Source organism: Adiantum capillus-veneris, chromosome 12 (genome assembly GCF_014529385.1).
Source record: "Adiantum capillus-veneris isolate H3 chromosome 12, ASM1452938v2, whole genome shotgun sequence".
In the NCBI taxonomy this organism is placed as follows: domain Eukaryota; kingdom Viridiplantae; phylum Streptophyta; class Polypodiopsida; order Polypodiales; family Pteridaceae; genus Adiantum; species Adiantum capillus-veneris.
Genome location: NC_140942.1, coordinates 91,241,894 through 91,313,982, shown reverse-complemented (window position 1 = coordinate 91,313,982; position 72,089 = coordinate 91,241,894). Strand labels below are relative to the sequence as shown.

The window sequence follows — 72,089 nt, the reverse complement described above, 5'->3', positions numbered from 1 at the left end:
TCACAGATTGGGTGGTGTCCTCTCTCCTGTGGATAGAGACCTTGAGTCAAAAGTGATCATGGATCATTCCTTTGGGAGCATTTTAGGAGTTAGAGTCAAATGGGAGGGTCAACCACTCACTATTATTAACATTTATAGCCCTTGTAATTCTAATGATAGAGCCAAGTTGTGGATGCACCTTAGAGATACTCAGATTGAAGGGGAGTGGCTCCTGCTTAGAGACTTCAATATGGTGGAGAAGATGAAGGATAGAACAACTCCTTGAGTCTGGAGACTGGATTGGAGAAATCTAAATGGTTGAGCCTTTGTGAGAAATTTTTGTTGAGGGACTTGTGGGAGGATGGCCCGTGGAATTTTACACCAGGTTTTACGTATGCCAGCCTACAATATGCCTGCATGGTTTCCCAGTTAGACAGATGCTACTGCTCAGACAATGCCAATTGGATTTCATCACTTATCAAAATATAGGTAGTAACATCGAAAAACCTTTCTTATCACTTGCCACTATCCATAAAATTCAAAAAATCCAAAGGGGAGGGAAAATTTCCCAAAGGAACTAGGAAGCTTCTGATCAAAAACCATAAATCCTATGAGATCTTCACCTAGAGCATGCAAAAAGCAATCAAAAGCGTGGGCCTCAAAATGAAAAAGGCTCCATATGAGCATATGAAGCAGCTTGAGGATGAAGTGGCTCTCATGTCCAAAAAAATGGTGGGGCCGGCTTTTGAAGAAGAGCACAAGAGATGTTTGGAGGCTAAAGCTGGCCTTGCTGACCATAAACTCAAGGAATTCAGGAGGTCTTAGTGCTCTCTAGAGACCTTCCATCAGCCTGGGGCCTCCGATCAAGCACACTTTTTTTGGTCCTTGAAAACCAAGAGGAATAGAGGCTGTGTCCAATCACTTATAGATGGAGATGGGAACACTATACAGGATCAAGATAAAATGGCCATGATGATGCTTGAGCATCTGAGCCAAGTCGGCATGAGACTCGCTCTAAGGAGGTGGAAGAATCCAAAGCCTCTCTGCTTGCTAGTGTCAGCAAGATGATTTCTCATGTTGAATCCAACCTCCTTGAGAAGGCCTTCATGGAGGATGAATGCTCGCTTGCATTGCAAGCTCTAGGAAAGGAGAAGTCTCCTGGTTGGGATGGATTGATTGCAAAATTCTTTAGAGAATTTTGGGATGATCTAAATGTCCCTGCTGTCACAAGTATGGCTAACCAAGCCTTGCTCAAAGGGACTTTGGATTCTAGCATTAAGAGAGGGATCATAAAGCCTATCCCATAGGTACCCCATATCTATGATTTATATGTCATTGGTTCCTCACTAAGCAAGAGTGCATTATATTGCAGCTAGACCTAGACAAGGCCTATGATAGGATTGTGTCATCGTTTATAGAAGATGTCATAAAATCGCTTGGCTTTGGGTCTCGACTATGTTATCTAGTCCATACTCTAGAAGATGGTAGCTACTTTGAGCTTCTATTCATTGATATAATTGTAGGATCTTTTGAAGTCAAAAGATCAATCAAATAGGGACTCCCCCTTGTTGTTTTACATTGGCTCGCACTTGCATGCTCAAAGATTGTGCTACAAAAGGGGAGATATAAGGGTTGGCCCTGCCCGGTAACAACCAACTCTTGGTGGAGTTATTTGCGGATGACTCACTCCTCTTCTTAAAAGCTTGCCCCCAAGTAGTTTGAAAGGCTCTTGAGATTGTGAAGACTTTTGATGTTTCCTGGGAAAGTGCAATATTGAAAAATCAAGGTTGGTTTCGCCGTTGGAGAAAGACTTATTCACCCATCTTTTTTGACAGCGGAGATTGTCTCAAAAGGTAAGATATTTTGGCATCTTGGAGCCCCCTTAGGGGTGGTCTTAATGTAGAGACAAAAGATTCTAGGGGGTCTTAGAAAAGGTCAAGAGAAAGGTAAGAAGATGGGAGTATGTGCTTTTGCCTTTCCCAAGCCAAGTCAAAGTGATCAGCTCCTTTATGATCCCTTTTACATTGCCTTTACTATCCCACTCCTTAAAATAGCCAAAAGTAACTAGAAAGAGTTCTTGAAACCAATTAAAAGATTCTTATGGAAAAATAAAACCAAAGCCTTGATGCCTTGGCAATGGGCAAAATGGGACATTGTCACTAGACCAGTAGAGCAAGGTTGGGGTAGGTATCCTCAACCTTGCCATTCATGCACATGCCCTTTGTGCCAAGTTTGTGGTCTCAATTGCAAAACAAGATTAGGTGTGGACTATTATGACCTATGATATGATGGACCATGTGAAGCTCTACTCTGAAGGGGGGGAGTGGAAAGGGATTGAGGTTCATGACAAACAGCTTGCCCCTTAGTGGACCAGATTTAGGATGAGCGGCACAACAAATGAGTTGGCGTGCAAGTGAAATAGAGCAACGGATGTTTTGGAGTGGGGGGAGATTACCATATACTTCTAGAACTCTATAATAGTATGGTCCCCTTGGCTCTCTTGAGCTATTGGGATACTTTTGAACCCATATTGGAGGGTATTGGTAGAAAGGTGAATGACAAAGGACTTCAACGTCTGACCCACACAGCTTGAACTAGAAAGAGGCAGGTCTTGTGGCTGCCCAGTTTCACCTTAAGAACACACAGAGGGTATTGATCCCGGGGGATTCACCGTGAAAAACTTATCGCACCACGTAAGTGCAAGGGAGGGGTTTTTTTTTTACAAGTTACATAAGCATATAAGTTAGGGGCAGGCCCCCAAGTTTATCTCTCAAGCTTAAAAATAGGGGGGGGGGGGGGGGGTAACGTGACCCGGGTTGATTACTTTTGTAACAGTTGGTCACCAGTGTGCACTAGAACTCTGATGAATTTTGGGGAAGTTTTTAATCAGGTCACACGTCAAATTTGCATCAAGCCGATCATAGATAAAGACGGATTTGGAGCAGGTCAAGGGTTGATTTACACCAGCTTTGGATGGATCGAAATTGGACGAGTAGCCAAAGTGCAGGCTGATCGGGCACATGGTTTGAAAGTCAAACAAAGACTCATTGAAGCGACATCTAGTTATCAACAAAAGTGGTTCCTTAGTACATTGCCAGTCACTATTCTACATACTCTTTGATTAGTTTTACTCAGTTAGATCATGTGACACCTAAATTTTATATGTAAGATAGGGGTATGATAGTTATCTTCATTGCTTGTTGTATAAAAGTAAAAAGGGGAGTCATATTCCCTAATATGAGTCATATATAAGGGTTTTATCGAAGTTATTTGCTCGCAGGTGGCGTCTCATTTTGTATATAGAGTGAATCCCCGGGGCTATTAATCAACAAAGTTCTGGAAATGCTACTGCCCCTTAGTGCACCCAACTTTGAATGGAAAGCCTGGCGTTGGCCACAGAGTAGCCACTTTCTCAAATCACACACTAAGGGCATATACCTAGGTCTTATGCACAAGGCAGACTTGTTTGCCCCTCTCTCAAGAAACAGTGGGGCAAGAAATGGCCAAAGGCTCGGTGGTTGGTGGCTACAAAGAACATTTGGAACCCTCAATTTCCCTTGTCAATGAAGATCCTTCTATGGAAGGTGTTATGGGGGGCCTTGCCAACAGGTGACAAGATCTTAGCTCGTGATATCGGCTTTGATAGGTGTTAAGGTTGCAAAACTACTAGGGAGAACCTGCCACCCTTACCCTAGGAATGCTCGGGGTTAGAGGCCTTACAGGTGACATGTGCACCATGATTCAAAGGACTTAGAAGATTGCTTTTCCAAGAATGATATGCTCCTTAGAAAGAAAGGGATAAAAAAGCCAATTGATTTTAATATGTACTCAGGTTCTTAGACTTTTCTTTTTCTCCCATGTGTGGAAGGCCAAGAATGGCCAGGTCTTCGCCTAGGACCTCTCGGGAGCTAGTTATGTAGATAGTATCCAAGATAGCATGAAAACTATTTTTGGGATTGGAAAAATCAAGACATCTAACAAGTGGAATTGGGTAATTGTTACCGTCAGGTCTATGATGGTTGTGGGGTTGGGGCTTATTCAGTTTATCAGTTTCCATTGGAATTTATATTGCCATGGCTCAAATTGACCATGGTGCAGATGTAATGGTTGGTTCTTTTATAATCTCTCACATATTATGAGATTGGCCAAAAAAAACTCAAAGCATTTGAATGATTAAGTTATTTTAAAGACATGAACATAAAATAGTGTGTTGTCAAAGTAGACACGATCTTGAGGTTACTTTGTACAATTTTTTTATGGAGAATTCAATACATCCACTCACAATTGTGTTTGCGAAACAAACAAAAAGTGAAAATTCACTATGGCCTAGCTACATAAGGCTTCTTTGTGTGAGAGACAAAAACAAAAAGTGACATTGGTATCTTAAAAACATGTTGTGTCACGATAAAATAGTACTTTTTTTGAAAAAGAGTGTAACAATGAACTATTTTGATTGCAGTATATTTCAAAAGCATAAAAAATAATGCTCTACACAATGCTAAAGGCCCTTCTTTTAAAAAGAGAGGTACACAAATGTCAACATCCTCTCACAAGACCCTAAAAGAAATAATAATAAAATGTTTATTATTATTAACTTGCCATGTGACACATAGATGCACCCAAAATCCAACACTTTACTAAAGACTACTTATTTAGTCCAAAAACGTGCGTTGTCTAACCTCCTAAATTGGAAACTAGTCACTTAAATGTCACGTTCAAGAGATGCAAAGCTTGTTTTGGATTATAACACAATCATTTGACCTGTTTCAAAAGTCTAAAAGTCATGGCCATGGTTGAAAAGCGTTGGTAAAAGATTTGAATACTTTTGAGAAATGTGGAGCAGGACTAGAAAAATACATTTATCCTAACCAAAGAAAATAAGGGCAAACTTGAAATTCTCCCGGTTTTTAGGTCAAAATTTGAAGCTTTTGCCGGTCATTACACTAAAACTTGCAAAAAATTCTCGGTTTTCTTCAAGGCAAGCTCAAAATCTAATCAGGATTTTAGGGTTTCAACCAATTAAAATACATTGGACCCCAGTTTTTTTCTGACACTGATGTGAAGCTGCATCTTGCCTTTGCAAAGCCTGCTGTTGCAAAGAGGCAACACGCAAAGATTCTCATTGTGTACTTGACTTATGGAAACTGATGGTCAAAAAGGAATTCAGCACCAATAACAACGTGCCACGTACACTTGCAAAAGTGAAGATTGTTTTGAACCATTGCCATAATTCTACAATATTTTTTAGCTTTTTTCAAAGAACTTTGATGAAGATGTTTTTTCAAAAGGCTTTGATGGAGATGTTTGCTCAAAGAATACGATTTAAAGTTGGTATTTATAGCTTTTTACATGGTTTCTTCTTTTAAGATTGTACAAAAGTAAAGCCTTTATCGAAGTACAATGATTCTCTGGTGTAACCATCTGGCCCTCAAGGCTCTGCATTCTAATACAATCACTCACAATTGTGAGGTTTGCAAAAAAAAAAGTAGAGCCTTTATTGAAGTACAAGTCTTATAACGTTGAGCCTCTATTGACTTTTTTTCCTTCCTAAAAGAGGCATGAAGAGGAAAGAGCTTGGAGCTTGGAAGGACACTCACTTTCCTTTGTCATTGTGTGTGCTTCTCTTTGCTAGGTGTACACTGTATACCCAATTCCAAGGACAAGTTAAACAAGTGAAAGGGTCACGATGACTTTCTAAAACAATAAGAAAGTGATAAAATCGTTAGGTTCAGTTTAACTAGAATCAGTGTTTGTGAAAGGATTGCCTCGGCTTAGCCTTGAGCCAGTTGAAAAACGAGACTAGCTGGTTACAAACCATGGTAAAGGGAAGAAAAATCGGTGAAATATGTGAGAAAATAGTTCAAAAATCCTCCAAATTTCAGAATTTATGCTACCATTTCCGGTTTGCTTCTTTGCGAGAAGGAATCTTGGCCGCCAATGTTCAAGACAGGTGTGCCTCAACTTAGCCTTGAATCGACTGAAAATCGAGATTAGCCAATTACAAGCAATGGTTAGGGAACCAAATCAATAAAATATCCATTCAATATTTTAAATAAAATCAAAATAACATTTAAGGTAAGTCTCAATCATCACTGAAAACACACTGAAAGTATGCCTAACTCAACTCATCTCTAAGGCTTCTTTTAGAAAGCCAAAAAGTTAAAATGTCTCTATTTTGGGCTTTTAAGAATCAAGCTTCTTTATTGATGTGTTTTTTGTTGGCTTATTCAACTCCATTGCCATTGATATCCGACCACTCCTCATCTCTCTCTCTCTCTCTCTCTCTCTCTCTCTCACACACACACACACACACTCACTCACTCACTCACACACATGACACACTTATGCTCATAAATAAATAAATATACATACACTATCAATGTGTCCTGTGTGGATGGTTGCACACATGCTCTTGTGGACGTGCCTCCTCTTGCCGCATCATCATCTACATCATCATGAAATCCAAGGGATTGGGTGGCAAGGATGGAGGGGGTAGGGAGAGGGCTACTTGGATGATCTAAAGTGGGAACTTGCTTGCCTTGTGAATTGGGGGAGTTCTCCATACCGCTACGAGTCTTGACCACACCCATCCACACATGACACACTCATAGTGTACATTTATTTATTTATGTACGTATGAGCATGACTTTGTCGTGTGTGTGTGTGTGTGTGTGTGTGTGTGTGTGTGTGTGTGTGTGAGTGAGAGAGAGAGAGAGAGAGAGAGAGAGAGAGAGAGAGAGAGAGAGTAAGAGTGAGAGAGAGAGAGAGAGATGTTGAGGATGTATATATATGCCCCACCCATTCAAATGTATCTTGATGGGCCATAATGAATATATATATATATATATATATATATATATATATATAAGCTCCATCCATTCAAATGTACCTTGATGGGCCATAATGAATGTAACACATATATCCCCAAATAGCTAGCTCTGTGTGTGTGTGTGTGTGTGTGTGTGGGTGGGTGTGTGTGTAAATATATATTTATACTAGTATGTATTTATTTTTCTATGAGAATGAATACAATATAGCAAGAATTGGCTTGCCAAGATTGGTTTCCATAATGGTCGTAGGGGATGAAGGTTTTCCTTTGGAAGGTATTGTGGGGAGCGTCACCAATTGGCGTGAAGGTTCTACCCAAAGATATTGGCCCACATAAGTGCTCGAAATGTAGAACAGCCCCAGGAGTGAGGACCTCCCTCACTTATTCAAGGAGTGCCCATCAATCTATGGCCTCGTAGGGAAGATTTGCAAATGGGTCCAAAAGACCTAGAATATTTGGTTCTTTAAGAACAACCTCTTCCTGGGAGGGAAAGTGTTCAAAATCCAAGGGTTGCTCAGATGTATGAAAATTGTTGAATTCTATTGCTAGGAGAAATTGGGTCTTTGAGAACGCCTTGCAAATAGCTAGGTTCATTGATAGTATACAAGAAAACAAGGAAGCAATTGTCACCACTTGGAGACGGATGAACTCTGACGAGTGGAATGGGGCTATTGTTTTGCTATCCAAAATTTCCATAGTGAGCTACCTCACCCTACCAAAATCACCCAAACATTGTGGCTATCTCTACCTTTTCATTGTACATATGTGTGTGTGAGTTAGGGGACTTTTCCCATATCTCCTTAAAACCCTCATCTAGCTAGTTATTGGGCTAGTTGAGCCAAATAAATAAATAAAATCAAAATAATAAAATATATTTTGGCTTATTTATGTGTGAATATTTCATTTATATAGGGCCTAAATATAGGGATTTTTTGTTATAATTATTTTGGTATTTAGTTAAATATTTTTTCCTAGTTGGGGGTTATTTACCTAAGTATGTTATGTACACCATTACTATACTTCTCTTACCATTGTACATACTTTTTATTATATATAAAAGTATTTTCATGCAAGCCTCTCCAAATCTTGGTGTGAACCCACTCCGAGAAAAAATCACAAAAATACCTTTCACCCAGTCATTTCATTTTACTAATTTCCTTTTACTAAATTATCATTTCCTACATTCATTTTTTCTTACTTCTTGTAAATAGTCACATAAATCAATAAAACAAATGAGAGCTTCATCATTTGATTCTCTATATTTTCATATATTTCTTTTTTTCATTTTATATTAATATACAGCTGACATTGTTCCAGATTTCATGAATTGTTTATATATTAACCTGTTTTTCTCCATCATATCCATATATCATATTTGTGAATAATCTTACTCCATGCATAATTTCCAAATCCTCAAGAATCTATTAGGTCATGTTCTCATGCAAGGAGAAGCTCACTCTTGGAAGATTATGCAAATTCAACAAAAGGGGGGCCACTGAAGACTTTTGTAGGACAAAAAACAGGCATTTTAGTGGGATTTTTGGCTTCCACCTCCACTCCAAATTTGATGAAGTGACCAAAATTAAAAATCTAGTTCACAAGCTGAATAATCACCTTAAAAGTTTTCAAAAATTTTGGAGCTACCACCGGTGAGATATAATTTTTTTGGTGGATCTCGGTCTGCCCACTTTTTCTCACAAGTCACCCTCCCTAGTCTTCTATCATCTCCATTGACTTCCACAGACACACACTCATTCCACTCCATCTCTCACTCAAACCTGCACATTCTATTGTTTCGCTCACCCTCTTCACCATTAACCTCCCCTCTCACCTCTAAAGCTCTCATATGAACTTTACATGTACATACACCATCTCTATGTCTCTCTCTACTACCTCCAAAGTACAATTCCTTCTTACGTCTTCTCTATATACATAAAATTCAGTATGTAAATCATGTTTAATTTTTGCTAATTATGGATTCTCATCAACCAATATCCGCATTTTCATCGTGGTACTTCAACCTTGGCAACGACGACGTAAGAAGAAAAGAAGAAGAAAAAGACCAGCGGTCATTTTTGACAAGGTGAGTCCAAATTTCTTCAACACTTCACCATCACCAGAATTCCCTCACTTAATTCATCCATTCTCCTTCAACCCTTTAACTCATTTTATCCGTTGTAAATGTATTGTTAACTTTTTAGTGATAACTAACACCAACCACTAACCTACTAACACAAAATATCCATTGATCTAATCATAAAAGGCTCCTCATCTCAAGACATGTACATAGTAAACACTCTCTCTCTCTCTCTCTCTCTCTCTCTCTCTCTCTCTCTCTCTCTCTCTCTCTCCCTCCATTAACTCTATAATTTTACCCTATCTACCATCAATAATGTCTTTCTCTTGAGCCCACATCCATAACTCAAGCAGACAAAGAAGGCCGCAATGTTTTGATATTTTGAAAAAATCATAATCCTGATATGTTAGCTTATAAACTAGGATTTCCACTAATCTTAATGAGGGGTCTCCAACCTATAAATAGGCACCTCTCCTTCTTATAAAACCATCTCCAAGCTCGCACATAGCATCCCAACACTCTATATGCGAAGAGAGATTTAGGTGTAGTCATCACCTTGTGAGCTTCACACTTGGTGTGAGAGAATCTTTGATGCTACACATTGCAAAGTGAGAGAGTGTGAGTTTCCTATCTCAAACCACTATTGTACATGCTCTTTCACTATCAACAATTGAGGTCTTGGTGCTTCAAAGGCGTGCTTGGCTTCAGGATCTTCGTCCTTCCACTTGTGTAAAGCTCTTTGGCAAATGCAAGGTGACTTGTATTTTTTAAGTTCTATCATTTGAGCTTATTTGAGAAAGTGCTTAGTGTATTTTCATTTCCAAATTTGTGTCCATTGTAAGAAATTATTGTGGTGAGAGGCTCCCACACCCTAAGATGGTGTGTGTGTATGTGTGTGTGTTGGCAATGTTTAGCATTCACTATGCATTGGGTTAGTTTTTGTAAAAGCTTTATGGTAGCGTTGTAGCTTTAATGGATGGTTGTTTACAAATGTAAAAGCAACAACTTTAATGGATGGTTGTTTACAAATGTAAAAGCAGCAAGCCCTCCATCTAGAGCTAGTCAAGACAAAAAAAGAGGCTAAAGGACCTCTCTCTAGCAAGGGGTGTGACCCAAGATCCTCTCCCTCGTGAAGAGGTTGAGAGGGACACAAAAGAAAGCTTTGATACGTTTTTCATAATATTTTCATGAGAAGAAAGAGTGCCAAGTCTTGCACCATGCAGACCAACTCCTTTTGAAGAATTTGGATTGTCTTCAACTATCTAAGTATCGTATACCAAAACACCACTCTTAACTGTTCTTTCACTCCCTTTTTTGTGAATAACCACAACTAGAATGCATGAGAATAACCACAACCATAAAGTTAAAATCTTATTGATTATGTAACCATAGATAATTTCCTCCTATAAGAAACATAAAGACGTTATGTATGGCACAAATTCCTTGTTCTTAAAAAAAAAAGTTTTGATGATGCATGTAGGTGAAAAAGGTGTATGCATAATATTATGGAGGCATAATATGGACCCTGGGTCTTAATCATAAAAATATATATCCTATAACAATAATCCAATTTGGCCACCATACATAATTACCAAGGTTGCACAACTTAGGTATCTAACTTAGCATAATTATGGATACGACGCAGAGTCCAATGGTACACCTATGCTATTTGAGGATAAAAATTTCTTGCCTTTCCCTTTTATATTTACAATTTAAGTAATTTTCTACAAAAGATCAATCAAATTTTTTTAAAAATAATTTCTATTTTATTTCTCCTCTTTTCTCTTCAGATGAGGCTACAATTATTGGTTCTCAAATGAAAATTGAGTCTATGTACGATGGAAAATCGAGGCCTCATTGAGTAGTAAGTACTGTATTTGTGGAATAAGACATTAATGAAGTGTGGTCATGATGTGATTTGACTAGTTTGATGATATGCATCAAACAAGTTCCTTCGGAGTATAGATGCTACCAATGCTCATATTTATCTTGGCGTTTTGAATGGACGGCAATGAAAACCATGGGGAGTCCACTATATAATCATGTTGATATACTACATGAGTTTAGTGGATGGTTTTTCTAATTTTGAAAATTATAGAAATTTAATAGAGATATATTAACAAGAGGTGATTTAAATAATCCATTGGCTTCCATTTAAAAAGGATTTTGTGGCAACATTCACAAATGGCATCACTGTGACAAGAGGATGGTCTTGGTTTTGACATCAAAGGATGCCCATAATGGGTCTTGCGGGGGTCAACTACCATCAAGGTCATCAAACAAAGAACATCTCTAGAAGATTCTACATCTTGAGATGGAAGTTGGGCTGCATCCGGGTCTTCAACCTAGTTTGCGAGACCAAATCTTGCAAGGATTTCCAGAGTGTGCTCAATTGAAGAGGGTAAATGTTTGACTACATGAAAAGGATCATCATTGGAGTGCTACAAGGATTCAAGAATTGCAGAAGATAGTAGCTTCTACCTGGTAGTAGCATTGAGGAAAGCAGGTTCAAGTAAAACATGTGTGGCTATTAGGGCATACCCTTGGTATCAATATTGTGAGTAAAAATGTCAAGGAGGGCTAGAAGTAATGCTTTGTGATCCACTATGTGGTAGTAGAGTAGGGTTATTTCCTTCCCAAGAGGAGCTGCAACAAGATTTATGCCAACATTTTAATTGAGGGGTTTCTAAAGTTTCCTACTGACACGGTCTGGGATGGGCAACAAGGAGAGTGGCCTCTAAACACCCTTCTAAGATCCTGTGCTGCTCAATTGGTTTGGGGTTGGAAAAAACAACAAACAAATACATCCAAATCCACAACCAAACCCTACACAAATTTGGGACACCACCTAGGTTTGGATGCAAACTAGGATGAGAAGAGAGAGAGAGAGAGAGAGAGAGAGAGAGAGAGAGAGAGAGAGAGAGCGAGGGAATGCTTGCTGCACTAATACCTGCTCACAAAGCAGCCATGAACAAACAAAGTGAGATTATCATTTTTTCCAGCATAGATTGAATAAAATACACCACAACAAATCACAAGACAAGCCACCCCAATCACTGTCTTAAGGCCAGGGGAGTCCTCTCCACCTTGTTTCCCTCTTACAAATGTGGGATTTATGGCCAAATCAACAACAACACACCACAAACAAGCTATGAAGAACTTGAGTTAAAAAAACACGAAGAGACTTACACATCATTGTTCTCCATGACTCATGTTAAAGAGAGACAAGGTAGCCATGCTTAGTTAAAATCCACCTCCTTGATTCAACAAAATATTGTGCTTATAATTGGTAGGAGAAATGAAGGCTTCCTACTCTCTATTGAATGATAACTCTCTCTTACAACGGCATAACATCCCTTGCTAATCACACCCCTAAGTGCAATACATGCATGCACCTAAGTTAATGAGATTTCAATTAAAAGCTCTTTCTCAAGAGATTGAGCTTGGCTTTTAAAGCTATAGCATGGTGCTCTTGCTTATGGCTTGTATCCCTTTGTGCTAGCTACACCCTCCTTTTATAGAATTTTTTAGGATTCCTCGAACTGCGTTTGGGTTAGATTTTCAACATTCAGTCTATTTTCTTGCTTAGAACTATCAAGAAGGTGATGGGGATAGAGAGATAAAAGAGAGAGGAGAGAAATGGAGGTGATAGGACTTTACATAGTAGGATTAGTGTTAGTAGATTAATAGAGTTAGGATGCTTTTTATTGAGTTACAAATAGATTTGGATATTTACAATGAGAGCATCCATGTAGGATACAAATAAGAAAGATAAATGCTTGAGAGGTAAGAAAATATTGATTTCTCACAATGTTGATGCTCCAAGAAGCTTGAGTAGGCCAAGTTTTGACGCTTGTTGACGGTCCACTAACTTTGACGGCATGGTTTCTCTCCATTCTTGACCTTTCTTGGGAGCCAAGGTGATTAAAGATGAGTAATCCATCACCATGATGATGTTCTTTAAGAGAAGAAGTTGATATTGTGGATTTTTTTATAGAAATAGATAACTTGGAGAAGAAAAAATGAGACTAGGAGGTCAATTTTGAAATAGAAATGTGTGTAAGAGGCATGGGTTCACCATGGTTTCTTTTATTTTTAAAGGTTGAGGACAAGGTGAGTATGGTGCAGAGAGGAAAGGTGAGAGAGATATGAATGATGAGTGGAGAAGTGTGTGTGAAAGAGGAAAATAATAAAGTGGAAGAGAAAAAGTTGTTGCATGGCATGGGCAGACTGGGATCCACTAATTAAATTATATTTCACAGCTCATAACTCCACAAATTAAGAGAAAATTTGAGACAAAATTTCAGCTCACAAACTACAATTCTTGTCTTTATCACTTTTCCAAATTCGGAGAGAAAGTGGACTTTTAAAATTGTGCAAAAAAGTCTCTCTTCTTCCACTACACAAAGTCTTTGTGGGGTCCCTCTTTGGATGATTCTTTTGAATGCCTCCAAGAGTGAGCCCTCCATAATGCATGAATGCATGCCACATATCATTGACCTTATTTTGTGGGTCTATAAGTGAAGATATTGCTGAGCTCATGATATAAGTGAATAATAGAACTTAAGAAATCAAATATTGAGGGGTCTAAAAATATGTACATGTAAAATAAAATAAAAAATAACATAGATAGAAAAATATAAAGAGGTCAACTTAAAAACTATCCGTCTCATTATGAGACTACCATAAAAATATGAATATGTTTGGTGTTTTAATTTATGAGAGTGAAAATGAGAATAATTGTAGAAATGGAAAAATCATAATAGTGAAAATATACTCACACAAATAAAACTAGTTTTTTTTATTTGTGTTGGGGTGGAGTTCCACCAAGGCTAAGTTATAGCCATTTTGGCATTATTATTTGCAATGTTTTCATATAAGTATACACATGTATGTATAAGAAAAAATAGCAAATTATTATGTATGGTAAAATAGTAAAAATTGACGTACGTAGGCTCGATAAAAATCCATATTTCAATATAGGTATACATACAAATCTGTAAAATATTTACATAAACACATACTATATTTAGATCAAAATTAGGGTGAAATATTATGTACAAACTTGGCCATAATAATTATCTATATATTGTTTTGTCTCCCCTAACTAGACAACTAGCTAGTTGAGGTTTCTTCCATGGAATAATAGGTCGCATAACACACACACACACATATGAACATGTGAGGATAGCCATAATGTTAAAATGATTTTGTTTGGGTGAGGTGGCTCACTATGGCAATTACGGAGAGCCAAAAAACGGCTATCACTACAAATCCATGTTTTTTGTTTTGGGGTGAGGAGGTTGTAATTGTGAACCCCCCAAGATTAAAACTTCTACCTCTTCCTTTTGATACAAAACTAGAGTTGTTTAACATGGAATCTTTCTTTCTATTAACATCAATAAGATAGTAATGTTTTTTGGCTTAACAAAATTCCAAAATAAGTATATGATTACACATAATAGATTGTATTGATGGAGAAAACATGTTGTTAGACCACTCAACCTCTATAAAATTAAAGGCTCTTCTAATTTTTTAGTTTTTTGTTATTTTCTTTGCATAAATATCATTCTTGATATCTAGAAGACCCTACATCTCTGATCGTACATAATTCTAATTTTCTTTGTTCTTAAAATTTCAATATTCTCGTAAGTTATCATAAATCATGCGTTGAGTTTGCATTGCACTAGCTTTTAAGAAGGGAATATCCTCTATATTTTAAAAGTTTTGCTCCAATAGACATAATGAAATTTCGTGTCTATTTTTTTTTTTGCATACCTCATGGTTGTATCACTTGTTGTCCAACCATGATCATAGAGGGGTAGGGGAGAAATGGATAAAAATCAATAATATTGTTTTTTTAAGCTTCCATAGGATCAGAGATTACTAGGTTAGCTAATTAATGCAACTAATGCTTCCAAAATTTAGTTTGAGAGTCCATTGATCACTTGTAAGAGATCTATGGTATTAATCATGGGTTGGAAGAGATATTTAAGAAAGATTATGCAATGTCAAAAGTATAAGCATGCTTGCATTGGGACCTCCAATCTGAGAGACTGGGGATTGCCACTTGCTCTTCTCCACCCAACCGTCCCATATATAAGCTCTTGGCCTGCCATTACCCCCTCCATGTGGATAACTATTTTCATCCTTAAAAACAAAAGTTGTGATATATTTGTATGTAATGTACCCAACATTTTTCAATAAAAGTATTTCATTTACTTTGCAAATATTTAAAGTTCGTATTTTATTAAGTCAAAGAGCATTCTAATAGAACGATCGGATCAAAAATCGGACTCTAAAACTATTAATTATGATCCTTATTCACTTAAAAACAATAGGATGATATAGGAAACCTAAACCTCAAGACTGTATCTCAAGATAAGAGTCGACCCTTAAGAAAGAAGGAGCAATTTTAGGAAAGAGAGAGTAATTTTAGAAGAGGAGTAGGAGAAGTACTTTAGGAAAGAAAGAGTATTTTTAGAAAAGAGAGAGGAGGAGTCAAGTAGAGCTTCTTTTTTTGGAAGCCAAGGTTCTTCTAAAATTAGAGACTTGAAATCGTGCATCGAATCGGTGTCCCAAGTTTTTTTAATAATAATATACAACCACAAACGTGCGTGAACTTAACTCTCCGTTTTTCTCCATTCTTAGCTTGTGATTTTGGCCTTGAGAGCCTATATAAAGACCCCTCTCCCTTCACTTTCAACACACACACTATCAAAAGTGGAAACTCTCTTGCCTTGACATTAGAGTTACCTTCTCTCCCTCAATCTCTCACCCTTAAGCCATCTTCATCTCCAACTCTTTCTCTATCGCCGTCGTGCTGGTTCTCAAATTCTTGAGTTCTCTTCCTCTTTTCTGATCCCACTTCTCTTTCTTGACACGATGCCCTTGAAGCGAGCTACTCGAAGCTCAAAGGACGCTCATGCTGCTCCACCTCCAAGAAAGGTGCAAAATAAGCCATCAACTACTCCAAACGTTGCTCAAGCGGAGATATCGGATGCGAAGGAAGTTGAAGCCATCCAACCTCAACCATGAGAGTTAGTCAAATGTGTTGCTAATCCAGTAAGGTGAATTTGTAATTCTGCATCATTATACATGATGATCGGTAAGTCAAGTCTAGGAATTTTCTTAAAAACTCTCGAAGAAATGTGATTATATCACAAGAAATAAGCATATGATTTCATAGAGTAGAGAAAGAATTGTTGATTTATGGTTACTGTTTCATAAACTGTCTTTGTTTGATATTAGAAGTTACTTAATCATGTTTGAGAAAATTGCATCAAAGAGGGTGCCCCAACTTCTTGAGAAATTTTCTCTCTTGCTTTGCGGCATGAGAATGCCTGCAGAAGTCACCTCTCCACTCTATTCCTCGTGCACCGTCGTTCTTTGCCTCTCTGCTCACTATTGACTTCACACTTCACACACTTTTAATTAAAAAGGTGTGTCTCAAAGTGAGTACCCTTAGTCGGCCGCCCACTAAGCACTAAAAACCACTCATTTTAAGCACCAATTCACCCCCCCTTCTCAACGACCAAGATCTTTGTGCACCAAAGATCTCCTTGGGTGCACAACATCAAAGTCCTTAGCTGCACAAAGGGAAACTCGGCCGCCCACTTTACATGTTTTGAAAAAAGTAAATTTTTTTGTGTGGCTCAATTCACCCCCCCTTCTCAACGCCTTGGTCGCACAACATCAAAGACCTTAGCTGCACAAAGGGAAACTCGGCCGCCCACTTTACATGTTTTGAAAAAAGTAAATTTTTTTGTGTGGCTCATATTGGAAAAATATTAAAGAGCTCGTATTTGCCATGGTTTACAAAAGAAAAAACCCTTAAACACAGTAGTATATCGTTGCTTGAGCTAGCCATCACCAGGTTACCATATCCAAAAGGTGACTGTATTCTTGATTGCCATTGCCATTGGGAACACAGGAGATCGAATGCCAAAAATTCAATCTACTTGCATCCGACTTGTTCAACCAATCGCCGCTTTTGACCTTGCCCTAGTGTTCTGCATTTGGAATGGATGACAACATCATCCCAAGCTAAGTACATATTATTTTGTTATTTCCTTTATCTTCTCTTTATTTTGCATACCAATTGTTTACAACTACATAAATAGCCATTTATATGAGATTTATATACACATAAATATATTAAAGAATATTATATTATATATATATATATATGTATAAGAGAAAATTATTACAAGCTCTATTGTCTTTACTTGATTCTGAGCATTTGTGACTAGGAATCTCCACTAGTTGTGTTTCTTTTTTTTATTTACATTATGGGAATTATGGGAGAAGCTTATGTTTGGGATGGCCATAGTTTTGAATTGTTTTTCTTATGAATATTTGACTTAGACAATTATTTTTCTTCTAGCTATGATTTATGAAACATTAGAGAAGACTTGCTTGTATAATTCTTATGATCTATATTGTTCTAGATGTGCTTGCAATACATACACCACCCTGATTGTTCATTATATAAAGCATGATCCTTTTGCTAACTATGAGCACCATCAAGTTCAAAGTGGATTTTTTGGGAAAAGAATATGGGACTAAGTAATATAGGAATTGTATTGCATCTATGTGCTTTAGTTCTCAAAAATACAATGAAATCTTATCTCTATAATCATAAAACTTTGGAAAATTATGCAAGATGAACTTAATTGCTTATCATGGTTGTGCAAAGATCTCCTTGGAGAATGTGGTTAACTTGGATATTTCAAACACAAAACAAGGAAAAATACTTATGATTGGTTCATACTTTGTAAACAAAACTTACAGCTTAATCACACATTAAAGACAAGTATAGACACTTCCATCAGAAGGGGTGATGACCTTTTGACGCTTTACATTATTATATCTTTTAAAATATAGTTACAAATTAATTAAAAAATTTCAAGTAGATAAGGATAACATTTGATAGGTTCTTTGACAATTGTAATACATATTCAAGGCTAACAAATCTATTGTCCTATTTATATGGATGCAAGTGAGAATGCTATCTTTACTTAAAATGGTTTAGCTTAGTTGCTATCTGACTTTAAAGATCCCTACTGATTTCAACTTGGATGACCTCCACAACTCTATTACCTTTGTATATGATCATTGGAATGATGCCTCATTCTTATTATATTGGACAAAAGTGAATCTAATATTGAGTCATGTTTGTACAAACCATTGTCCAGCTATCTAAATCTAGTTGTCTTTTGAATGATATGTTCTTCTATGTATATGTATTAAGTTTGATACAACAACAGACATGTTGGTGAGATAGAGGAATTACATGCTATACACACCATGGACCACTACAAACATTGAGTAGTGGAATGAGCCAACCAAAACACTTGTATCAATAAATAGGGTGGATTTTTAAGATCAAAGTGAAAAAGATTGTCATTGTTAAGTTTTTCATGAAATTGTGTTGAGGGATCATATACCATGACAATACATGGTTTCAAGTTCTTTCCAAGTTCCAACTTCTAAGGCTTTTTGATGAGTCTTGATGCTTGGTGAAGTCCATGGATATGAGGGTGGAAATTGAGAGTTCACAACATAAATGGAAGAAAAGGCATGTAGGAAGTGGTTGAAGCTAAAATTGTGAGGAAAGAAAGCTTGAATGTGATTAAAAGCAAAGCACTCAAGTAGAGTTTTCTACCAAGACTCTACACCTTGAAAGAGACATGGAGGGCATAAGATAAGGCACTCTCTTCATTCCCTCAAGCCTTGGCATGTGTTAAAGGAGTCAGATGTTAAGCTAGATTGCTACATTGTAGACAATGGGGAGAGTCTAAAGAATTCACAAGTGTGTAGTCTCATTTCTCAAAGAAGAAGAAGATTTTAAAGTGAATATTCGTGTCTAATGCATAAAGCTCAAGCCCTTGGTATTGTCCGATGTGGTTGTAGTTAGTAGTGCAGGAAAGCCTCATTCACTATAGGATCTGGTGATGCATGATGGAGCAAGTGTCCTATGTTCCATCTTCCAAGCCAATTGTTTTCTTTTGCAAAATCCACAATGGTTAGTAGATTATATTAGCATAACCAAACAAGTACAAATTCAATACATACTCGTATCAAGCCATGCGTGCTCCCAAGACGTAGAAATTGGTGATACATCGACTGACAGGGGATTAATTCCACGACAATGACATGGATATCAGAGCTAACCCTAACTGACCAAAGATAACCTCTTGAGTAGAACAAGGACCCATCCACTTAACCATGCAAGTCAATATATTGAGGCCGTCTGGGGCGGGCAATAAGAGAGGCAACCTCTAAACACCCTTCAAGGCTCTGGTGCTGCTCAATTGGGGTTGGGGCAACCACAAGCAAGAAGAAACAACAACAAACCCACAACCAAAAAAGTGAAGGGGCACCATGTAGTTATGGGATGCAAACTAGGATGCAAGAGATATTTTGTCACAACCAAGAAGAGGTGCATCAAAAACACACACAAGCAATCTCACACCAAGACCAACACCAAATGGAGCAAGAGAGATCTAGAGCAAAGGGAAGAGAGGGAGAAAGGGAACTTGCATAATACCTTGTTTATAACTTGCAAATGGAGATGGTTAACTATACTTGTACCTTTAACAAGTTGTACTAGGTATCTGACAATTTTTGGCCATTGAAATTGTTCCTGATATAATGTGTTAAAAATGGTCTAACAAATGGGTGACACCAACAACTAGGGACTCTATCGCAACACATAATTGAAATAACGGGCGTCAATGTCAATCCCAAAGACTCATATTCTCCACATGTAGAATATGTCTCATATAAGGATGTCCAAAAAATAACATTCTACAGGTACGAGATGTACTTGTGTCTGGAGGTAATTGTAAACACCTCTCACCGACACGAGTGAGAGGGGCCTCATAAACCTTGCTCCACACTTAGCTAGATTAAAGTCCATGAGTTCCTAGACCATGTTGCTCCTTTTATGACAACATGAGTTCATAGACCATGTTGCTCCTCTTGCAACAACATGTGCCAAACAAAACCCTACCATGTAGGTCCATAACTGCATGCAAAATTGTATCCTGTACACTAGGACCCAAAATTATTTGCTCCTACATGACATGTCATGTCTTTGAAGAGAAAAATGGATGAAATCATTGAAGCTTATACATCCTACTTGGAAAATTCAATCAAAGCATGTTTAAAAATGAAATAAAACCAAATCAAATGTATATCTGGAGGTTGAGCATAGAGTTCACTTACCCGTATTCAAATGCACATGACCAAATCTCCCACCTCAAAAATCCTAGTAACACTAGTTAAAAGATTAGTGAAAATCAATTAATACTTAACTCATATCCAAACCCTTTGGTTAAAATGTATAATTGCAAACCCCTTGGTTAGACTCTGTATGAAAAATGCTCAAACTAGCAACCAACAGTGACCAATACTTAACTCATAACCAAACCCTTTGGTTAAAATGTATAATTTCAAACCCCTTGGTTAGACTCTGTATGAAAAAGGCTCAAACTAGCAACCAACAGTGACCAACAATGATTTATCGTGTCTATCAGCGATCAAAATCAACTTGGAAATTTGAACTTATCCACTATCCCTCGGCAAATTGTGGACTTCTTTCCTTGAAAGTACAATAGTGATGAGATCAAACTATGATCGTCAACACCTATGGAGTGATTGTGTATTAGCTGGGTCATATATTTGAAAATACCACTCTTAGAGACACAATTAGTGTTGCAACTAAGCAACATATCTTTGCAAGTTGGAATTTTTTTCACAACTAGATCTTGAAATACTTTTCTCTTGATATGAACAAAAAATAAAGATGTCTAACACCCCAAAGAAGGTAGTCATACTAGACTTTCTTGGGTGTTCAAACAAGAGATTACCTATTGTGAGGCTCTTTTAGTTTATTCATGTCATCTCATGAATTATCTACTTTTGATAGCTAGGCTACGCCTAATTTTTACCACAAAGAGAATCATCTATATTGGTTGCACCTTGTGCATAGAGCCAATAATGTACATTGCATGTCGCTGTAGAAATATACAATGGTCATAAGAAAAACTATCAGCCTCAATTCTTCCTAAACAGAGTAGCTGATGGTATAGCAAAAGCATACACAATGATTCAGTGGAATGAAGCCCACTATATTGGCATGCCATGCATGTATATTAGAAAAATAAAATGATAATTCCTTGGCTTCAATTATGGTCTCAATAGTGTGAGCCGATGTCATATATGCCTTGCACCGTTTGTACTAGCATGGATACATCACAACTCAATGTTGTCAGACATAACATATTAGCTTATATCTATATTTTGTCAATGTGCCAAACTTGTGTTCCGTTATCCTTAATCCTAAGTCAATGGATAGTACTTTGGCATGGAATAGAAGCCTTGCTTTGTGCTAGTATATCAAAGCACTTTGCTTTGCACAATAGAGAAATCTTTTAAAATGAAAAGTTAAAGATAGAAAAACAAGTAGAAGTTTAAATTGGCTAACCTTTTTGCCCCTTTAAGATCAATTTCCTTTGCTTGAATGAGGCTCATAGCTATGTATTCTATAACGTTAGACATGTTGCAAAGATTCCCCAAGCTTGTATGCTAATAGCATATTCCAAACTTTGGACATTTCTTGCAATATGCCCTAAAGTAGCCTTGCTTCATAGAAGTCCATCAAAAGGATGAGACAAAACGGAATGTAAGTGCTCTTAGCTAACAGTGCTCATGACAATGCCAAACCTTGTTGAGTTTTCATAGAGAATCGGCCTTGCCAAAGCATGTTGGGGTATAGGCATCCATACCTTTCCCGGAAAGCTATGGGCACCCGCCCATTGACCACCTTATTCTTGTACATATACCAAGAATAACGAGTAGCTCATTTGAGCCCTACTCCCCCTACACACAATCCACTCTCTCCATCTCCCCTTCTTGCATGCACATTGTATCGCATCCACACTGTGAATGCACGCATCCATGCACATGCACTCTTCAACTCATATCAAAGCCACAACAATGATCGATTCCCATTCAACAGCTTCTTGGCAAGACACAAAAGCAACGAAGCTCGGCTTGAGCTCGGTGGCGATAGATTCGGCTCAGCAACATCGGATCAAAGCTTCTTGGTGAGGACCCGGCAAAAGATGGGGTGAGATCTTGGATCTCAGCTTCCTCAACATGCACAATCCCTCTCAAGGAGAGGGAATCTTGAGAGGCTTAAAGTAATCATCAGAGAATCTAAGCAAATCTGCAAAAAAAAAGCTCTTAAGCTTGAGTGCAAGAGTATCAAGGGCAAAGCATGCCTCAGCAAACAAGGAGATGAGCAAGGAAAATTGGGGGAATTTGTAGCTTGGATTTTGCACAGCATTAAGTGCTTCGAGTGTCAACCATAAGCAATGGATGCTTGCAAAGTTGAAAACAATAGTGGGCATTGACAAAGTTGAAGAATTTTTAGCTAAACTTGCAACTGGACAAAAATTCTAAAGCTTGTAAAATCAAGCAAGCAAGCAGAGCATCAAAAGAATAGTCAAGCAATACTATCAAGCAGGCACCCATAGAGGATGAGCAAAGAACATGGCGTGTTGAACACACACACACACACACACACACACACACACATTGTGTGTGAGATATTTGACTAGCATTGAGCTTCAGCCATCGTTGACAATTGAACTCGAGCAGGTACAATCCGGCAAGAAAGCAATATGAGGTCAAAAAGGGGAAACTAAGGCTGCATATTGGCAACAAGTAAATCCGCTTTGGTGGGTGTGTGTGGTGTGTGTGGACACATATACACACATACATTGAAAAAGAGCAATGCTTGGCAAAGAAATCGAGGCAGAAAATCGAGCAACCCTCACAAGCGTTGGTGAATTAAAGCAACAAATCGAGTAGCTGGTAGTGTGAAGTAGCAGAAATTGAGCATCTGCAAAATTTTGGCATCTTCAAAATTTCAAATAGAAGAACAATTTTTTTTTCTTATTCAAGAGTGTGTTCACACATACATTATGAAGAGAGATTAAAGAGCCGGTTTTGGAGATTTTGGAACTATGGCAGCTCATCATTGGCACAAAAACGACAGAAACAGAGTGAGCATTTGATAACCCTCTTAGTTGCGAAAAAGAGAGAGCACACACACACTCTCAGCACGGGCCTGCACACACATATAGACATCGTGTGCAAGCCTCAATGAGTACGCTCGGGCATCCCCCGACATCGACATTGGCGGTTCTTTCCTTGGTTGAGAGCGCTTCTCTTGAACGATTCTCTACGGCTTTGCATTGACAGCTCGGTGCATGATTGATTTCAACACCGATTTTGACTGCTATGACTTTTACATTTTTCATCGGCATTGGCAACTCGGCATCGATAGCTACAACCTAATAATTATTTTTGTACATAGCTATAAGAATGAGGTCTCATTCTAGTGTTTAGGTACAAAGGCTGATGTGTGTTTTTTTGTTCCATAAAGAGGCAAGAGTTTGGTACTGCAAGGACGGACGACAGCTAAGCCAAACAAAAATTTCCAAGGAAGGATAGGGTCCTCACCTACATCCGGACTATATCAATTTTTATCCCCCATGTCCAACTTACAACTTTTTTAACTTAAAACCATTATCCAAAGTAATCATCTATTCCAATTTTGTCAAAAAAAAAATGTGTTTTGGTTCTTTTTAAGTTCATTTTAAAGCTTGTAGTCAAAAAAGTCATCACTCCTTTAAGATACAAGCATATTCTTGTAGTTGTTATAGATATTGTTATTATATATCCCCACTTTTTAAGACCAAAAATAGCTATTTGCATATCTATCATTATGATTGGAAGGCCACCACCCTTTCCAATCCAAGTGTATTACTCCCAATTTTAGCCCACATTTTTTTGTACCTTGTCAATAGTCTTACAATACCAAATAATTTTTCATGAAGCAGCAAAATTAGTCCAAGAACTCATCCAGACCAAGCAAGTGCTTGTGGTCCTATTCATACCACATCTATCCCTCATACCCTTTAAGCCATATCGTCTATATAAGCCAAGACTAAAAAATACAGTGTTATTCCTCAAAAATTTATCTCGTGTTTGGCTTAGGCTTCAACCCAGTCATGTATATCAAGCAAAAATAAATCATTAAGACTAAACTGAGAACGAGGTCCCAATCTATCCCTTCTTTGAAAAAACAAAAAAAAAATGCAGTAATCCAATCAGAAAACCAGTAATGCTATGATACAGCTCATTCAGCCAAACAACATATAGGTGATACGAGAACAATCCCTAAGTGCCTACAAGCCAAACTTTTTAATAAAGTCCAAATCGTAGTATGCAGTACAATAATTAAACCATTGTACAACGTGTAGTAGGGTTAAAAAAGTAACACCACCAATACACCAACAGATATTGAATGTAACTAGAGCCACTCGGGCAGGGAACCTTCTCACACAATGTTGCCAAGCCCCCCCCCCCCCCCCCCCCCCCCCCCCCCCCCCCCCCCCCCGCCCCCCAAATACAAAAAATCATATATATAGCTAGTACGGGTTAGTGAAGGAATCCCCCTAGAAGCTGCATCTTACCTAAAGTGACACCAAAAAACGCAAACCAATGTATGCCACCTTAAATGGTGAGTAAACATAGTATGAAAAAACATGTGCCTATCTTCAACCTTTAGAAGCTCCATCAAGCTCACATGTGGCAATCATGGAATCCAACAAAATTCGAGAAGCCTTCATACAGTATACGATAGCGATAGAGTGGGGGGTTTTTTTTTTAAAGACCAGTTTACTTTTACATAGTATGCACCAACCAATATTAATAGTGATGAAATACACATATCATGGCCTCAGTGATGAAATAAACCAATGGTATGTGTATCTATAACCCATTTCTTTATGTAAAGTAAAACAGAAGTTCCTAAATTTAGTGCATAAACAAAATAGAGAATCCCTTAGGCAAACAAAAAATTTGACTGAGTGCAGTATGTCGTCATCAATGTGCCAAAGTGCATAACAAAACCAAGCCAAGAAATTCATAGACTGTGAAGGTTGCTCTGTGAGCTCCATTTCCACTCAGTAAGCGGCAACAAGCACACTCCTCTCTTTCACATATGCACATTACATACAATCTAGGCTAAATGAGGGGGGGAAAGCACCCTCACCTCTTTAAATAGAAGCATGTTGATGATGAGGCATCATAACGAGATACAAGCAGTAACTCCCACCATTATCAACACGATCTGCTAATGCACTATTCCATATGGGACACAAATGTGTCCACCTCAGTGGAATCTAGGAGTATACAAGTTTAGGTTTAGGTGCATAGAGGTATTTGAGAGCACGTGACGCGGCACAGGGGCAGAGGGAGAGAGAGGGAGACAGTAGTCGGGGCGTGAAGAGGTCCTTGATAGGATGAGAAGAAAAGAGGAGAATTAAACCACCACATTTATTCTTACCATCACGAGGTAATTTTTACCATGCACCCTTTTAAAGGGTATATTCCCACTGAGAAAAAGAAAAATACTTAAGAGGTAACCAAGTACAAAGCTTAAAAAATAGCCACATCAGTGGGGTAGGTGTCCAAAAGGACTCCCCCTTTTTTCACCCATTGGTCAAGGAAAAGGTGCAAGTTGATTATTGTTTAGTGCTAGATAACTTCCTTTGCCTATGTTGACTTTTACTACGAGCTTCAACTTTCAGTGCTGCCAAAATATCCCCCTTCAGTGGTCTTCAATTTTTTTCAATGCTACTATAATTTTAGCATTAGTTTGCTTCAAAAGATTTGGTCAGAAGCTCATTGATGGATTTCTATGAGCTTCAATGTACCATTACACATAGTCCAAAACTTATAGATGGTTCCAATGCTCTCCTTCTCTATTGTACTATTCATTATCACATGGGGACTTTTAATTGATAACTAGGTATCTTTGTCTGTGTAAAGCTCCAAAACTTGAGCCTTAGCTTTTCAAGAAGGTTGCGTGCATGCAAAGCACAAGAGGACCATTGTGGCTCTAATATAACTTGTGAGTGCGTGGATGCGTATGAAGTGAGAGTGTGGGTGAGGAAGGAGACGAGTGCACATAGTGCTAGTGGAGCTCAGTGTCAGTATAAACACCTCACCCCTCCTAATTGATCTGTGCTACCAAAGAATAGATAAGGTTAGTACGGTCAGTGAGATGGGTGTCCGACTAGTTGGCTTGAACCATAACAATATTTATGCTCATAAGAGACTGGGTCCATGGGATACATACATTCATTTTCCTCAATTTTCAAATAACACCACACCTCACTCATCCACAAACAAAGTACCATGGGATATATACATCCATTTGCCTCAATTTTTATATAATACCACACCTTACTCATCCACAAACAAAGCACCATTTGAATTTTTTACATATATTCATTGCCTATTCATTTATCATGTTTGGTATGAGTTGATGAAGTTCTATATGCTGATGAAATTTTGTAGCAACACAACCAAATTTTAGAAGAAACAAAACAAAAAAATCATAATCATAAGTCTTATGTTAAGCATGGAGACAAAAAGAGAGGACATGTTGAATTCAAACAGAGTAATTTTCTTATGCTACGTATTGAAAAGAGACATCTTAAGAGTGTAAGAACAACTTTGTACTCAAGTAGTACAAATGTATTATGGTTCTTTTAAAGTTAGTGGATTAATGCCATTTCTTTCTAATTAGAAACTCTTGACTCTTGAAAAAATCACAACACATTCACATGTCTTCTTTAACCTTTTCAATGCCCTTTGCCTACACTTCCTATCATTAATGACCCAATGCTTTTGGATGAAGAATCTAAAATTCTTGAGATTATCATAGACCTTCAAGACACATTCACCCACAATCACATGTTGCATCATAAGATTTATGTATTGTAGAATCACGGCCTTCAAAGTGCTAAATGGATGTCAAAAAGTTTTTTCACGCTCATCCTCATATCATGGAAGCATATCAAAATTCTACATATTTAGATATTTGACTTGGGGTTTTCCCTTTGGCTAATTTACTATGGTATTCTATACCTTTGGCTATAGAATACCTAAGGTATTCTATACCTTAGGTTTTCCTTTTGATAGTTTATTTAGTGGTAATCAAATATTGAGGTTTTCCCTTTGATTGATAGTCTTTGGTATTTATACTTGAGGTTTATGCTTGCATCATTTGAGCAGCATTTGATTGAGGTTTGCCCTTTGAACAATGTGGAAATTATTAATTTCACATTTTTATCATGTTATTGCTTGTGTTTGTTGAGGGGACCAAGTCTTAAGGACCTCTTTTAATTCTGTACTACTTTTTTAGTGTTTATTCAGCTTAACTTTGTGGTGTTCTCTTTTCAAGATATAGCGTTGTGATGATGACCATCCACCTCCATACTCAACAATTGGAGGAGGTCAATCTACACAAGAAGGTATTGATTCAAGCACTCAAGTTGACCAACCTCAAAACCAGACGGGAGATCAGGGCCAGTCTAACCAGCAATAGACCCAAGTCCAAACTCATATCCAAGGCCAGACTAGATCCCATCAGGTAGCTATGCAGCATGTCAGGGTCAATGATTGGAAGTCGGTCAGCTTTCATAATCAAAAACTCTGCCATCTACCTCCTCATCCAAATTGCATTCAAGTTCTAGAGAAAATCCATGAATGGTGCCTTACCAATGAAGATCAGCTGGTTAATTCTCACATTAAAAACCCATCCACAGCTGACCTCAGAATCCTGAGATTAGAAATAGAAATTCTATTAGGTAATAAACCTACATATTAGTGTATGAAAGACATCAGGGCATAGATCAAAGAAGTTCTGATCCAGCTTCAGAGTGCGAGGAAAATATTGGACCATAAAGTTTAGATGCTACTAGAAAACAATGCTTCTTCTAGCAAAGGGGCTAGAACTAGAATGCGTCTTCAAGAGCAAGAAATGATCTCAAAAGTCTTTTCCACCCAGCCAGAATATCTTGAAAGATGATGCAACAAGAACACATGAGGGTCTTAGATGAGATGGCAGTGTACTAGACTTTTGAAAATTTATCCAAATTACAAAGGAGATGTTGATTGGGTTTTTTTAGGATTAAAAGATGCGAACATTGTAGTAAATAAGGGCTCAATCTCTAACATAGTACTTGATCTATTCTAGGTTGTTAGTCTTTGTTGTAATTTTTGACACCGATACAAGAGGAGGGGGTCATTGACACCTTTCTTCCCAATTAATGCCAAGAGCTAATGAGCTTGTGTGTTTTTTGGATGGTGATAGGTAAGAGGCTTCGTTCTTGGGATTACGACAAAAATTGCAACTATAGCAGGAGATCCTCATTCATCATTCAGCTTTGATTCTTATGATTGATAAAATTTTCATAATAATTTTCTGTGATAATTGTATTTATTCTTTCAATCTAATATTTGATAGTAAGAAAAGTCTATTTTTTGTCATTTATGAAGTCTAATTCTTATCAATTGTGAAGTCTAATGTTTGACATTTGGGAAGTCCAATATGTTTTTTATATAAAGGTACTACTTGGTCTCTAGTCCCATTGTATAATTCAATAGTTTGTGGAAATCAAACTATTGTTGGACAATCAATCTTAAACACACACATCCCTTTTCCTAGCTATTCTTTGGTTGGCGGGCTAATCATTACTAGTTAATAACATTTGTACAAGCTAGGTAGTAAAAGGTATTATCAACCTAGTATTAGGAAAGTTATGAACTAGCAGTTATCAAAGTAATGTCATGTCTAACATCAAAACACTACCAAGTGGGAAAGCCTAACAACCCCAAATCAGGTAGGTATTCCGAGCCATAAAGTGGCATTATTTCCATCTTTATCCCCAATCAACCCCATTAGTGAGGTCCACTCTCAGTGTTAACCAAAAGGTATGCCAACCACCATTAGTTTAGGCAATAGTCTAGTCCAAGCAAAACCTACATCTAAGGTAGAAATCTCCCATTTAGAGTCAATAAAACTATATGCTAATATCTAGCAAGCATCAACTAAGTAATGCAATCTATGCAATACATCAAAAAATTTCAAAAAAAAATAAAGTTCAGGAGTTAAATCATTCCTAGTCAAATCATCGGTACATGCCAGGTAGTAAAATAACTATCAGATCATCGGCTGGGAGTATAAAGGTGTTATTAACCTGACATTAGGCAAGTTATGAGCCATCAATCACCAACAAATGTGCTATTGGCAAACATCTCCTTTAGATCCTAAAAGGGCTATGCCAAAAAAAATTAGACAAATATGAGTCTTGTAAGCTTCGACAACCACCTGGCTAGGTTTAGTCAAACCAAGACCACATCCATACTTATCAACCATTGAAAAAGTAGCCAACCATCTCAAGTATTATCCAAACAAAATGAGAGTATCCAAAAGATCAAACCATTGTCATGTTTTAAAGACCATATCACAATGTAAAGAGCATATCACAACACCCATTCCTCAAATGTAAGTCTGCATCACTAAAAGAGACCAGCAAGTATAAACACAACAAGAGAGACCAGTAAAGCAAAGTATAAGCAGAATCATTAAAGTATAAACCAAAAACCACTAAAGGCTTTCCCTGATTTTAGATCTCGTCCATCCTAGATTTGATTAAAGAAAACCTTAAAGTGCAAACTCTAGATCCAACTAGTGCTACCAAGATGATTTATAATTCAACTAAGCTCAAAAATAAAACCATAATGTCTATTTGTATGAGCCGGAAAAAGAAGCCAGCTAGTACAAGCCAAAGTTTTAACCATAAGTCATAATCCCTGCTATTCAAACCTATAGCCAGATTGAATTTCTTCAGTGTCATAACCACTAAGAAGGGGCATATCATATCAAGAACTGCCCAAAGTAACCCCAAGGGAGTAAATGATCTAAGAATACCACAACTACACCATCATAAACTTGGGAAATTTTACCCAAATCTGAGAGGGATCTATGGGAAGGAGCCAACATTGCTTAATTAATCAATCCAAAAAAAATTGTTGAAGTAATCAAACCACAGGTTCTCCTTAACATAGTAAGTGAAAAACCAAAAGATAACTAAGATTATAACCTTATAAACAACAGCATGTGGACAGTATATAGCCCAAAGGTGCCTAGAAGCATTCCCCCAAAGCGACCATAACATTGTCACCAACCAGTCCAAGTGGAAACCATCAAAAGCATAGCCCAAAATGGTGTTCTTTAAAAAAAACCAAAAGAGAGAGATCAGTTTGGCCTCAGCAAGTAGGGAAAATGCATCACCACAGGAGTTAAATCAATGTGACACTATTTAATGCTAAATAAATCAAAACAAAGCTACCATGGTAACAAAATCAATAATATAAAGAAATTTTGACACCACCTGAGAAGAATCTCCCTTCTCAAAGATTTCCATGGAAAACCAGTAAGTACACTACGATGACCCTCTCTCATAAAATGCAACATAAAACGATATTCAAAGTTAAGTGAGGGGAAGATTGACCACTCACCTTTAAGTAGAAGTTGATCCAGTCAATCTCAGACAAAGGCATCCACCGGTCACGCCCATAGAATCGGCACAAAATCCACAAACCAAAATGTTGGAGTAGGGAAGACACGGGGAGTAGGGAGGACACGGCCCCCATGACAACCAAAACAAAAGACTCATACAATGTCAATCTGTGATCTATAATTGAGAAGTGGGTACCCCCTCTGGCCCCATATATAGGTGTCCAAGGAGGAGGTCGAGTAGTGCATGAGATGCCCCCACAACCCAGCATGTAAAATAACGTGTGTGTAGGGTGCCTGGACAAAAGACAGGCGATTGGCCGAACAATGCAGAAGGCGGACAACCCAGAAGTGGGTGGCCAAACAATAGAGTCTATATGCATATGCAAAGGGTGGGCATCCCGGAGGCACACTAGCCGTACATGCATGCCCTAGACCTATGAAGCAGTGGAATGGTGTAAATTTAACACCCCTTCTCAACACCTGATGTTGAACAAACCGCATGAAGCCAAAGATGTGAGGCAAATGATGAAGATGTCTGTTGCGATGTCCACTGAAGGAGACTCCATGAGTGTAGCAGCACTCTCGGGTGTCCCAATCTTTGAGAGATCTCCATGGTAAAGTGTCATCATGAGCAGTGTAGCACACTGTTGTACTCCACTGGTACAGGGTGAAGATATTGCGTGAAGGTCCTGAGCTGAGTGTGAAAACAACTCCTTGTCATAAAAGAAGTGTCAATAGACCTGCAAGTGTCCTGCCCAATAGGATCTGTGGTATATGTAGTCAAACCGTTTGGAGAAAATGGGGAAGCCCAAGACCCGTCATGAGAATGACTGGAAGTCTGTCAATGCATGAACATGCAACCCAGTGTGGCCAGGTGGCTAAGCTGTGTAAAAATCAGGAAGGTCAACTGTAGCAATCTATGTCATAAACTTCCTTCAAAACAAGGAAAGCTAGAATAAACAATCTACACTACAAAACCTACCATAAGCTGCATCAGTCATTGATAGACCGCACGGTGGACCACCACCAGATGGTGTCCTATCAATAGGTAGTGTAATCCAAGATGAGAGACTCCACAGTCTGAACTGTGAAGGGCCTCTGATAAGAGGTGTGCTCAGACCAAATTGTCTCCACCGTTATCATCCTGTATCAAGAAGGGAAGCCAAATGAGCAGTCTGTGCTGTGAAGATCCTCTGAGAAGAGAAGTGTCCGCATACCAATCTCTCTGCATTGTCTTGCCTGTATCTCGTGCCTCCAATCCTCCGATGTCAACCAAAACAAATTCCGCACCAACAACGCTACCAAATCTCGGTGTGGCTCTTGATGTAAAGGAGCTAGGAGTGGCCTACTGCCCAGATCGGGAGATAAATCTGTTGTAAGGCTACCAGAGTGAGTGTAAGCAACTCTGAAGGTAGCAATCCAAATGATCAGGAATGTAGAGGAGCAGCTGCACTACCATCCAAGCCAAGCTTCGGGTCACTCCGGATGTAGTCATTGGATGCTTGATCTCCCACATCTTGCGGGTAAACTCTCCAAGAGAGTCCAAAACACAAAAGTCCCACACCAGTGTGTAGATCCAAGCAATGAACCTGTCCAAGAAGAGATCCAAGATCCTCTCCCTAAGTCCATGTAGATGCTCCTATGTAAGCAAGTGATCTGACGTGTTGAGGTCAAGTGGTAAGTGTTTGTCCACCCAAGATGTAGTGTCTTCTTTGGGAATGTCGGAATCCCATATGCCATGAGCATGGCCATATCTCATGTGAAATCGTCTGATGAGTGCATGGGTGTATCCAAACAAACCACAAGTCACCACCCCCTCTATAGTGTGTAATCGTTGAATGATGGTTGGAATGAATGGATCTCCCAAGGATCATACACTCGTAGATGATCAAGCCGATGTTGAAGATACTGTCTACTACAGCAGTCACTGAGAGGTCGGATGGTGTCTCAGCATGAGGTAACTTCATCCTCTGTAAAAAGCACTAGCCAAGAGGCTGTTGTCCACCCAAAAACACAACTACGAGGTGATGAAAATGCTGCTACCCAGCAAACTTCAGCGTGCTCGTACCCCTACCGGCATGGTCCGGAGCGGTGCAAGGGGTGTGGAGAGGATGGTGAACCAAAGTCACAAGCCTAGGTGGGCTGAAAACAGAGAAAACATCAACTCTATATGGCTGAAATCTGGAGTATAAAGAGAGGATTATGTGGCGGCAACGCACCGGATGCAAAGCCATGTGGGTTGGGGCAAGATCTAGTGGGTGAGAAGCCTAATGCTCCCTCCATGCTGCTAAAAACATAGGTCAACCCCAAAACGCAAGTGGAAAGAGTCAATTTCGGTGATGAAAAGCCCTCATGTTGCTAGCGTTGATGGGGGAGGGTAGAGATCTGGTGTACTCCAAAAAATTCACAAGGAGAAGGATGAGGTCTTTGTGATGATATCCTCCAACTGATCGAGTCCCCCCTCTTGATGTAAAAACGCTGGTAGATTTGTAGAAATCTTGTCTAATCTAATCCCTTGGGAGGAGAACCTCATGCGAAAAGGTGATGCACCCAAACCATGAAGAGATTGAGCTCTGATACTATGTGTGTGTGTGTGTGTGTGTGTGTGTGTGTGTGTGTGTGTGTGTGTGTGTGTGTGTGTGTGTGTGTGTGTGTGTGTGTGTGTGTGTGTGTGTGCGCGCGCGTGCGCGTGCATGTGTAACTGTTTTACCATAAATTATAAGACATAATTGAACTTTTTACATTCAAAAGACAACTGGCTCGAGAGAGAAGGAATGATAAGTACAAAAATAACTCAGTCTTAGAATCATCTTTGTACAATGTTTATATGAATGAAGCTTCATTCTAGTATACAGATATCAGAAGTACTTCCCTTTCCATAGGTGTATGTGTAATCATGTAAGGACAAGTGCTTAAAGCCAAAAAAACCTCCAAAGATAAAATAGAGTCCTTACCTGCATCCATCCAAACAAGACAACAGATATGTTAGACTTGAATGTGTTTTACAGGTATCAAATGGACTATACCAATTGTTATCCATGTCCATCTTTAACAAGTTTTTTTAAAACTTTCAAGCCTAAGTCCAAAGTATTTATTTTATCACCCAAACTGTAAGGTTTTTTAGAAGGCCATACTACCTTTAGACCCAAGTAACCTAGCTTCATACTCACTTTGCCATAAAGCAAAAGCAGTATAAATGACATTTCCTTTAAGAATAACCACCATCAAGTTTTTTTATGATAGATAAAGTTTAACCCTAATTAGGGTTTATTCCCTTTCCCTTCCTCAAATATTACTTACCTTCATTCTCTGATGAGTAAGCCAATTAGCAGAGATCTTTAGATATAAACACGATATCTAGCTAGACCAAGTGTACTGAAAAAAGTAAGTGTGTGTGTTTTCTATGGGCTCTTTTATTAATTTTTCGCCTATTTATAGGAATGCTGAAACATTATAGCATTACCAAAAAAACCAATAAACCACCAAGTCTAGCGATAGTATGCATCCGGTGAGGATCTCATCCAGAACAATCCACCGAATCCACTTTTATCAGAAAGTAAGTTACGTAATTGGGAAACACCCCCAATTTTTAACAATAATTCATGCACTAAGTGAAAGAAAACAACTGATATCTTTACCAAGTCCAAAAAAGACCATTAAACAATGAGGTACAGCTAGTATACCACAAGCCAATCGGCTAACCCCCAACCAATGTACAATGCAGAACCATCGTAAGCAGTAGCAGTATCATTACCTTATGCTTGCTTAGCCCATTTAGCCCTTACCATATAAACTTAGCCAACCCATATGATGGGTTTTACTTGGTTAAACAGTAATGAACATCAATCCTCAGAAGTGCCATAATTTGTCAAGGCCAACCACACGGTGGTTTATTTCATCAGGCTAAGCGGCCGATTATGCCGCCCAAAAATTTCTAGATTTTTGCTTAAGTATTGTCATTAGCAGTAAAATGAAAAATAGTGAATACCGGGTAAGGCAAAACCCCTTTTTTCTCCAAAAATTTGAACATCATGTACTTACAGTTGAATAATGAATAGCGGCCAAAAAACCAGTACAGTACCATAGTAATGCCCCAAAAAAACAACCTTTACCATATGTTGCCAGTCATAGCCGACCACTGTAGTGGTCCTTACCAGGCTAAAGAACGAGGAACAACACCCCTTAGTGATGCTTGTTATTGTCAAACTGAGCCAACCAAACAGAGGTCCAACCATTTATACCATGCACTGCTAAGTATAGCCATCCTGACCGTTTAAGTAAATCATTGCTAAGTACAGGCTTTTTATGCAACAGTGCTTACCATTTAATCAAAAAAATGACAGAAACGAGATCATTGATGCTAAGCTTAGTGATCAACCTAGGTTGGTTGAGTTGTAAGCTCCATGCTTGGTGCAACAGAGGTTAAAAAAAAAACACAGCCCTCACTCTTAATGCAAGTAAAACACACGCAGAGCTAAGTGAGGGGCAGAATGCACCCTACCTCTTTAAATAGAAGAAGGAAGGCCGCCATCACTCATGGCTAATTGCTTGCAGAGTATACTGAGTAGATCGAGCTCCCCCTGGGGATATGCGAAAGAGTACCGCCTGCGATGTCGTCTAGCACAGTAGGTTAACCATAGCACCTCACGGCATGGTAAATGAAAGTAGTAAGTAGCTATTTTAACCACGCCTTGTAACCATCATACCCTTTTAAGGGTCCTATCCCATGTATACAAAAAAAGTTGTGGGTCTCCTTTTATAGAACCCAGAGTATCAACAACCTATGGCATGATATACCTCAATTTGATGCTTAAAAAGGCTACCAGCAAATGGTGAAATGTGTGTGTGTGTGTGTGTGTGTGTGTGTGTGTGTGTGTGTGTGTGTGTGTGTGTGTGTGTGTGTGTGTGTGTGTGTGTGTGTGTGTGTGTGTGTGTGTGTGTGTGTGTGTGTGTGTGAGAGAGAGAGAGAGTAGACCACAAACAAAACGCTAGAATAGGGAACAGGGGGCAATCAACACCCCATGACTACCAGAACAGAAGACCCATAAAATGTCAATCTTTGATCTATACTTGAGAAGTGGGTACCCCACCTAGCCCCATATATAGGTGCCTAAGGAGGAGTTCAAGCAGTGTGAGAGGCCCCCACGACCTAGGATGGAAAATAAAGTGTGTGTAGGGTGCTTGGACAAAAGACAAGTGAACTTCCCAAAAGTGGGTAGCCAAACAATACAGCCTATATGCATATGCAAAGGGTGACCAGCCTGGAGGCACACTAGCTGTACATGCATGCCCTAGACCTGTGAAGCAGCAGAGTGGTGTAAATCTAAAAGGTGTCCATAGTATAACCATCTGCTTCATCTAGAAAGTACAAGCTAACATTAGTGTCTATAGGATAGCAAGCTAAAGTAGTTATCTAGTGTAAGTATAGATAATTGTCTTAATGTAGTCGGATGTCGCATTCACAGTGAAGGAAACCTTCTCATCAGCTCCATTAGGCAAAATAGTCTGGATAATGCAATTCTAATTAAATCAAAGTGCTCGTTGTCGGAGTGCGCACGTCTTCAGGGTCGATCGGGAAAGCGTCGGGCTTCTGCATGTAGATGGATAGTCAGTGTAGCCTCAAACCAAGGGAACCCAGTGTGTGGTTAGGGCCAATTTAGTGTTAGTAAGAAGTTACAATGACACTTAGAGAGCAATTGCGGAAGAATATCAAAGATCAAAACAAAATCAACGACTAAAACCCAATTTAGACAAGATATCAACACTTAATTGATGCTGGCAATCAACAAATGCTTCCAATTGTTTGGTCTCCTATAACCCTATTACAAACCAGTTGCATACGCCATCACCAGTAGGCCTTTTGATTTGCAAACCCTAACCAAAAATCCCCAATACAATGAAAGAAACCTGTGTTGGCCAAGCGAAAATCCCACCCTGTAAGCACAGCTTCCTTGCTCTTGAATCCCGTGCTAAATGCTTCCCGAATGAGAAGCTTGTTGATCAAATCCTCCTCTTTCCATTGCCTTCTCCCTCCCAAAGAGAGAGAGTGCAATATGGAGCCGAGCTCCCGTCCACTACTTGCCCGCGACCTCCTCCTTTGTTGATTCAAGGTCCTGAGAGAGAGAGAGAGAGAGAGAGAGAGAGAGAGAGAGAGAGAGAGAGAGAGAGAGAGAGAGAGAGAGAGAGTCCTCCCCTTCAAAGACCTCCTCCCTCTTTAACACCTTCTTCCCCTTCTCTAACTCTTCACGCTTGTCCTTCTTCCCCTTCTCCGACTCTTCACACTTTCTCTTTCTTCCCCTTCTCCGACTCTTCAAACAAAAAAACCCTCCTAATGCCCAAAAAAACGGCCCTCCTTGGGCATGTGTACGCCTTTTCCCTATGTTCGTTGAACACCCTCCTAGTTTTGGCCTCCCAACTGCATGTGAAGGCACCCTCTTTTAGCGGCTTTCCTTAAGCCTCACACCACGCATGTTCAATCCGTTAAGTGAGAGGCAGCGACGGCGCCGTCAATGCCCTCTCCCCTTGCTCTCAAAAAATGATGGGCTCATAGGGCACGTGAATCAACCCCCCACGGTGAATGCCACATAATCATTTGAACACGACAAAGGCATCATCAATGGTCGATACACCCCCACCACGATAGCAAAAACGCCTAGAGGTGTCGTCAACTGCTGCGAGCAGCACGCATAGCGCCACCACAGGCCGCATGCCATACCTGGAGATGGAGAGCTCTACCTCTCTCACCTTGTTGACTTACCATATGCCACGATTTGATATATACACCCCAATCAGCTTAGCAATGTGCCCGCATGTGGGTCAATTTTGTTGACACATGGCGGCCCCCCATGCCATGGAGAGTTGCTTCCAAAAACAATTCTCCAAACTCCCAAAAAAATCCAATTTTTTTGGCCAATTTCTCCTTACTACCATTTCCTGCTTGCAACTCCAATCATCAAGCTACCAACGACACTTCAAACCCGGCATATCTAATTTTCACTTTACCTATTCCCCCCCCCCCCCCCCCCGCATTCGGACCACAGCATGGCCTTGAATAACGAGCTGCAACTCCAATCATCAAGCTGCCAACGACACTTCAAACCCGGCATATCTAACTTTCACTTTACCTGTCCCCCCCCCCCCCCCCCCCCCCCCCCCCGCATTCAGACCCCAGCATGGCCTTGAATGACGAGCAACAGACTAGCACAAAATCATCTGCTAAGCTGCCAACGACACTTCAAACACTTTATGTGTCCCCCCCCCCCCCCCCCGCATTCGGACCCCAGCATTGCCTTGAATGACGAGCAACAGATTGGCACAAAATCATCTGCTAACACACAGTCGACAATTGGCCACACTTTAACTTGTTATATCTTTTTGACTCGGGTTCCGATTGATGCACAGTCACTTCCTGCTAGCCCCATTTACTGAGCATTGCCCTCTCAAACCATGTCAAGCTCCAAAAAACACCAAATGGCACACCAACCGAGGCGACCAACTCGGCACAAACTTGGCCCCCGGGAAAACTTTGACCGCTAATAACTTGACATCCAAAGCTCTGATTACCGATCTGAAAAAACCAGCACGCTCCATAAATCGAGCACTATACATCCATAGCTCCAAGCTGGCTTGGACTACTTGGCATCACTCGGATCTGCAATCACTTCCAACTTCAAACTGCCATAACTTGGGCACCGTGGCTCTGTTTAATGAGCCATCCGGACCTGCTCCTTTAGCACTTCAAGCTCTACATATTGGGCCAAAAACTAGCACCTTGAACATTCTTCACATGTTACCATGTCTGGACCAATCTGGAGTCCATATGGTCTAAAAAACCGCATTATGCATACATCTTCGCCCTCTTGTTGACATAACAGTTGTTAACATTCTTCATAAGTTTGGAAAAACCTCGAATATGTATGCAGATTTGCATCTTTCACCCCATGCTTGCAAAGAGGCATGACATACAGGCCCTCTTAACATGCACATCCTCCGGTATGTGCCAATCTCTAGAAGTCCTCCAAGGCAACATCTTCATCAGAAGACGCATTTTCATCATCTAAATCCCTATCTTCAGACACATCGAAGTCCTTATCTCCAATTTGAAGCTCTACATCCCTTTTTTTATATATTTTGACACATTTACCTGCAATTGGAACCTTAACTGTGTATCTTCCATTTCACATAACTTGTAGTAGGTAGCATTAGGAAAAGCATGTTTGACCACATATGGGCCAAACCACCGCTTAACCATTTTGCGCATAGTTGTGTACTGATTATCTAAACTGCTATCATAAACAAGAACCCAATCCCCTTATTGAATAGCATTTGGTCTTAGCCTATGTCGTTTATCAAAAGCATCTTTGTTCTTTAAACGAGCATTTCTCAGTTTTTCCCTTGCAGTCTCCACATCCTTATTTCTCATTTCTAGTTGTTGAATGCTCAAAGCAAGTAGATCTTCTATGCTCATCTCTATATCTCAATGCAATAAACTCCATGTAGGTATTGTCTCCTTAAGAGGCATAACAGGTTTTGGACCATACATCAACTTTGACGGCATGAACCCTGTAATAGTACTGTGTGTGGTACGGTCAGCCCATAAAGCATATGGTAGCAATCGAGGCCAATCATCGATATGTCCTTTGCATGCTTTATCCAATGCCTTGATAATGGGGGAATGTCCCCTCTCACTTTTATCATTTTCTTCCGGGTTATATGCAATAGTGAGAGATAACTCAATACCTAGACGAGCAAAAAATTCTTTGGCCTCATCAGCATCCAGTTTTCCTCTATCCGTAGTAATCAACACATCCATATCTGCATATTACATCTTCAAGTAAAAACTTGTATACCGCACTTGTAGCTTTGGTTCGCAAAGCCCTCCCTTCAACCTGGTTTGTCAAATCTTCCCTGGCAAGCACAATACACCTCATTTGCCACAATCTTGCAGGCATTGTAATCAAATTGACTACCCATTTGAAATTCATACACACTGGATATGTCGGATGTATCCCATCACGGTGCTTTACATTTGAGTACATTTGACATGCATTACAAGTTTCAACAAAGTGTACCACGTATTTATACATTCCCTTCCATCACTATATATCTTTGATTTTAGCAAAAGTGGCCCAATCTCCCATGTGACCTGCCCATAATGACTCATGGAATTCTTTAAGTACTTGGAGTTGTGTTACCCTATCACAAACCACTTGTTGAGAGGTTCCTCTTCACTTCTTTGGATGTTTCCATAAGCCCATCTTGTAAGAAATACTCATAAGCCTTCTTACGGATTCGCTTAAACTCTTGTTCGATCCAGTACTCCTCCTTCTCTCGTGTACTCAAATATTTCCCAATCAATAACCATTCACCTTCATATTTATCCTCTACGAAATACTGTAATGCAAAAAACATGCTTTTACATTCTACGTGCAGTTTTGAAGAGGTAAAGAGCCTCAAGCCCACGTCTTCATTCTCAGAAATCATTGTCTCCTCATCCTCAAATCTAGCCCTGGACAGCATATCAGCTCTACCGGATTATCCTTACCTTTGCAATGTGATGAAACTAGGATTTAATGACTTTATATATGCAATCCAACGTAGCATAGCTATATTTGGTGTAGAAAAACTTGTGATCATCCCAAGTAATGGCAAACAATCTGTCTCCACTATTACAGAAGCACCAATAAAGTACTCCTTGTCGCACCTTAGGGTAGTTGCTACGCCCCAAAGTTCCCTTTTTACTTGTGGAAATGCTCTCTGTCGAGCACTTAATACTTTGGCACCAAATCTGATAGCACACCTTTTCCCCTGCTCTTCATCTTGTCCAATAGCCCACCCAATACCTGTGGGACTCGTGTCAGCCGGTCACAATGATGGGCTTTTCGCTTTTGTAGTTTTCTTTATTAATGTAGGAGCCTCTTGTAACATCTTCTTCAGTTTACAAATAGCCTTCGAGTGTTCTTCTTTCCAAACGAATTTTTGTCCCTTCAAGTAAAAAAGACATGCACCTACAGATCTTTGCACTTTTGTAATTGAATTGCATGTCTCTTTCATCTTTTGAATAGCATCCACTTTGATAGGGCTGGGTCTTCTATCAGATGGTCCATATAAGTGTCCCACAATCAACACTTCTTTTACCCCAAACATAGAATTTTGGCCTGAGAGTGTAAGGTTGCCCTCTTCAAGCCTTGATAATCTCATGTCACAATCAACAATATGGTTAGCCACAAACTGTCTGCACCCCTTCTTATCTTTGGCTTCATCTTTTTTGCCCTCTTCACACCCTTTTATCTTCACGTCATCATCAATAAAAGGCATGGTAATCTGAGGAATGAAATCCCGCAAAACTTTATTCATCCCATTCATCATGTGAGCAACTGAATTAGTTGCACCCTGTGGAAAAGTACACATTCTTACTAATCCCAAAGGAGTATGCATGGTTATCAGATCCCTACTTTCCATAGCCATTTGAAGCTAATCATATCTTGAATACAAGTATCCCATGGATTAGATGGCTCTTTCTGCAAAAGCCTCTGCAAAATCATCAACCACTGGACATGTTCCCATATTTTTTATAGTTACCTTGTTTACCGGTTGCATATCCTGTATAAATCTCAATGTACCATTCTTCTTGGGAACTGTAAACCACCTGTTAGAGTAATGAGCACAAGAAGGCTCCAAAATTCCCATCTTAATCTTCTCATTTAGCAAATCAACCAACTTAGGAAGATGAGCCTTTGGAATAGGAATAGGCCGTAAATTCCAAAGCAAGTGCGGAACAGTAAATATCACCATGGGAGCTACAACACTAAGAGCAACACAATCGATCTCGCTTGAACGGAAAGCAAAATCTTTCCCATGCTTCTTTAACATTTCTCAAAAACATTCTATCTCTTCTTGATTTAGAAAATCTGCATCACCAATCTTTAATTCCTGTAGAGTTTCTTCAGTAAATGAGTGCCCTATTTTACTTGGATCTCGGATGATAGGTTGCTAAGATGCTTTCTCCATAATTGTATCACTCTATTTTGGCAAAGGAATGGCCACTGGTTTGACCTTCTTTGCCATTGTTTTGTATTTCATATTCACTTGTACCTCTTCTGCATCTAGCTCTTCTTTGAATTGTAAAATAAAATCATCCACGTTAAGAGAGTTTACCTTAACCATATCTATCCCAACTTGATTATTAGATTGTATGACTATATCTGATTATCTTCTCCATACTCATCCTCATGAAATCTAACATGCTTTACCCGTCTTGGAAGCTCATTGTTGTCTATTATGCTTCCCCATTTATCTTCACCTAGTTCTTCTTCATTAATTCTTCCCAAAATAGCTTCAATTTGTTCATAAATATTCTGCACCCCCTGTGACCTGGTTGGGTTGTTTTCTGGCCTGTACAATATTTGGTGCTTTCTCTTCACATGAGATCAATGATACTGTCATGGAATTCCTGTTTTGCAATACCTAGGATCTCGCCTAGGGTGAACTCCACCCTACTATTCAGAATGCGCTCCTCAAGTATGAGGCACTCTTGAGCTATGTGAGTGCACGAATGTGGTGTGTGTGCAGAGAGTGAGAAGGGGGGAGAGAGAGAGAACATAGGATGTGGGTGGAGCAGTCTCAGGAAGTAGTGAGTGAGGTGCTCCTTATTCATATATGTATAATGAATAAGGGCATGTACACATGTGGACGGATGGCCAGACAACGGACGTCCGGCCCAGGCAAAGACGTAGTGCCTTTACCCCAAAAATCTCCCACTTAAAGGTGATGCATCGATAAGTGAGACCTACTAGCTAAACTACTAGTATGTACAAGAAAACTAGGTGAGACATCATTAGGACTACCCATCGCATATGGATGTGTTATTGCTGACACTGGGAAACCTACGTCCCTGTCACCCATAGGCAAAATTGTGCACCCTGGCACCAACTCATCAGCCTCTAACATGACCATATCAAAGACCTCCATATTTGTCAGCTTTGTCCAGGGTGCCTCTAGGGAGCAGACATGCTCTACCTCTACATGCACAAAGTCTCACAACACCTGTTGTGTCTCACTAAAGCACTGCCACTCTATCTCTGTCTCTACAGTGTTATGAAATTGATATTTTACTATTTATTGCAGCTTACAAGTGGAAAAGGCTTGAACGATCTAGGCTATGCGAACAAATATAGATATTGTATATTTTATTATTCAAGTGCTATGAGCTTTGGCCATTTATGACCAGTCGGCCAGTTTGTACTCAATTTGACCATTCAAGAAATCTATAAATCAAATACATGCAAGAGGGAAATGGTCACTCTTGCACGGGGGGAGATTGCACCGAGTGTCTATGTATTTTTCTGTCCTCTCTTCTCTTCTCTCTCGGCGTGCTGACGTAGCACTCCACTCTAGGAGGTGTACCTGCACATGTTCTTTTCCTCTCTCTCACTCACTGTCTCTCTCTTTGTTCGCATACATCGTCGATTATATGCTATGCGAGGCGTTAGGTATGCAAATTCGTTCATTTATGCTTAGCAATATGTTGTTTCGGGTATTTTGCAGGGCAAACACGCATATGTTTGTAGCAGTGGTATCAAAGCACAGGCTATGCTCTAATCACCACAGATTTGGATGATTCACAGCTAAGTATTTTCCTTTTTCCTTTTTTTTTAATGGATGTTCTTCAGGTAGATCAACTTGTAGAAATTTGTGTGGATTGCATATATGATGGTTTGTAGACATAATTAGAGAGTATATTATCTAATAGGAACTCCTTCTTGAATGATTAGCTATGCCCGATGTTACAGGCTTGAGAAGAAGAAGATTGTTAAGATAATAGTTACACGGGTCCGATGGACAGTAGAAGAATGAACAGGGAGAATTAGGAGTAATATCAATTGGCTTAAAATCTAATCCAATGAGTCTTGAAAATTCACGATGAATAATGTAGGAAGAACAAGAGATAAATGTCATAAGGATAATTCCAAGAAACTTCCATGGTCTACCTCCATTTCAATTTGGTTTTCAACTTTGATTGGTGCTACCCATCGAATTCGACTTCATGGGACCAACTCGGAAGGCACATGGACCAAAAGAAAGGCAAGGGAGGTCGAATTTGGTTGGGTTGGGTCACAGAAACCACTTCAAATTGGCTTTGATAAATTAAGGTGTTAAGGGCAAATGAGGTACTAAACATAAGAGGGCAAGCCTATGGGGGTGGTGAAACTCAGGATAGCAATGAAATGGTGACGGATCTGAGCTATATGTAGTAGACATCCTTCAAAAGCAGCTAGCACCAACGATTGCCGTTCGACAGCGTCAATTGCTTGGAATTGTGTGTAGGCGCCTACCTCAACAACTTGCAATAACGGAGGGCTCGGAATTACAATCACCCTCAGCTCGCCACCGCCATGCACAAAATCCATTAAGCCGACGGAGCATAGTGGTGGTTGATAACTAGCATTAGTTGAGATTTTGTTTTATTTTTTGTTCATGGTTGGCTAGATTTTCCCGTCGCCAAACACCACAGTCGTAAACTAATCCTGCTTTTTTACCTACTGCTAGGATTCTCCCATGCATCCTCTGCATGATGCCGCCTAATCACCCACACGCCACTCTCTCTCAACCCAGACTAACAATCACAATCGCAAATCTCCCTCTTTCCCTCTACACCACACAATGTCGCTAACATATTGTGCCACAAAAGGTTTTCAATATACAAAAATCGGCGTTTTTAGCACTGGTGCTTGGATAACCTTCCCCACCGTTGCACTACACACCAATACAACCATGTGTGTTCATCCAGCCCACCATGCAACCCGTGTCCCCAGATACATCCAGGTGACCCCTTTCTTATAAATCTCAACCCACCAAAATACATGCATGTGTACCAAAGGAAACTGCACAAAGCTGCGGGAGCCACCTAACACTTCTTGTGAGGCTAACACCAAGCACCAGCTCAAATCCACACCTAGTCTACGGGCTTCCCAACATGCACAAAACCTCAGCAGCTCCATTCTATTCTCTTCCCTCCTAGCAAGACTACTTACACAGGTGTAGCTCTTCAGCGACTAATCTTCTCCCCCAATACCACTATCAACAAAGGCGGAGACTATTGAAGCTCGTCAATGGCTGATAACGAACCACCCACCCCACCCCCCCCGACGACTACTTACAGCGAGGGGCATTGAAGAAGCTCCTCAGTGACTGATGCAATACTTTCTGCGACACCGCCAGCTGCAGAGCATCCTCAAGCATTTATGACGACGCTGATGATGATTTTTTGTACTTTATTTTAGTTTTGTACCCACGCATTGTATTAGATCCATAACGATTGTAAGACTTTGATCTCATACCCCTTTTGGAAAATGCATAATATACCATTTCATTTCATTTCTCTCTCTCTCTCTCTCTCTCTCTCTCTCTCTCTCTCTCTCTCTCTCTCTCTCTCTCTCTCCACTTCCCTGCGTCCTACAACAGCATCAAAACCTTCTTCTCCTTCACAGTTCCTATGCTACTCGCACAGGCTTCCTTCCCTTGATACTCCTCTCCCAGACGTGCCGCATTGGTAGGATCCACCCCTTCACCTTTTGCAGTACTCCTTACAATCATTGCTTCTCATGTACTGCTCCTTTCATTGGTGATGCATGACTGCTAGGATGGTTGCAATCAAAATCTGATTTGTTTGCCTCACCTCTACCACTTACATAGACAGCTCTTGGTGGGCTATGCACCTTGCTCAGCTTTCTTCCCTGAAACCAACATTTGTATCCTTCAAACAACAAATGCTCTCAACTAGGACTCTAGTTTAAAGCTTGAACATACTTGGCATTTAAAAAAATCCTCCTAGAGCCACCTTCTCACTCAGCTTCAACTTCATTATCGCGTGAATACTTTCTTGCGTAAGGAATCATAGTGCCACTATGGTGATGGACGAATTGGTGGTCAACATTGGGGTGGCAAGTGTGCTAGTTGTTGTAATTGTTGTTGGTGGGCCGGCCATCCTTCCACATTGCGGGTGTTTGGGGCTACTAGTACGGCCTCTGTAATGATGCTTTCAGAGCGGCCTGATAAAGACTGGCGGCCTATCTTCAACAGTGGATTGAGTAGAAGTTTGAGTTTATTGTTGGGGCTTCCTTTAATGGGATTGTATTTGGCACAAGAAACCCCCTTTCCTCACTTTTGACCCCTTTTCAACGTAACCATGTGTTTCAAGATGAAGGCATCAAGTTTCTTTTTTTTTTTTAAATGGTCGATTTATGGCCGCCATTTTGCTTCAGCTATGGAAAATCCTCATGTTCTCGCTTCAAAGTAGCACATAGATATGGTGGTAGCTAAATAATGTTTAGTCACGTTTAAACACACTTTTAGATATATATGACGACCGTTTGAGAAAAGCTCCATACCTTGTCAATGCGTCCTTCAATATTTTTTTTTTAGCAAAACTCACAATTGTGAGTGGATTATATTGAGTAGCCCAAAAAATTACAAGGTTTTGTCATGCTCATGTTAAGCCATATCAACATCCACGGATCATAATTACATCGGCTATCACGGCAGCCACCCCTACGAACCCGCCTCCATAACCTTGATACAGAAGGTCCATACTCTTGTCATTCTGAGATCTTTTATTTACCGATGGCCAAGATTTTCCCCCATCCTAGGCATTCCATCTGCTGACAACAAGGCACAAGTAGTCCTAGACCAATCCTCCGAGTGATGCTTGCACCCGAGTGCCCATATTAGCACTTTACTTTCTTGTATAATTTCTGCGAAGCTTGCCACCTCAAAACCTCCTTCAAGAATACGGCGGTTCCTTGTCTGCCATACATTATGAAAGAAGAAGTATCTGAATGCATCCTTCAATCTTACTGGCTTGAATACTGTAACTACCTCTGTCAAAAAATGATTGATGTGAGAATTTGTTCCTTAATTTAGCAACCTCATCATTTATATGAGTAAAAGTTGGTAACTCCTTTACATTATGCTAAGTTTTCACATTCTATTTTGACAAATACCCAAGCATTCCTGCTCTATAACACCCCTACTGTAAACTTGTGATGTGACCACCTTTTGCAACTTGTACGCTGATGACACTGCTCTTTCTGTGATTTATTTAGTCCATTGACATATAAAAAGTCATGGCCTCATTTGTAGGGCTTAAAATTTGTTGCACTTGTAACATTGTAAAGATTTTCTTGATTTTGTCCTCTTCAAACAACTCCTTGTTATATTTTTGCTATTAATTTCAATATCACTAGTCAATACAATCACCTTTCTTAGATTTACCACAAGTTTAAGGCAATTCCAGTCTCCATCTTTATTGCACTTCACAAAATGATCTTGATAATGCTCTTCATTTTTTTTATTTTCTAACTTGTTTATTGTCTAAGATTCCCCAAAAAAATTGATGCAGACCATCATGTAATGCAGCCGGATAAGTCATCTCCTTACTTTATTTCGCAAACTTATTTTCAAAGCTTCAGTCATAATATACTAACCATGTTCTCTCAAATTTTTCAATCCCTACCTTCTTGGCTAATCAATCGAATATATTACTTAATCCATATCTTACTACTTCGTGGTTGACTATACTAACATTGTCATACAAGCTTGTGCCAAAATCCTGAATGTGTTTGCTTATACCATTCAAAATGATAACTCAGCTCTCTCGACACTCATACATAGATACCCACTCAATATCTTGATGGTATGTACAAAAAATACATTAGTGTTCTTTTCATATTTCATTTTCCTACATTGTCTTCTACGCTGAATACTCACGCACTGCTATGACCATGGTTTCTCATTGATTTAAAGGATTTTTCATTAAGTTCATTTTTCATTAAGCTATACAGCTACTCATGTGAGCTAAGGTGCTTTTTGATAGTGAACACCAGTTTGTAAGTACCCTCCTACTCAAACTTGCTCCAAATTGGTCTCACACATGTGATAAATATTTTATTTTTATGCCTAGCCTAGTCCATTAGTCACAAACACACAGATTCGCCGATTTAGGGAGTGTGTAGATACTCATCTTGGTGCAGATCCGCGGATTTAGGTAGCACATTGATAAACTACAGATTCATGATATTTAAACAATATCCAATGCAGATTCGTCGATTTACCGAGCATTAGTGCAAATTTTTTGATTTAGACAGCACATCTTATTGGTGTAGATTCGCCGATTTAGGCAACACCAATCACGAAATCATGCTGCAGTGGACTGACCACCACTGTAACTGGTATGATTTTGTTACCCGGGTATACTAAATGAAGGAAATTTGGATTTTGGATTTGCAATGGGTATATGTTGGCAGATATTTGGACTTGAATTTATATGGGATTTAATCTTGGTATATGACATTTTTCTATCGCGATAGTATTTCTGGAATTGGATTTGATATTGATGAGAATTGATTATGATGATGATGAGTGTGATCAGTGATATCCTCATTCATCAGGATATGACATATGCCGCTTATTCTAGTGGTATGGGACATTAGAATAGGTAGTACGTGGATGACAGTAGGCATAAGCAATGTTGTTTCGTTTCATAAATTTTCATTTTACAATGTGCTATTTCTGACATAGAATACTAATCACTATTTTTGACAAGTATGGTTTGCAGATTTTATCATCGCAAGTGAGGACGGTTGCTTTCTAACGGAGAGGTATGTTATGGAATTGATATTTTACTATTTATTGCAGCTTAAAGGTGGAAAAGGCTTGAACGATCTAGGCCTCTGTGAACAAATATATATATTGTACATTTTATTATTCAAGTGCTCTTTTATGAGCTTTGGCCATTTATGGCCGGCCAGTTTGTACTCAATTTGACCATTCAAGAAATCTATAAATCAAATACGTGCAAGAGGGAAATGGTCACTCTTGCACGGGGGGAGATTGCACCCAGTGTCTGTGTATTTTTCTCTTCTCTCTCGCCGTGCCGACGTAGCACTCCGCTCTAGGAGGTGCATCTGCGCATGTTCTTTTCCTCTCTCTCTCTCTCTCTCTCTCTCTCTCTCTCTCTCTCTCTCTCTCTCTCTCTCTCTCTCTCTCTCTCTCTCTCTCTCTCTCTCTCTCTCTTCGCGTACATCATCGATTATGTGCTATGTGAGGCGTCAAGTATGTAGATTTGTTCATTTATGCTTAGGAGTATGTTGTTTTGGGTATTTTATAGGGCAGTCACGCATCTGTTTGTAGCATACAGAGTCTATTGGCATGTCATGCACAGCTAAATGCTTTGTCTCATGAGCATGGTGGAGCTCACCTATGAAAGAGACTATGCCATCTCAAACCTCAGACACATGCATAGGATATACCAGCCCGCTGCGGGCTCCTCTGGCAATCACTAGTGAACCGCAATGCATCTGGAAAGACTGCTCTCTAAGCACTACCTGACAACCAAAAGCTACCAACTATCTCACTCAGATCAAGCTCTGTCTCAACTGAGGAACATAATGTACATGTCGTAGCGTGTATGACGCACCACTGGGCAAAGACAAACAAACATCTCCTACACCCTCTATGTCAAGCACCGAACCATTCACTAAGTGCACACAACGAAGTCTCCCACTAGAAAAAGTGCTAAACCAAACGATGCAGTGTGACATGGAAAGCAACATCACTATCTAGTAACCACTAGGAGAAAGTGTGCTATCTGTAGACAAATCTGCAAGAGGTACATTGGAGGCAAGTGTGACATCATCGTCACTGGCATAGACTGCCACTGGAACTGCCTCTCTAACATGTGTCAAAGTCGTATCTGCATCTTGCATACATCTCTGCTGCTATCTCATACGTCTGAAACAATGACGCCTAATGTGCCCTGTGTGACCACAATGCCAACAACGCAAGTATCGGCAAGATCGAGACCTTCGTCTCTCATGAGCGGTCACTGTAGACTCAATTGTGTCACACATCATGTCAATGCATACGCGTCAAAAAAGTGGCAGATCACTTGACCACTGCGCTAATCAAGTATAAACCAACCAGTAGCTCAATGGTGAAAACCTGTAATCTGCATGCTGTAGTCTCACGCTCGGAATATGCGTCGATGTGAGAACATGAAGAAAAATCAAAGGAAACTTGTAACCACTACGAGCATACCATAAATGCACTCGTGCGAGAGTGGATACAAGAACACTAAACCTGTGTCCAAGTGTCAAAGTGAGAGTAAATACTCGATCATTATCAAAGTGGGAATATATCGACCACTGTACAAGATGGCATAGCACTGCAAACTTTTATGGCAAGAAGACAGGGAAAACCGGACACAGTTTCCTTTGCAAAATGAGCCAAAACTCAATGCAAACCGCAAGCCAAGAAATTGTAGATAACTATCAGAGTGGGAGTCAACTCGACCACTAAACCATCAGAGAGTAAACTGTGGATACTCATAAACCATGGCGAGAATCTAGGAAAGATCCGACAGAGTTCCCCTGAAATCTGAGCAAAAACTCAAGTACAGTCTCTACCACAAACCAAACACTACTCAATGCCAATGAGTAGAAATGCCAAAATGGCTCCACATTTTCACATACAATGGCAATCCGCACTCAACATACATCAACGGAGTGACCGCGCATAAGCAAGCACCAAAGAGTTGCAATCCGGAAACTTATCAATGCAAAAACAATGCTCTCAAGAGAGCTCACCGACACATGAAAGTGCTCACCAAAATGCATGTACAATGGGCATCAACCATTTTCCATCACCATATGCAAACCATCCGCAAAGATCGTGAACCCAAGCACAAAATCACTACCAAAGTGTCATGTGAAAACCTGTGGAAGAAGCTCCACCTGTGTGCTCCAAAAACCATTTTCCATCACCATATGCAAACAATCCGCAAAGATCGTGAACCCAAGCACAAAATCACTGCCAAAGTGTCATGTGAAAACCTGTGAAAGAAGCTCCACCTGTGTGCTCCAAAAATCGTGTCTCTCAAGAGACCGCTTTGATGGTGTGTAAAGGCCTCCATGACTCTTTGCCCAAATCTACCAAAAATATTTTCAAACCACAAGCTCTGCACAAGCTTAAATTGCATCTTCAACTCAGAGTTTATGCACCCACTTGGAGCAATTCCCGTGCTTTTCCAAAAGTGCATTCAAACTCGCACACTATGCAAAAACTAAAAACCTGCAATTTCTATATATAGTCAGTCTGAGCTGAATATCAGCAAAATGGTGAGGAATTTGCAAAAACTTTATTCTGTAAAGTTGTAGACCACGTCGAAATGGATAGGCTCGGGATGCAAAATATTCAGATCTGTCTTCTACATCGAGAAAAACGAATCTAAAAGCGGTGCTCCTGAGCTAAATATCAGCAAAACGTTGAGGAATTTGCAAAAACTTTCTTCTGCAAAGTTGTAGACCACGTCGAAATGGATAGGCCCAGGATGAAAAATATTCAGATCTATCTTCTACAAGGAGAAAAATGAATCTGAAAACAGTGCTCCTACGCACACAGTTTTTAGGGCAGCACCTTCACTTACACACAATCTTTCACATTGTCTTTTGAGCTTCCACAAGAGCATACATCACTCTCAACTGATCTCACAAGCTCCCATTGCATTCTCACAAAGATTCCAAGATTTCTCGATCTCTCCACTGTCGAGAGTGAGCGAGCTATCACCTCGAAGCTCTCGAAGTTCTCGTGCTCTCTGCGATCACCATGCGCTCTGATTGTGAGTGCGTGAATATGGTGCGTGTGCAGAGAGTGAGAAGGGGAGAGAGAGAGAGAGAGAGAGAGAGAGAGAGAGAGAGAGAGATAAAGAGAACATAGGATGTGTGTGGAGCAGCCTCAGGAAGTAGTGAGTGAGGTGCTCCTTATTCGTATATGTATAATGAATAAGGCCATGTACACATGTGGGCGGACGGCCAGACACCGGACGTCCGGCCCTGGTCAAAGGTATAGCGCCTTTACCCCAACAAGTAAGACTCTTTTCCCTTTGGTACCTCTAATCTCGTCGTCCTCTTTGAAGCTCTTGCCAAATCCTCTTCCCTCTTTTGCTTTTCTTCTACAAAAGCCTCATTGTTTTGAGATTTAGCTATGTATGCATATACTGAAAGGGAATCTATAGGGTCTTCCCACCCAGTAGTTGTAATTACTGATACGCCATACATTGGTCACAACATATACATTTTTGGCTCCCACTTCCTCTTTGTGGATCATCGTGTCACGACCGGGAGGTTGAACCTTTCTCTTCAAGCTTCATAGCTTTCAAATTTATGTTCAATTCTTGGATCCCCTTCACAAGCTCATCCTTGAACAACTCCTCTAGCTTTGGAATCTTCTCCTTTATTGGCACGGGAACCTTTTCTTCCTTTTCTCCCACATCTGCATTCATTCCCGCTAACTTATTGAGTCTTTTTTGTCGTTTTACCACCATATTGACTGCTTCAATCACTTTTTTCCAATCTAATTTCAGCCCTAACTCCCTTGTGGGATCCTCAAGGAGATCCACTAAGCGCTTTTGCAATTTTGGGTCTGCAGCTTGCACAAAAAGCTCTACTTTCTCTAAATTAAGAGCAGCACGTTGGGTTGCAGATAATTAGGCAAATCGCTTTTTGAATTCTCTTAACAATAAGGAGCAGATAGCTCCTTATTATGCTACTGCACCCACTTCAAAAAACTCTTCTTTGTAACGTGTTCCTTATCTTCAAGAAAATACTCATCTTTGAGAGCTTGTTTAAACGCCGCCCACGTAGCACCATGTACAGTTCTCAGTTCCTCAATCCATGCACGTAATTTAGGCACGACAATGAGTAAAAAATTCTCCACGGTAGCGTGCTCCTCTACTCCCTTGTCTTCCATAACCTGTTCATAAACTTTGCCAAATTTGGATATATCGTGTCCTTCAAATCACCCCAATTTATCTGTCACTGCTTGTCTAGCTTCACGAATCCGAGCTTCCATTTCCCTCTCCGAACTTTGACTCATCATTTGATGATGGTGCAGATGTTGTTGATGCATAAGTGCGGCAAATTTCTACAACAATTGCTGCATACCATTATCTTGGCCTGCCGACATTGCTACTTTTGTCTACCCTAGTCTCGTTTCACGTCGGGTTCACCTAATTGTCGGAGTGCGCACATCTCTGGGGTCGATCGGGAAAGCGTCAGGCTTCTGCCTATAGACGGATAGTCAGTGTAGCCTCAAACCAAGGGAATCCGGTGCAGTTAGGGCCGATTTAGTGTTAGTAAGAAGTTACAATGACACTTAGAGAACAATTGCAGAAGAATATCAAAGATCGGAACAGAAATAACGGTTAAAACCCAACTTAGATAAGATATCAACACTTAATTGACGTTGGCAATCAACAGATGCTTCCAATTTTTTGGTCTCCAATAATCCTATTACAAACCAGTTGCATACGCCATCATCGGTAGGCCATTTGATTTGCAAACCCTAACCAAAAATCCCCAATACGATGAAAGCAACCTGTGTTGGCCAAGTGAAAATCCCACCCTGTAAGCACAACTTTCCTACTCTTGAATCCCGTGCTAAACGCTTCCCGACGAGAAGCTTGCTGATCGAATCCTCCTCTTTCCGTTGCCTTCTCCCTCACAAGCACACACACACACACACACACACACACACACACACACACACACACACACAGAGTGAGAGAGAGAGAGAGAGAGAGAGAGAGAGAGAGAGAGTGCAATATGGAGTCGAGCTCCCATCCACTGCTTGCCCACGACCTCCTCCTTTGTTGCTTCAAGGTCCACACACACACACACACACACACACACACACACACAGAGTCCTCCCCTTTGAAGCCCTCCTCCCTCTTTAACACCTTCTTCCCCTTCTTTGACTCTTCACGCTTGCTCCTTCTTCCCCTTCTCCAACTCTTCAGACTTGCTCCTTCTTCCCCTTCTCCGACTCTTCACACAAAAAAAAAAACCTCCTAATGCTTCAAAAAAACAATTAGCCCTCCTTGGACGTGTGTACCCCTTCTCCTTATTTTTGTCGAGCACCCTCCTATTTTTAGCCTCCCGAATGCATGTGAAGGCACCCTCTTTCAGCGGCTTGCCTTGAGCTTCACACCACGCATGTTCAAATCCCTTAAGTGAGAGGCACGGACAGTGCCCTCTCCCCTTGCTCTCAAAAAAGGATGGGCTCAATGGGCACGTGAATCAACCCCCAGTGGCAAATACCACGTCATCATCTAAACACGCCGGTGAAGTTGTCAACGGCCGACACACCCGCACCACGGCAGTGGAAACGACTAGAGACGTCATCAACGGTCGCGAGTAGCGCGCATAGCGCCACCACCGGTCGGATGCCATAGCTGGAGCTCGAGAGCTCTACCTCTCTCACCTTGTTGACTTACCATGCCACGATTTTATATATATACTCCGCATTCGGACCCCATCATGGCCTTGAATGACGATCAACAGATTGGCACAAAATCATCTACTAGCACACAGTCAACAATTGGCCACGCTTTAACTTGTTATATCTTTCTGACCCAGGTTCCGATTGATGCACAGTCACTTCCTGCTAGCCCCATATGCTGAGTACTACCCTCTCGAAGCGTGTCGAACTCCAAAAACACCAGATGGCACACCGACCGAGGCGACCAACCTGGCACAAACCTGGCCCCCAGAAAAACTTTGACTGTTAATAACTTGACATCCAAATCTCTGATTACTATTCTGAAAAGACTAGCAGGCTCATAAATCAAGCACTACACATCCATAGCACCAAGTTGGCTCGGACTACTTGGCATCACTTGGCCTATCCGTCTCGGATCTGCAATCACTTCCAACTTTAAATTGCCATAACTTGGGTACCGTGGCTCTGTTTGACGAGCCGTCTGGACTTGCTCCTTCAGCAGTTCAAGCTACATATTTAGACCAAAAACTAGCACCTCGAACATTCTTCATACATCTCCGTCCTCTTGCTGACATAACAGCTGTTAACATTATTCATAAGTTTGACAAAACCTCGAATTTGTATGCAGATTTGCATCTTTCACCCCGTGCCTACAAAGCGGCACAACATCGTGTGAGTGTGTCAACATAAATATCCAATACATCAGTAGTTTATGTATAATTGTGTGTGTAGTTGGATGAAGCAATCATAGCCAAATAAAGTGATCAAGTGAGTGTGTGTGTGTGTGTGTGTTTGTGTGTGTGTGTGTGTGTGTGTGTGTGTGTGTGAGAGAGAGAGAGAGAGAGAGAGAGAGAGATGTTGAGATATAATGCTAAATACACAGTACACATGGATGACTTCTCATCTACATTATCACTGACACAAGGTAGAGGACACAATCACCACCATTGGTAATAGAGATTTAACTCTAAAATTGAAATTTGATGGTGGGAAAACCTACAAAATTTAGAGAATCTATTGTAAATACCTTTAGGTATAGTCAATTTACCCCTAAAATTTTCATACATAAGTTTTCTAAGGTTTGGAAAAGAGTTTTTTCAGAGCGTTGGTTTTTTAGGTGTGACTAAAATTCAAGAGAAGCAAAGGCATTGTTTCTATTTGGCTAAGATTGAGATGTGCCTTTCAAAATTCAATACTTAGCTAACCATGATGATGTGTGGTCGTGAAATGTTGCACATTGCAAGGTTACTCTTGATTACAACAAATTCTTATACCGACCCTTGCCCTCATAATTTGTATGTAGCTAAAATTTTGCTCAAGAAAGAGAAATTATGTCTATTCAAGCATGTATTCATAAGAGCATTTGCTTCTGTGTGCCAAAGTTTTCTAGCACGGCAGCCTTTGGAATGCTTGCTATTTCAAGCTATTTCTATGTATTAGAGTCTAGGAGGTGGTCAAATGGGCACTGATTACGTTAACACATAACTATAGTAGACATGATCGACACAATGATGGAGATCACGATCGGCATGAGAGAAGGTATGCAAGACGAAGAGACCCCATGACAGGGCGGATGAATGTAGGAGGGGTCGTAGCCATAGAGATGGTGATTTAAGGACTCGCAAAGGACATGACAACCACATAGAAAGAATGGATATGCTAGCAATATAAAATGATGAACGCAATGTTTATCAAGGTAGAGTTTCACATGTCATGGTTGCTTTGTGCATCTTATGTGCTTTTTGATTAACAGAAAAGAATCGTGCACGTGTCACAAATTGCCACACATGATTGCCAATGCAAAAGATGTTGTGAAAAGAGATGAAGGGATATGGGTTAAGGTTGTTTTCATGATTGAGATGAAATAAGCCTATTAGTGAGATGTGGACTAAAAGATAGGGCAAGATCTTGTATCGGTGAAAAGAAGCTTTTTGAATGAAGAATATAATCCCTCTAGTATGAATCAACCTTCAATTCAACGGATCGCAAAGGGAAAACTCGCTCTTCTAGGTGGCCACTAAAGAGAATGATTTCACTTGAGAGCTCTTTTAGGCGACCACTAAAGAGACTGAGTTTAGAGATGGGAAGCTAAGGAGCTAATAGTGTCTTGGATGTGGGGGAGTACCCTAATTATGATCCTGATGGATTTGGACTCTTGTATCAAGACAAAGGTGTTGAAGAGGAGCTTGAAGCTGATCTCAATGAGGATGAACCAGCCTTCTCAAGAGGGCAAACAAGGTCGTATATGAAAATTGTAAGAAATACAAATGGGTCACTTCAGAGAGGTGCAAGGTACACTAACATCACTTCACAATAGGAGCAACTTATATCACAATCTTCATATAACCTTAAAATGGATGACTTTCAATTCTTGCAATATGTTCCACATGAAGCATATGTATTCACAATAGTGGATGTTTCGAATAGACAAGCACGACTCTACTCCAACAAAACCACAAGGTTTTGCATCCAAACCTCCATGCCCATGTGTTTGCTGGGACAACTCATAAAGACTATGGGGAAGGACACGGCTTGGGTTCCTTATAATTTCTAGGGAAACTTAGTGCCGATGCTCCACCATCCTTTTGTATGGTACATTTGTGTAACATGCACTATATACTCTACGTTTTCGCTCAATGTCTCATTGTGTGACGAAATGTTTTAACTATTCACATTGTTTTCATGTAGCTTAACACAAACGTCTTTTGTCTTGCACACTCGAACGACATCCATACACAATTACCAGATCAACAATGCGTTTCAATTTTTAGAGTTTCTCAATGCTTTCTTCTTTTAATTTAGTTTAGCTATATATTTTCCTCACTAGTAGATGCTTGATTTCAATCATCGTATGTGCATAATAAATACTCATACACTTCTATTTTCATATAATTTCTAGATTGCTCGTTGGTGGCTATAATGTCTTCATTTTTATGACTATTAAATCATATCTCATTTTTTGTTAAAATGATACTCTCTATGCTTGAGCCCATTATTGGTAAACATACAATTTCTCAACAACCTTTTATAGGAGCCCCCTATCAAGTATAGAGTGCGTGGTGCAGGCGGAGTGAGAGAGAGAGACAGAGAGAGAAGAAGAGCAAACAGTGTTTGTGAAGCTCAATAAGGATTGAATACCTCACTTCTCCTTATTGTTCTATACGATCAAAAGAATAGATAAGGTTAGTCAGAGTGATGGGTGTCTGACCAATTGGCGTGAACCCTAACAATCTCCCACTTGAAAGACAACATGGCCCAAGTGTAAGCATGTACATTTGTAAAACCTGAAGCAATCCTTCTTTTCCCTCTCACTCTGCATACACCGTACTCTAGAAGTGGTATTAGAGCGAACATAGAGTGTTGGTGAAGCTCAATGTGAAGATTGGAATATTTCACTTCTCTTTACTATTCTATATGATTAAAAGAATAAATAAAGTTAGTACGGCTAGTGTAATGGATGTCTGGCCGATTGACATGAACCCCAACGCAAAGCAAGACTAGCTAAATGGACCTAAGGTGTCCAACCACCTCTATGAGCATGTATTCTTGGCCACTAATTTAGTGCATGATTTAAAGATAGTGCTCCACAATCGGTGGATGACTGCTTTACTTACCCAACAATCCCGTGTTAAGGAGAGAAGTGCAAAGAGGAAGAGGTTGAGAAGCTCTCAAACGAGCAAAAGAAAAGACTTTTTATTGATCTAACTTACATATTCAAGGAACCTAAGTGCAACCACCTCTATCTGCATGTATTCTTGGCCACTCATTTAAGGGTGGCATGACTTAAGGGTTGCATGTATTCTTGGCCACTGATCTAGTGCACGATCTAAGAATTGTGCTCCATAGCCAGTGGAAACCTTTGTGATTTACCCAACAAAGTGTTATCCACTTTTGCCATAGTGATTAGCTTACACGTTGTCCATTGTGTGGATAAATAGTCTTTGGTCTTGATTGGGTCAAGGACATTCGACTTATCCGCGAGTGCAATCAATCTTAAAATTTGGACATGCATAGCAACCAAAGACTTTTGTAGTTACAAAAAATTGGTATCTGTGTGTCCATGGAAGTACATAGTTAGGCCCCTGTCACACAAGGGCTAGCAGACAAAGCAAAAGGGCTTTTCTTGGGCACATGTGTCACATGAGCTGCGGATAATGAATAGAGTATGTCGGACACAGGTCACTGAAGTGCGGGCGAGCCACATTGGGAAGTGGGGGCCGGGGAGGGGTGATAGGCAACTATACACTTTCATTTTGGTCAGTAATGATTGTACCTTTTGACAGCAAGTCATTTCTTTGTTAATTATCATAACTTTATAGATCTGTTTTGGACTATTTTCTGCATTTTCAATTGCTACATGGATTAAAAAAAAAAGAGGACAATCATCCATAACAACTATAAATACTATACCAATTTGCAGGTGAGAATTGGTTGCATCAGTTTGTAGAGAGAAAAGTTTGAAATCACATGACTTGAAGTCCCATTACCTGGATCACTTTGATTTTCATCTTCTCCACGAGAAACAACCAATGAGCACACAGGAGTAGCAATTTTGCTTTACTTCTTGATACAAGACCGAGCGGTTACAAAACTGGGTTGGACTTGAAAGAGTGTGGATAGAAAAAGCTCTTCATAGAAAGATAACGCTATCGGTGAAACACGATACTAGCAGTGAGATAAGTTGGCAGTGTAAATCACAAAAAAGTATTGCTAGACATTGATGAGGAATAGCACCATAGGTGCTCTTCACAGACAAGACTTGATGGGCTTGAAGGCCATCACATTGACAGTAACCGTGCTACAACTGAGAGGGAGGACTTTGTGATGCAGCGTCTGCATCCACGAAACATAAAGGTGTAAGCACATCATCAATGGAGTCTTTTAATCAGCACTTTGAGCACAGAGCATTCTAACATGTGAATAAGAAAAGAATTGCAGCTGTAGAATTTTTATCATTGAGATATACCCTCAATCTTGATCTCACCTTTGCATAATGAGAATTTTCCTCCAGCTTTTCCAACTCACAGACTGCACATAACGAAAATTCGACATATAAAAGTGCTACATCAGTGTTGAAGCATACCCACAGATAATACACTCCCATAGTTCAAATCTAGACTGCATGTTTAATTCAAATCCAAACAGTTGCATACCTGTTTTCACATAGCTTGCAAATCCATGTGTGAAATGTTTGTCTCCGCGAATGAACACGTTTGACCCTACAAAACCAAACACATTTCCAGAAATGAAGAGCCAGGGCATTGATGCACCCTTCGTTTTGACGCATGAGGAGTTATTAGCCCAAATATATTTCTATACGTGAGAGATAACAGAATGCATACATTCACTACCCCAAGAGGCAAATGTGGCATTTGAGGCCAAAACACGAAGTACAATGGAATGCATCTCTCATCTAGGAGAAAAAGCGAAAAACCTCTTGGGGGGGGCGGGGGGAGGAGAAGAAGAAGAAGAAGAGACGTAGTAGGAACGATAAAAAGAAACCTGGAAGATCTATCCAATGAGTGTATAACTCAACACTCATAAATGAACATCGGTATGAGGGGCAGTTACCACATCATGCAGAAAGTTATTGGAGTATAGTTTTAAGATTACCAGCTGTAAAGCCCTTAACAAAACCCAATTCATCCACTGCTCCCATCAATGAGTGTAAGGCGCAATCTATCTCGCCTGAGCATACATCCTTCTTTTTCCTCAGCAAAGTTACTGTAGCACACATAGGGTCCTGCATGTTTGATCAATAACATCCATTTCCAGAAGCAACTTTAGTATACATAAAAGTCTGAATTTGCACCATTGACTGCACAGTTCGAGGAAAATACATACCTTCTGGTTGGTATCGAGGGGACCTGTTGCCGACACATAGTCAATAACGATTTCACCCTACAACCAAAACAAAGACAATTTACAATGACATCCCCATGGGACCATGAGCATATCTGAGCTCATGTGCAACTATACACAACAACAACGAGATGCTCTTTTCATTCAGCAGAGTCAAGACAACATGAAAGTCATTGACAACCCATTCCTTTCACAATCTTTCATGTGGTAGACAGATGCTGTTTGACAGTACAAGGTAGCACTCACATAGAGGTGAGGTAACATGCTGCATATAACTCTTGAGAGTGCCTCTGACTTGTAGTAGTCTTTTAACATCTCCACTGTGGGAAACCTCACGAATAGAGCATGAGTGACTTTCTCTACCTTGTTCAGCACCCTACCTGGCAATGTGTAAATAGGCTATGAGCCTCTCTCTCTCTCTCTCTCTCTCTCTCTCTCTCTCTCTCTCTCTCTCTCTCTCATATGAAAACACACACGCACAACTAAACTTAATTAATGGACATCCTCCAAGAGCATGCAAGCATTGAAAGATTCTCTCTTTTGCAACAGCACCAGTAACAGCCCTCTTCACAGCATGGTTTTCAAGGGCTTCCCTGTAGACCGGGGACGTCTTCAGAGAGCTCTCAAAAACACTTGAAGCACCCATCTCAGCCCCAATCTCTGCCATAATCATTTTTACACCAGTTTCGCTAAGAGTTACTTCCACCACCCCTACATTTTCACCTTTTGACAGACTTTCACCAGCTCCATGAATGGCGTGACTACGTCATTTCATGCAGCTCACGCCAGCTTACTGGGATTGTGAGGAAAGCTCGCTTACCACCTGCTCTATCTGCGCCTGTGGAGCGACTCATTTTCCCTGAGGGCCATGCAGCCAACAGAAGGCCGAGCTATAAAGTGGAGATCTGTAGGGAAATGCTCTTAACCTGGATGGCAAATCAAAAGCACAGCCTGCAAAGAAGCTCCTCTAAAAGTATAGGGCCTGATATCGGCATCCTGCAGTCCTGTAGACCTTCTCTTCTTAGCCAGTGCTGTACTGTTCCAATCATGGACGAGGTGCGACCACCCCGTCATAGGATGTAGCCAGTTGAGGAGGCAGTTCAGGGGCAGTTGGACAACCCTCCACCTTGGAGACAACATTGTCTACTATGTAATCTCAGAGAAAGATTCAGCAGCCTATGGGATGTTGCGTCTCAATTGAAGAGCCGTCTTAACCTGCTTCGGCCTGTGCAATGTTGCATCTCAATCGAGGAGCTGTCCACACATGCAGCTATCAGGATGACGGTCTCGGTCAGCTCACAAGCAATGTTTCGACCAAATGAAAGCGGGTTCTGCATGGACGGGTGAAGTGGATGCAGCAGTAGGAAAAAAGAAAGGTGGAAAGCACTAAGAGCCTGGTCACCTGATGCTGTTGTGCTGCCCTGTTTTCCAGTTTCCAATGAGCGCCATCATTACTTCAAACATCACTGGTCATCTGATACAGGAGAGTGGCATGAAAACCATAGTTACAGGGAATGGCCAATTTCAGGCTTCCGTTCTCCATTCCCATTCCAACTTCCAGTTCAGAATTCCAATTCTGAGTTTAGACTCGAGTATCTGTAACAGGAATGCCTGTTACCGATCCCCATTCCGCGTTCCAATATCCAGTTCCTGTTAATTATGATGAAAACAGCTAGCTGGCAGGGCTGCTGCCTGGCAGATGCATCTACTCTACGTGATCGAAAAAGATTACAACCTTTTGGCAAAATTTTGTGAGGATTTTTTGGCTTTTAAACCAGTTTCTTCAAGATAATTACTCTGTAATTTTACAGAAATTATAATCTTTCTACTCATCAAAACTGCACGAAAGGTGAGCACTAAGAACCTCCCCTCCAACAACCCCTCCCAAGGACTCATGTGTTTCAACCACAATCTGTTTTCATGGATAGAATGAGGGATGAATTGTTAGAGTAGGCTAACTTCAGCTTCTTCCCACCTTCTGATACTGCAGATTTTTCCTCCAACATCAGAATAGATAACCGATGCATAGTGATCTATGGGGATGCCCCGCAAATGACAGACAACCTCTAGTTTTTAGAACGCCAGCCCCAAGGTGAGTACAAGGTGATCTATAAGAAAATTACAAAACTAAAGGGTAGATAAGTAGCAAAGAGTCTAGGGGGGGTGACAAAACTAGGGCACACCGCTTCCTTGAAAATGAAGAAATGTCGTGGAAATGTCAATCACATTATCAAGCAGAATGCCACCTTTGCTATGATTGGAGTTAAGGATTCAACATACCAACAATGAAGGCATCAACATTGTCAAACTGGTACTGCAGATCATAAAGAGCTCGCAGAATCTTCCCTTCTTGATCGCCCTGAAGATATGGCATGTTGAATAATACCCAGTGCTCAACCGCAGAACTGTCAATCAACAATGAAGTGTGAAGGTGGATTGCTAAATCTGGTGACAGATCGCACAAAAATTGTGAAGATTTTTCACTACCTGTGCTAAATTATTGATTCAAATATTATGCACTCCAAAGGTGATTTGACCATTCACTAAATCCTTACACAAAAGCACCATGCACATAGAAAGAGACCTTGGTTTGCAGTCATCTTTACAGGTCTTCTTCTCATCACATTTTATTGAGAAAGTATCATCTACATTGTCACACATTGGTGTGGTCCTGCTATCAAAGATCCGTTTAGTGCAAAATCATGCAAGAGCGGAAACAATTATAAACAGTGCAAGATCGGGGTATACCTTGAAGGCTTGGCATAAGAAGCAGCCATTGATCAAAGCTTAAATGTAAGGAACCTCCTGCAGGAATTGAAGTGATGAATGGTAACATACCAAGATAGACATTTTTTAAAGCAAGCTACTCCACCCACAACACATAGCAATCCTTCCAAGAATTTAAGAAATCACAGAACACTGGTCATGGTCACCACCATGTTCTTCAATGCAATGTTCACTCATAGATCTGACACAAATGTGATAAAATTTTAAAGCATCTGCCTTGTACCCATTTATCCTGTGTGAGAGATGACGACAGCCGAAACCTCAGGCATTGATCATGTTGGTGAGTATTGTATGGGCAATAACCTTCTGCATTAGTTGACGCTAACACACTAACGTATAACTAGCCAAGGCAGAAAAAGCATGACTACGGTATTCGAATGAGCAGACCTAGACAGCCTAGCGGTGGCACCAGTACTGGTTTCAAAAACCCCAAGTCGTACATTGGAAAACCGTACTCTGAGGGAAAATGAATATCCACATTATGGGTGGGTGTACTGATCGTAGTTTCCATGAGGAGCAGGCATGCATGCTGGGTCAGTAAGCCATGTATGGCTCGACCCTATCAATGAACGGGCAGTCTCGATGGCCCATATAATTGTCTACCCCATCTCTTGCAGGTGCTAGCATGGGCTCTCACACCTGCTCCCCAAGATTGTGTGTCGTATGTGTAAATACCCTTCAAACTGCGATGCCAAGAGTACTCACATTGCAAAAGCACCCACATTGCAAACAGGACGTGTATTAGTAAACCCATGAAGCACTTAACTGGTACACAGGGTAACCACATTGAAGAAAAGGTATGTATGTAGGGACTCTCTCTCTCTCTCTCTCTCTCTCTCTCTCTCTCTCTCTCCAGAGCGCCTCTTACCGTAGAGATAATGGAATGGGCCTGCGACTCTCTCTGATGGTAACGCAAATGCGCAGAACGGGAGAGGGTGTATATAAAAGGCGGGAAGCGAGCCCACACACACACACACAGACAGCTGTAAAAGAGTGTGTGGAAGACGAGGCAACGTGCAGAGCTGCTACCATTGGGCCAATAGGGTGAGCTCGCTCATGCACAGAGCATTTAATTCGCGGGGGGCAGAGCGTCGTTCAAATTTCAGACAAAAGAATCCTCTCACCTCGTCATGGGCTCATCGCACAACACCCGCATTCCGCAACTTGCAAGGCGAGCGTAGAGAGGGCGGGGCACGCTCCAGCTGGCTGATGAGCCCTTATTAAGTCTGGAATATTCAAATATCGCAAATCACGATTCTCCTTTATTTCACTCTACCGATATTATTAATCCTTTATTTCACTCTACCGTTATTATTAATCCCAATAACTGAAAATACAGTTGTACTATGGAGCTTATTCCTCTTTATGCTCCTAGACTTTTGAAATGTCGCACCTTTCCCATTTTGTTACACGGTCGCATTCACACGCATGGGCTATCCTCGTTATGTTGACGCCGAGCTATTTGGCTGGTTGTGTTGCACTAGCGAGCTATTTGGCTGCTTTTGCTTTCGTCTCTAGTTCAAGTAGTAGCAAAACGAAGCTTGTAAGAGCCAACTCACCAAAATCATTGGTGAAGCTTCGTTTGGAGGAGGGACGTCAGCTTTTTTGCAAATGTTTAGATTTGGTTGTCGTTAGCAAAACGACGCCACAGCCGGTGTGTGAAATCTACCTTTGGCCCTCACCCATGGAGTGTACCCACATCATACATAAGAGTTAGGCAGGAAAGATTTACTTGGTAGCCTAAAGTTTCAAAAGTTACTAGTTGTTCCAGAGTGTCGACATTGGTACCAGCTATCGCAAACTGGGTTTAACTTATAACACATCGGTGTGAATGTCGAATACTGATTAATTTAATGATGACATCCATATTGAAGTTTATTCCAACTCCCATACCGATGGCTTTACCAAAGAGTATTCATAATTCTATAATAACACCTGTTTGGATTACCATATCGACGATTGTTATTACCAACAATCAAATATGTATTAAAAGAAGGGCAAAATGGAGTGGCATTTGTTGTTGCAGCATGGCAATTATAGCACAGCAAATCCCAAGCCACTTTCCCTAGAAACGAGTGCAAAAGCAACTGCACTTTACTGTTTAGAAATGAAGCGTTGAATACTGGTTGTTGGACCCATGTAAACCAACAAACGTTATTAGAAACAAAACAAAACGAAAACGAATATAATCATGACATTGATTAACAATCCTGACAATAATCATAAATGGAATCCTAAACGATTGCCAAACAGTAATAAATCTAGCCATGAGTGGCAAAATTAGCAAGCCTCAATAAAAGCATAACCATAGCATAGCCAAAATGACAACCATTTGAAAACCATAACTTGTTCCCAGTCAATAACCATAGCCAAAATCAAAGCGAGCATAACAAGTAGTTATAACAATAAACAATTTGAGAACCACAACCATAATTATAATTATTGTTGAACGAACAACCATAAGCATTGTTGAAATGAGAATCATAAGCCAACTCATAGCAAAAACAACAAGCATAAGTCCGCCACAACCATAAACCTAGTCAAAATGATAACGATGAACCAATCATAACCATATAACCATTCGACAACTATAGCAATAACCATAACCGAAATGATTCATTCAAAAACCATAACCAAACCAAATCATGACCAAATCAAGAGATAATTTCCATAACCATAACCACTACCACTCATAAACCATAACTATAACCCTAACCATGATTCATTCAAAAACCATAACCAAACCAAAACATGACCGAATCAAGACATAATTGCCATGACCATAACCACTACCACTCAAAAACCATAACTATAACCCTAACCACGATAACGATAACCATGATTATAATTGTAGCTCAAGCGAAATCCAAACTTATAACCATCACTAAGAGCCAATATTGGCAACCATGAGCAAACCCACGGACAAACCAATCAAAAACCACGCCAGTAACCATAGGCAAAATGATTAAAAAAATGTACTTGTAGTGACAAACTACAAAATCATAGAATAGAGTATAGTCTAGAAAATCTGTAGCATCTCATGAATGGAAACTCCGGCTCATAATCAAAACAATAGGACTACAATTAGACCCACATTCATAACAAAAAACATAAATGAAGACAAAGAATATGAAGTACAATGACACCTTCTACCCGTCAAGATACTACATCCAATCGATCATCTCTCTCTCTCTCTCTCTCTCTCTCTCTCTCTCTCTCTCTCTCATGCTCACTGAGCTCCAAAATAACAACCAATACATGCTTGTAGCCATGTTTCTTTGTTTTTCTCACGATGGATACCCCACTGATGGGGTGCTAAAGTGTGCAAGAGAGGGAAGCATGCAAGAGAGGGGAGAAGAGAATTGGGGAAGGGGATGAAGCACAGTCTGTTTGGGTTAGTGGAGAGGAAAGTGAGAGAGTGGTCAACTCTCTCACTTTCTCTCCCCATATTGCTTAGGAAAGAAAATGAGTAAGGGTGGTTTCCCATGGCCACGTGGCCTACATCCCAACAACCTCCCACTTGAAGGTCATGGCGGCCATGTCATGATAACTAATATCTAATTCTCCTAAATGATTTTCTCATGTTAAACTGATCATTTAATATGGGGAAGTGCTAGGGGAGAAAAAGCTAAAATATTGGTTAAGCTGGCAGACCAGCACAGTAGGGATCCAAAGCAGGGAAAATAGGGATCCAAAGGGGAGGCCATCTGCAAAAGAGCTATGTGCAACAATGAGCTCCAAAGACCTTAGGGTTCATCCCATTAAGACTTCCAAAATGCTAAGGTTCCAAAATTCAAAGGTTGTGTCCAAAGGTCGATGATTAGGAGATTTGGATGCTTTGTGTGTGTCCCAAAAGTCTTCAACCATCCCTACATAGGAGGGGGCGAGCCCTAGAAGTAGGAGATGAGAGAGAAACTCACACACACACACACACACACACACACACACACACACACACACAAGCTCCCTTTACACAAAGGGAATGAGGGACACATGTCAGCTCCCTAGCCTAGATGCCCACAAGGTGTACTCAGTTCCTATTGGATGGCCTTGGAGGTGGACCAATGAGAATTAGGCTAGAGTAAATCTAGTTTAATTTATTTAAAAACACTTAATAAAATAACCAATAAGAATTAAGCTCTCTAGAAGACTATTGGACAGTCTCCCAAGGGGTCCAATGAGCATTCAGCAGCCCTATGGCTTGCCTGATTCCTATTGGCCACGAGGCAAAGGAGTCCAATGAGAGCTTAGTTGAATTAAATTATTACCTAAAGCTCTCACAAAAGGGGAAAGGGGGACACATGTCAAAAGACTATCACTTATGCTGCTTAATTTCCATTGGCTAGGCTTGGGGAGGTCCAATGAGGTGTGAGGATGAGCAAATAGCAAGAGGGGTCGACCAAGAGAGAGAGGGGGCTGATTTTTCAAAGGATTATTCACTTACACACTCACACAATCAATGTGTGAATCAAGAAGACTCTCTCTCTTTCTCAAGCTTTAATGGAAAGCTTACCACCTACTTCAAGCTTGTGAGAAGGGAGGCCTACACCAACAACTCTTGGCTTTGTGATGCAAATCCAACCAAGAGCCAAGCTTCAATGCATGCTCATCTCCTTACCATGCTAATTACTAAGCTAAGCTATGCTAATATGAGTGATTATGTGAGGAGATGTACATCTTTCTCGTAAGAATACTCCTTCTTCCTCTCAATCTACTCTAATACCCTGTCAGCTCTCACCATCTTTGAAGGTGTGTGAGGTCTTGGGTCTGAGACCATGAGGGAATTGATGTTGTGTTTGATAAGTGTTTTGCTTAGTGCTTGAAGTTCCCATCTTCATTGCACTAGCTAGTATTGAAGGAACACAAAGAATTGTATTGTAAATGTCTCTCTTGATGGGAGAAACCATAATACAAAGCCTTTTGGAGGGGGGACCGGCTCCATGCGAATCCGGTCCTCAACAGTTGTCAATTGCTTAATTTCTCTCTATTTTGAAGTATTGTTCATGCTATCCAACTAGGTGTTATACTTTTGTTGCTCTCTCCACCCAAGCACTCTTGTTATTCTCATTAGGAAACTATTCTAATGAAATGCCCACTATGTTCATGCTATTTTTCGCTACACACAAGTTACTAGACCATTAAATGCTACAGGTTAATAGTGGCATCAATATAGTTATTCTATACGAAGTCGATGAAGCATCACCTAGGCTTCATCCTACACCCATAAGTTCTATGCAATGTGTAAATCGCTCTAGGCTAGTATCTTCATGAGAGCATCTGCGGGGTTGTCATTAGTATGAACCTTAACAAGCTTGATGCGCTTGCCAGCCAATGCATCTCGTATGACATGGTATCTGACCTCTATGTGTTTTGACTTTGAGTGAAACACCGGATTCTTTGCCAAAGCAATGGCACTCTGACTATCACAATGCAGGTATCGAAACCTCATGAATGCCCAAATCTCCCACTAGACGAGCTAACCATATTGCTTCCTTGCTTGCGTCAGACGCAGCAACATATTCTGCCTCAGTGGTAGATGAAGACGTGCAGTCTCAGAGACACGATCTCCAAGAGATAGCTACTCCATCAAACATGAACACATAGACAAATGTGGATCTTCTACGATCCACACAACCCACATAATCCGCATCCGTGTAACCTACAATAGATGCATTGTTGTTTTCGAAGTGTAAACACTTGCTAGTTGTGCCCTTCAAGTATCTAAGGATTTTCTTCACTGCTTCCCAATGCTTCTTGCCAGGGTTTTCCATGTACCTACTAACCACTCCCACTGCATGTGCAATGTCTGGTCTTGTGGCTACCATAGCGTACATCAAACTGCCAACTGCTGAAGAATAAGGCACTTTCGCCATTTCCTCTTTCTCAGCCACTGTCTTGGGAGAATCTTCCTTGCTAAGTTTGGAGTATCTTGCATTGGGGTACTCAGTGACTTCCCCCCACTGCATATTAAAACGTTGCAAGACTTTGTGGATATACACGTTTGAGATAATTCAAGAATTCCACGTTGCCTATCTCTTTTGATGCGCATACCAAGAAAGTGATTGGCATTTCCCAAATCTTTCATGGAAAACTGAGTGCTTAGCATCTTTTTCAACTGATTGATCTCATCAATTGATTTGCTTACGATAAGCATATTAATTACATACAAGATCAAGATGATTAAAGAACCATTGTTCAACCTCTTTGTGTATAAGCAGTGATCCTCTTGACTTTTAAAGTAACCTTGAGACTGCATGAATTTGTAGAATTTTTTATACCACTGCCTTAAACCTTGCTATTACCATATACATGTGGTAGTGATGTGTGTGAACACACTAGGACCGCTGGGGCATTTTTTCCCTCTTTATAGGAGGTTTTTTCCCCCGTGCATTGTATATACGCCCATCACTCTAGGGCTACTATCTTTCCATTGCACACTAAGTAACACACTCTCTATTGTGTGCCTTGAGCTTCCTTCGTCTTCTCCAAGCTGTGTGTGTCTCTCTGCAACCCTAATTCCAAAAATTGGTATCAGAGCAGGTTGCGTCCTCCCGGGCTTAGTCGCCAGCTGCTCCAGTACACGCCTACTCACTTTCTCCGGTTTTAGTGAGCTTTGGCGAGCATTCGCAGGTCGACAAATATTTCGAGAGAACTCGTAGAGCTTGGTCTACTCAGATTTTTGATTTGGGCTCATTTCGGCCTCCATTTCCACTACAAGCAGTGCTGCATAGGCTATTTCGTCATTTTGTGCAGAGTTTCTGTCAGTGCCGTTTTCTCCATAACAGGTGCCTTATAGTCTTCTACGGTTTGTGCTATATAGCACAGGTTGTTCCCGCTCCATTTCTTCTATTTTCGAGCAGTTTTCACATCAGGTGCAGCATTTACCATGGCTGACAACAACAACACATATGTGTTCAAGATGTTTGCTGCTGAGGACAGGTTGGATAGGGACAGTTACCCTATTTGGGCTTATATGATGCAACATGTTCTTGTGTCAAAGGGCGTCTGGAATATTGTGCAGGGCATTGATGTACATCCTGGTTCTGAGGATATAGGCGATGTTGAGGATGTTGCAGGTCTTGCTGCAAGGATTGCTGTTGTTAGAGTTGTTTTGCCTATGGCAGAACAAGCTCGTTGGGATGTTAAGGATGCGCAGGCTCATGCATTGATTGTGTTGTCTGTGAAGCGCACCATTGTTCCTCACATCCGTTCAGCAAAATCTGCAAAACAGGCTTGGGATATTCTAGCAGGTCTTTATGCAAGTCGCAATGAGGCTAAAATTGTTTTGCTACGTAAAGAGCTGGAGTCGAAGATTATGCATGAGGAAGATGATATGGACACTTTCCTTGCTAGTGTCAAGGATATCAATGAGCAACTCATTTCTAAAGGTGAAGTCATTTTAGACAGTTCCCTTGTGCAGACTATTCTTGATGCCTTACCAGATTCTTACTAGACTTTTGCTAGTACTTGGAGACTTATGACCCAAGGAAATCCAGAAGTTGTCAAGTTTGATGCATTATGCACATTGCTGTTGCAAGAGTCACTTTCCAGAAAAAACAGGACTAGGCAGCGTGCAGTTGAACAGGCTTTTATTGCTTCTCAAAGAAAGGGTGGTAACAGCAATGCAGCCACTTCTTATGGTTCTGCTACGAGTGGCAAAAATTCTATTCCTACTACTTCTGCTGGAAGCACTTCGTCTGGCAATTCTAGTGATAAGGGTAAAAAGAAGATGCGTTGCCATTATTGTAAAGCTAATGATCACTTGATCAAGTCGTGTCCTAAGTTGAAGGCCAAAGAGGCTAAGAAGAAAGAGGGTGGTTCCACTACAAATGCATCCATTGTTGAGTCTTCTGTGAAAGGAGACTATGATGTTGATGTCGATGCAGAATGGGCTTTTAGCGCAGAGTGCACTTACAATCCTGTTGTCCATGATGCATGCTTGTCAGTTGCTGCAGATTCACATGTGTGTTATTTCGACAATGGTGCTACAAAGCACATTACCTCACATCAATTCAGTCACTTGTGCGAACAATGCCTCTTATCCAGTTCAGGGAGTTGGAAATATTGTGCTTACTGCTGCAAATGGCAGTTACACTTGTTGATGCACTTTATGTACCTGGGATCAAGAAGAATCTCTTGTTTGTATCCGCACTTGCTAGACTTGGACTTGTAGTCAAATTTGTGAATGACAGATGTACAGTTCATGATCTCAGTTTTGGTGATGAAATTGTTGCATCTGGCCTTTTGTGTCGTGGGCTGTATAAGCTCACTTTGTACCACAAGTGTGGACAAAATTTTGCAAATGTTGTTGCAGATTCAAGGGCTATTTCATATGCAAAACTTTGGCATGCACGTTTTGGTCATCTGAATTTTGCCTGTTTTGTTGCGTTTGCAGAAATCTGATATGCTTGCTTCTTTGCCGCCTCTTGAAGCACATGTCAAACATATTTGTGAAGGCTGTATTTTGCGTAAGATGCAGCGTTCTAAGTTTCCAAAGGATGGTTCGGGCCACATGCAGGTTGCAGCTTGTGCATAGTGATGTTTGTGGGCCCATGCAAACTGCGTCCTTGGGCAATTACCTATACTTCGTGACTTTCATTGCTGATTACTCCAGGCATGCATGCTGCAAAAATTTGGGCAGAGTAACATTTGTATGAGAGTAAAATCACAACCGAAATAGGCTCAAATGTGCCAACAATGAAAGTCCTGACTCACGGGAAGGAAATCTGGTAGAGTCTCCTTTGCATGAGGAGTCAAAACTCAACTCAAAATACGCATAAATGTGCCAACTGCACTAATTGGGCATCAAAAAACTGATACTATCACTGCCAATCTGATCGCCAACTCAGCATCAAAAGCATATGAAATTGTCCAGATACATTTCCTATGGCAAGGGTACCAAAAGTGGGGAACTCCAGCTACATGTACCACCTAAGGTGTCTCAATATTCGAGCACACCCCAACTCTAAGAAAACCTCATGCTATCGACCCTCCAAAGGCTAATGCAGACACAAATGGACTAGCCACAGTCTCAAAAAGGGCTCTTCCGGTGGGAGTCTTAGAAACGGTCGGGAAAAACTGCCAAACTAGCCAAAAAATGGCTCCACACGTAGTACGGTGGGCAGTGTCCGCAATGCAACATACCGCGCTCAAACAGGCGTCAAGAATTGTTGCATGCAGTAAAAGTGATCCTTGTGGGGATATCTGCTCTCAAAAGAGCTCAGTAGCACTAGATATGGTCACATAAAAATGCATCTTTCATCGCATCTCTCCACAAAGAGTCGCAATGACTGCCAAATCGCCCATGAAATCGTTGTGTCTGGAAACCTGGAGAATCTGTGTGTAAACAGGCTCAAAAGCCCCCATGTAATCTGTAACATGCGTGTAGGTGTAGGTATGTGCCGATTTCTGTCGTCGGGTAGAAATATGCTAGTCGAATAGCCGCCAAAGGTGTCGTAGCCAAAACCCGTGCCATACAGCACGCTCGATGAGCTCGGTGCCGATGTTGGGTGTCAATCCTCTATGGTAGAGGCACCTCACCCATGCGTGTGGCGACAACAGCTGTCGATCGCGAGAAAAAGTTGTCCACATGAAATCGGTGTCGGGTCGGATGTCAAGAAATCCGCCACAATGTGCAGGGTGTCGAGCCGATGCTCTAGAAATGGTGTCGAGATGTCGAGTTCATCAAGAGTCTGAGTCGATTCCAAAAAAGATGAAAGCAATGTCACCTTCCGCCACCGGATTGAAGTGGCTAATCTAGTAGC

At 40.5% G+C, this 72,089-nt stretch overlaps 1 protein-coding gene across 4 annotated transcripts; it reads right to left on the bottom strand.

Moving 5' to 3' along the window:
* Window positions 1-58,208: 58,208 nt before the first annotated feature.
* LOC147446126 (uncharacterized) lies at window positions 58,209-63,545 on the bottom strand. Of its 4 annotated transcripts, none has more exons than XM_086526170.1 (10): window positions 63,450-63,545; window positions 62,287-62,343; window positions 62,123-62,209; window positions 61,819-61,943; window positions 59,785-59,918; window positions 59,521-59,577; window positions 59,290-59,419; window positions 58,830-58,895; window positions 58,661-58,704; window positions 58,209-58,509 (listed from the first exon to the last, which is right to left on the bottom strand). In XM_086526170.1, the coding sequence occupies exons 2-10, from the start codon at window positions 62,313-62,315 to the stop codon at window positions 58,423-58,425; spliced, it is 759 nt and encodes a 252-aa protein (XP_086382296.1). In that variant the 5' UTR covers window positions 62,316-62,343; window positions 63,450-63,545; the 3' UTR covers window positions 58,209-58,422. The 4 variants fall into 4 exon arrangements, with proteins under 4 accessions (XP_086382296.1, XP_086382294.1, XP_086382297.1 ...); XM_086526168.1 differs by lacking the exon at window positions 63,450-63,545 and adding an exon at window positions 63,194-63,443; XM_086526171.1 differs by lacking the exon at window positions 63,450-63,545 and adding an exon at window positions 63,031-63,107.
* Between the last annotated feature and the right edge of the window lie 8,544 nt (window positions 63,546-72,089).

What these genes read in the sequence shown, in the direction of transcription:
- LOC147446126 (XM_086526170.1), bottom strand. Translation starts at nt 62,315, where the DNA reads ATGGCTGCTTCTTATGCCAAGCCTTCAAG. An exon ending in CCCTCGATACCAACCAGAAG is followed by an intron (nt 59,420 to 59,520) that starts GTATGTATTTTC and finishes TCAAACATGCAG; the next exon opens with GACCCTATGTGTGCTACAGT. An exon ending in AAAATTCTCATTATGCAAAG is followed by an intron (nt 58,510 to 58,660) that starts GTGAGATCAAGA and finishes TCGTGGATGCAG; the next exon opens with ACGCTGCATCACAAAGTCCT.